General features: G+C 55.5%; 7 protein-coding genes across 12 annotated transcripts in view; 5 read left to right on the top strand and 2 right to left on the bottom strand.

Annotated features, from left to right (window-relative positions):
* Window positions 1–11,474: 11,474 nt before the first annotated feature.
* LOC311616090 (uncharacterized protein) lies at window positions 11,475–11,828 on the bottom strand (the record flags this gene model as incomplete). The annotated part of the gene is made up of 1 exon (XM_084907314.1): window positions 11,475–11,828. The coding sequence occupies one exon, from the start codon at window positions 11,826–11,828 to the stop codon at window positions 11,475–11,477; it is 354 nt and encodes a 117-aa protein (XP_084763440.1).
* Window positions 11,829–13,983: 2,155 nt separating this feature from the next.
* LOC311616094 (uncharacterized protein) lies at window positions 13,984–14,613 on the top strand (the record flags this gene model as incomplete). The annotated part of the gene is made up of 1 exon (XM_084907322.1): window positions 13,984–14,613. The coding sequence occupies one exon, from the start codon at window positions 13,984–13,986 to the stop codon at window positions 14,611–14,613; it is 630 nt and encodes a 209-aa protein (XP_084763448.1).
* Window positions 14,614–19,273: 4,660 nt separating this feature from the next.
* Window positions 19,274–19,804, top strand: LOC311616097 (uncharacterized protein; the record flags this gene model as incomplete). The annotated part of the gene is made up of 1 exon (XM_084907324.1): window positions 19,274–19,804. The coding sequence occupies one exon, from the start codon at window positions 19,274–19,276 to the stop codon at window positions 19,802–19,804; it is 531 nt and encodes a 176-aa protein (XP_084763450.1).
* A 4,675-nt stretch (window positions 19,805–24,479) lies between these two features.
* LOC311616080 (uncharacterized protein) lies at window positions 24,480–24,974 on the top strand (the record flags this gene model as incomplete). Its single annotated transcript, XM_084907296.1, has 1 exon — window positions 24,480–24,974. The coding sequence occupies one exon, from the start codon at window positions 24,480–24,482 to the stop codon at window positions 24,972–24,974; it is 495 nt and encodes a 164-aa protein (XP_084763422.1).
* Window positions 24,975–29,127: 4,153 nt separating this feature from the next.
* Window positions 29,128–29,685, bottom strand: LOC311616096 (uncharacterized protein; the record flags this gene model as incomplete). The annotated part of the gene is made up of 1 exon (XM_084907323.1): window positions 29,128–29,685. The coding sequence occupies one exon, from the start codon at window positions 29,683–29,685 to the stop codon at window positions 29,128–29,130; it is 558 nt and encodes a 185-aa protein (XP_084763449.1).
* Window positions 29,686–31,034: 1,349 nt separating this feature from the next.
* LOC311616093 (uncharacterized protein) lies at window positions 31,035–48,789 on the top strand (the record flags this gene model as incomplete). Of its 5 annotated transcripts, XM_084907318.1 has the most annotated exons (3): window positions 36,087–36,375; window positions 42,819–42,971; window positions 48,341–48,789. In XM_084907318.1, the coding sequence occupies 3 exons, from the start codon at window positions 36,087–36,089 to the stop codon at window positions 48,787–48,789; spliced, it is 891 nt and encodes a 296-aa protein (XP_084763444.1). The 5 variants fall into 5 exon arrangements, with proteins under 5 accessions (XP_084763446.1, XP_084763445.1, XP_084763443.1 ...); XM_084907320.1 differs by lacking the exons at window positions 42,819–42,971; window positions 48,341–48,789 and adding an exon at window positions 31,035–31,323 and having other exon boundaries at window positions 36,109–36,647; XM_084907319.1 differs by lacking the exons at window positions 42,819–42,971; window positions 48,341–48,789 and adding an exon at window positions 31,035–31,434 and having other exon boundaries at window positions 36,196–36,647.
* Window positions 48,790–56,567: 7,778 nt separating this feature from the next.
* DUSP8 (dual specificity phosphatase 8) overlaps window positions 56,568–61,860 on the top strand; it is a 12,870-nt gene continuing 7,577 nt past the window's right edge. Inside the window, exons 1-2 of one of the 2 annotated variants that reach the window (XM_084907292.1) lie at window positions 56,568–56,706; window positions 61,501–61,838. In XM_084907292.1, the coding sequence (XP_084763418.1) occupies window positions 61,608–61,838 (231 nt within the window). In that variant the 5' untranslated portion in view covers window positions 56,568–56,706; window positions 61,501–61,607. Of the gene's footprint in view, window positions 56,707–56,726; window positions 56,860–61,500; window positions 61,839–61,860 lie in introns of those variants that run through there. The other variant, XM_084907293.1, reaches the window with a different exon arrangement.

Below are 61,860 nucleotides of genomic sequence, written 5' to 3'. Positions count from 1 at the left end.
CGGGGAGAGGGCCGCTCAGTGTCTGACCCCCAGGGGCGCTCCGTCCTCCCTCCGGGCCCTGGGCCTGCGTGTCCTCGGGCCTCCCGGAGCAGGTGTCAGAGTGGCCTCCCTCTCAGTGCCGAGGGGGCTCCGTGTGCAGGCCCACGCGTGTGTTTCTGTGTGCCCGTGGACACGCGGCTGCTCCCTGCCTTGGGCTACTGTGGCCTGTTGAGCGCGACCCCTCAGAGCCTCTGCTCTCTGTTGTGGGGGGACAGTGGTAGGATGGGGTGCGGGGTCACATGGAGACGCAGTGTAACTCTGTGTCTTAACAGAGACCCGGAGCTGGCTGGAGCCTCCATGTCCCCACCCCCAGCCCAGCCCGTGCTCCTCGCTGTCTCCTGGAGGTGAGGACCGGGCAGGCGCCCAGCAGCCCTGTCAGACCCTTGGGTGCCTCCCTCCCCCGGGATCGGGGAGCAGAGACAAGGGGCTGGGGCGCCTGGTGTGTGGGGGGCTCCTCCACCAGCCTCCACGGCCAACATGTAACCTCACACACGTGTGAGGTCGGCTCTGTCGTGTGTGAGCCCGTGGCTGGCTGGTCTGAGATACACTCGCTTTTCAGAAGCAGCTTGTGGGTTTGAGAAGTTGGACACTTTTTTGTAAAACATCCATGGACGGAAGTGGACACGGTCCTGCCCCGGCCCCCCCACTCCCTGGGCCTCAGCATGGGCTCCAGGCCCTGAGGGCTCCTGCAAAGCCTCGGCCATGCCAGCTGGGCGGATGTGATGCGTTTCCCACGACATTCCTGCTCCTGACATGCGTGTGCTGGCTCCCAGCACTCCAGGCAGCTGTGCCTTCCATGGATCATCGGGACCTGCAGCCAATGTTGCTCCTGCAAGGCCTGCTGGGGCTTCTGTGGGTCAGCAGCAGCAGGAAGTGGTCTGTGGGCCGGGGCAGCTCGGGGGGTCCTGTGGGCGCCCAGGCCTGGGAGGGTGCCTGCTGCTCAGGGCTCCTGTCCTCCAGCCTCAGGCTTCTGGGGTACATGTGTGCTAAGAGCGAACCTCTGCTGTCTGAGCCGGTGTCGCCTGGGCCCTGTCATTGCCCTGCTGGGTGCTCTGGGCAGGGGCACCCGTGTGCTGGCCGGTGCCCCACCCTCCCGCAGGGACGAGGTTCTCTGTGTCTGACCCCGGTCCCAGGAGCCCGGCTGGGGCACAGCCTTCCCGGGGAGCAGAGCTGCCGCCCCCCATGGGCTGGAGGAGGTGGGGACTGAGTGTGTCCATTTCCCAGTGACCAGTCCTGGGCTGAGGTATAGCTTGTTACCCACCACCCCGCACAGGTGGGCACTCAGCATCTTCCACCACAAAAGTCCCTTTCCAGTCTCATCCTCTCATGCCCACAGGCCTCTGCCTGTCCCCCTGCCTGTCCCCCTGCCTGTCCCCTGCCTGTCCCCCTGCTTATCCCCCTGTCTGTCCCCTGCCTGTCCCCCTGTCTGTCCCCTGCTTGTTCCCCTGCCTGTCCCCCTGCCTGTCCCCCTGTCTGTCCCCCTGTCTGTCCCCTGCCTGTCCCCTGCCTGTCCCCCTGTCTGTCCCCTGCCTGTCCCCCTGCCTGTCCCCTGTCTGTCCTCCTGCCTGTCCCCTGTCTGTCCCCCTGTCTGTCCCCTGCCTGTCTCCATCTGTGGGACCCTGAACTCCCTCTGACCTTCTCCCTCCTCTCCTCTTCCTCCCCCTCCCTCCTCCTCCTGCCCTTTCTTCTCTATTTCTATCTTCTGTATCTGTTCCCATCTCTATCTTGTCTCCATCTGCCTGTCTCTCCCATGACATCTGCATGCAAGGCATTCTCTCCTGAAACCCACTGCCCAGACACGCCCCAGCTCCTCGCAGGCGCCTGCCTGCCAGCTCATCCCTGCATGGACTGCGTGACCTCATCTCCCCACACAGGGGTCACCGTCCCCCAGACCACCTGACAGTCCCCATCCCACCCGCAATGGTTCCTGTCTCGGCCACTCAGAACCCTGCCCTGATTGGCCCTGCTTGGGGGTCCTGGCCTTCCGTGTCCACTGCCATCCTTGGTACCGTGCCCAGGGCTTCCCACCCTGATGGCCGACCCCTCTGTCTCCCTGCCCACCGGCTGTGGCCGTAGGAGGTGGCGGTGGTCTCACACCCCCGTCCTGGCCACTGCTGTGCACAGGACAACACCGAGGGCCCTGCAGAGCTGGGGCTGGCGGCTTCCGGAGCGTCCGGAGGGTCCGGGGCCGTGGGAGACCACCCTGAGTGCATGGCTCCAGGACACCTGTCTCTGGGACAGATTTGCATGGCTCTCTCCCCCTCATAAGTCTCATTGTTCAATCAAGCTAGCCTAGGGGTCAGCAAACTGTGGCTCTGGAGCCACATGTGGCTCTTTGGCCCCTTGAGTTTTTAGCAAAGGTCAGCTTAGGAGTATCCTGATTAAGTTAATAACAATGTACCTACCTATGTAGTTTAAGTTTGAAAAATTCGGCTCTCAAAAAAAATTTCAATCGCTGTCCTGTTGATATTTGGCTCTGCTGACTAGTGAGCTTGCCGACCACTGAGCTAGGCAATTCAGTTTTATAGCTCATGGCCAGTGGATCTAACTTTTCGTTTCCTTCTGGGTGTCCTGGGAGCTGGCCCCGTGTCCCTGGTCACAGGGAAGCGGCATCTCAGTCTCCCATGGGGGTTGGGGGCACACGGGTCCCCTGAGCTCACTCCACCCGCCAGGCCCCCTCACGGACCAGCCCGGTTCGGTCCCATCAGGCTTCCCGGGTCTTTCCGTCTGCATTTCTCTCCCTGAAGCTTCTCTCTTTCCCAATCCCCTCTCTGGTTTCCCGCCTACGGTTCATTGAAGGGAAAGCTGGTCTCTCCTTCCTGACAAGTTGTGGTAAGTGATTTGCAGGCCATGCTCTGGGGGAACAATGTCTTAATCTGCTCGTCTCTGCTTCGCGGCAGGACCCTCGGGCCGGGACACTATTGCCAGGACCCAGTGAGGTGAGCAGGCAGCTCTGCCCGGCCGGGACCATGCCAGCCACTGCCCTGTGCTGGCGGGGTCGTGTCTGCAGAACCGCTGCCTCCAGAACAGAACCACCTGACGTCACCCGCTGGGCTGAGTGCAGGCGGCCCCTCATTGCTAATTACGAGAAGCAGCTGCCCTGCGGGTGGACACCTGGCCGTTCAGGCCGTTTCCATGGCGCCTATCTCGGGGCAGGCACCCTGCTGGCGGTGGCCTGTGCGGGCCAGCCCAGGTATTTGCAGCTCAGAGGAAAACAGCCCCGCCTGCATGATGGCTCTGGGGTGGAATGTTGACCTAGGAACCAGGTCAGGGTTCGATTCCTGATCAGAGCACAGGCTGGGGCTGTGGGCTTAATCCCCAATGAGGGGCATGTAGGAGGCAGCCGATCCATGATTCTCTCTCATCACTGATGTTTCTACTTCTCCCTTCCTCTCTGAAATCAATAAAAACACATTTTTAAGAAAAAGATGGAAACAAAAGACCATAGAAACACGGGCAGTGTAACTGGGAAATCGGTAGATCCAGGACACATGGAGGGCGGGCACCGCAGGCAGACCCGGGGCTGTGGCCAATCAGACCCTGAGTTCCCCCGTCCCCGGTGGGAGCGGGGCCTGCGAGGCCAGGGTGGCCTGTCGTCCCATGTGCCCAGCCTCATCGGGGCTTTCCCTGAGCACCCTGCACCCCAGGCACCCCTCTGCCTGCTGCCCACCCCTGAGCGGGGCTCTGAGGAGCGGTCCACAGCCGCACTGCCCTCCCACTGCGCCCCCCGCCCCATCCGTCCGGGCCTCTGCCCCCCGCCCGGTGACCAGCCTCTGGGGTGTCACGTCTTAGACTCTGTTCCCGTGGCCTTTGGGAAAGGCCCTTTCTATCCGCGTGACAGGGGGTTATGGATGGCTGCCGGCCTCAGGCCTTATCTCGGGGAAGCGTTAGGTCCCGGGGCTGAGGCGCCTGGGAAACTGATGAGTCATGTTCCAGCCCCAGGCAGAGTGGGTGGGTCGTCCTCCCCACTCTGACCACCTCCTCCACCCACTCTGGCCACCGGCAAGCGGGGAGAGGCCTGGGCCCAGGACCCCCAAGGAGCCCGTGGGAGCCATGTCTCCTTCCCGGGCCCAGACCTCACAGCACTGTCCCTGCCCCTCCTGGGGCAGCCGCAGCCCCTGGGCAGCTGGGACCCCGTGCCTGTTCCTTTCCACAGGGCACCCAGGGCCGCCAGCGGGACCCCCGCTCTGCGCTGGTCTCGGGGACTCTGCTCGTGCCACAAGGCGGGGGGGGGGGCACCCCGCTGCCATTTGCTCGGTTGGCCACAGGCTGGTGGCACTTAGGACACCAGAGCGTCTCCTCTCACAGGCTCAGGGATTCGGCTCTGCTGTCCACTGGGGAGTCTTCCTTCCATTGACACAGGAGAGAGGGACAGAAAGTCACACAGACACAGACACAGAGACAGAGACAGAGATGAAAGACAGGCAGAGATGGAGAGACAGATACACAGAGAGACAGACACACAGGGACAGAGACACAGGGACAGAGATAGACACAGAGAAACAGGACAGGCAGAGATAGAGACAGGGATAGGGAGAGGAATAGACACACACACAGACACACACACAGGGACAGAGATGAAGGACAGGCAGAAACACAGAGAGAGAGGGACAGACACACAGAGACAGAGACAGAAAGAGGGACAGAGACAGAGACAGAGAGAGAGAGACTGAGATAGAGACAGAAAGAGGGACAGAGACAGAGAGAGACTGAGATAGAGAGACTGAGATAGAGACAGAAAGAGGACAGAGACAAAGGGACTGAGACAGAGACAGAAAGAGGACAGAGACAGAGAGAGACTGAGATAGAGAGAGAGAGAGACTGAGATAGAGACAGAAAGAGGACAGAGACAAAGGGACTGAGACAGAGACAGAAAGAGGAAAGAGACAGAGAGAGACGGCACCCCCAGAGCAGGAGGCAGGAGGAGTCTCAGGAGGTGGCAGCTGTGAGCCGAGGACTCAGAGCACTGTGGACAGTCGGCTGACTCTAATGGGCTAAAATTCTGCTTTTGTGGCTACTTTTTTAAGAAAAACATTTTTTAATTGATTTTCAGAGAGAGAGGAAGAGAGGAAAAAACATCTGACTTGAGAGGGAGATGGCTGTGGGCTGGCTGCCTCCCACACGCCCTCTGCTGGGCGCTGACCAGAACAGGGCGACTCAGGCACTGAGCGGCCAGAGGCCTGGCTGCTTCTGAGACAAGGGAAGGAGGAAGGAGCATCACCATTCGAGTTGAGGGTGCCGCTGGGCTTTGGAGCTAAAAAGCATTTGGGGTGTCCCCGCCCCCCCGCAACAGGAGGCTGGGTTCAGTTTGCTGACAATCACAGTGCCCTCTCCTGTGAGTTTGGTCTACGCCAGGCAGCAGTCCAACGCTTAGGACAAATAGAGAGACAGACATACAGAGACAGAGACACAGGGACCCTTGAGCCCACATCCCACATCCGGGAGAAAGCGGGGGCTGTTCTATCAGAAGCTAAAACCCTGCTGTTTGGGGGCCCAGGGGAGGCCCCTTTGTTTGACTTTCTTGCGCTCAGGTCTCTCCAAGTCCCAGCAGGACTGGAGGCCTGGACTTGCTCGGTTCTCTCGTGGAATGGAGGCCCCAGGCCAGCTGTCCCCAGGCCCCAGGCCCCAGGCCCCGGCTTTGGCTGCCAGCCCCTCTGGTTGAGACAAAGGAAGCAGATGAGCAGGTGCGGGCTGTGCCCTCACCAGGGACACCTGGCCCAGAGGCTGGCACGTTGCGGTGGGGCCAGGGGGGTGCACGGCGGGGGGTCCTCGGTGGTGAGCCTGTCCAGCAAGACCCATCGAAGCCGCCGACCGCTCTGTCCCCAGCCCAGCTGGTCCCAACAGCACCCAGGGCAGCTGATGTGTGCTCAGCGGTCAAGCCCATGATGGTGGCCGCCTCCGGCAGGCAGAGCGGGCGGCCAGGACGGGAGCCACGGCTGCAGGGTGCAGGGCCGGGCGGCTGGGTGGGCAGCTTCTTCGGGGGGCTGCCGTGTCCTGCACACAAAATGGCAACAACAAACCACAGGGAGAGCCGGCACCCGTCTCCGGCTTTCAGAGGCGTCACCCTCAGAACAGCAATTCTTTGTCCCTTCGGGGAAGGCGGGCAGCCTCTCCCCATGCCACCTCGTTCCAGCGGGGACTCCCAGGCCAGGGCGAGGCCTCGGGCCCTCCCAGCCTGGCACCTGCTCGCCCTGTGGGCACTCACGGTGGTCCCTGCACTTTCCCTTCCCCTGGGATGGGCTGCATCCCGCCATCCGCTCCCATTTCTCGGGCAACACTGCCCCCTGGTGGCCAGTTCAGTCCTCTGCTGGGAAAGAACATTTCAGAAACAGGGATCTGGGCAAAGTGACTCTTTATTTTTATTTTTTTATATTTTTATATATTTTATTGATTTTTTCAGAGAGGAAGGGATGGGGATAGAGAGTTAGAAACATCGATGAGAGAGAGAAACATCGATCAGGTGCCTCCTGCACACCTCCCACTGGGGATATGCCCACAACCAAGGTACTTGCCCTTGACCGGAATCAAACCCGGGACCCTTGTCCACAGGCCAACACTCTATCCACTGAGCCACACCGGTTTCGGCCAAAGTGACTTTTTAAACCACTGAGCCAGACTCAGGAGCCTGCCTGGACTCAAGTCAAAGAGCTGAACGTTCTAGAAGCCCGGTTTACAAAGCGACGCATGTTCACCCACAGCAAAGTGCAGCCCGATGTGGGGGAGTCCGGACTCAGACTCACGGGAAGGGCCGCTCTGCATGAGTGGGGGGGTGGGAGGGTCTGTGCATCGGTGGTGACCGCACTGTCCCGCTCTCCAGGCCAGGGCTCTGCGCCCTGGGGTCCTTGAGCGCCCCTCACCCCTGCTCTGGGGACACCCATTCCGTCCCCCTGACAGCCAGCATGGGTCTCCGTCCACCCGGCCGAGGGCTCCGGCGTCACACAGCTCAGCCCCCCACCCCCACCCCCGGTCCATTAACCACAAGCGTCTCCTCCTCTTGCTGCAGCCAGGGCCTCCGGGGACACGGGGCAGGGGCACTGACTCTGGGTGGCCCAGGTTCAGCTTGGGGGGCGGGGGGACCAGGCTGTGCTGCCGCCTCAGTCTGGGGAGCCCAAACCCCAAGAGGGCTTTGCGGGTGGGGTGCCCAGAGGGGCGGCGATGGCCTGGGTGCTTTCTGAGACGGAATCTGGAAGATCTGGGGAAAGGTGGGCTCAGAACATGCTTTTATCTATTATTTCTAAAACTATTTTATTTGACTTCAGAGAGGAAGGGAGAGGGAGAGAAACACCAATGATGAGAGAGAATCACTGATTGGCTGCCTCCTGCATCCCCCTACCCAACCCCGCCCACTGGGGGATCAAGCCCACAACCTGGGCATGTGCTCTTGACCAGGAATCGAACCTGGGACCCTTGAGCCCACATCCCACGCTCTGTCCACTGAGCCAACTCGGCAGGGGCAGGACATGCTTTTAAAGCAGGGGTCCTCAAACTTTTTAAAGTGGGGGCCAGATCACGGTCCCTCAGAGAGCTGGAGGGCCGGACTATATGAACTACTAATTCCTACTGTAACACCTTGGCTGCGCTCACTGCCCAAAAAACCTGGCGGGCCGGATCAGACTCCCCTGGGGGCTGCATGTGGCCCGCGGGCCGTAGTTTGAAGACCCCTGTTTTAAAGGAGTCAGAGCATGCCGCCGCCAGGCCTTTGGGGGAGGTGGACGGCGTTTCCGGTGAGTTATACCCTCAGGAGCCTCTGGTGGGTGCTCTCGTCTTTCCGGATGTCCCCGTAGGCCTGACCGGTGTGGCTCAGTGAGCAGAAAGGAGGGCTCGGCCCCAGGCACACATCCCGCCTGGGAGATGCAGCTTCGGGCCTTTCCCACCAGGTGCTCGCAGGCAGGGGAGAGACAGGGACGAGGACCGGGAAGAGTGCGGTGAGGACCCCCAGCTCCGCTGCCCACCTCCCTCGGCACCTACAGGACAGGAAACGGGCGCGATGGGTTTGGTCACAGCAGTCACTGTGGCATCAGCCAGGCAGGACTCCACCCCTTCCTCCCTGCGTGCAGGTACCCACCTCTGCCCGGGCCTCTGGCTGCACCGGGAAACCGTGGGGGCGTTCCGGGTCTGGTCTGGCCCACAGTGAAGTGCCACACGCCGGTGACCGTGCTGGACTGGCCATGGCAGGAGCAGGCTGGTCCCTGCCAACCGGCAGCTGGGCTCCCGAGACCGGCCTGCAAGTTGCCTGATCACCATCCCCAAAGTGTCACAGCCCAACATGCCGAGGCACCAGCACCAGGGCCCTTGGGGCCACAGGCGTGTCCCCCCCCCCCCCCCCCCGGGCCTGAGCTGCTCCCAGTGACCCGCTGGGGAACCCCAGACCACCAACCAGTCAGCCAACCAGAGCCCAGCCCCCGCCTCCCCCCTGAGGGCCCTGAGCTGCTCCCAGTGACCCGCTGGCGGTTCAGTGCAGGTGGGTGCCCGGCCTCCGCACTGCTGGGCACGGTGGTGGGAGCTGGCGGAGAAGGTCAGGGGTGGCCGGGGCAGGCACAGCTGGCTGCATGCAGATGGAGTGCCACCAGGTACCGCTCACTGCCCCATAGTCATCCTCGGACACTCCCCACACGCCCACAGGCAGCTCCATCTAGCGCCCTCCCTGCCCCTGCCCCACTCATTCCAGCCCTGTCACCTACATTCCCATAACTCTGTCCTTCGCTCCCCGAGCTCCACTCAGACACACTCCAGCTTATCTGAGCCTCAGGGCCTTTGCAAGGGGTTGGCACCTGGCGCCACAAGGTGATGCTGCCCTGGCTGGTGTGGCTCAGTGGATAGAGCGTCAGCCTGCGAACTAAAGGGTCATGGGTTCAATTCCCAGTCAGGGCACATGCCCAGATTGTGGGCTTGATCCGTGCAGGAGGCAGCTGATCAATGATTCTCTCTCATCATGGATCTTTCTATTTCTCTCTCCCTCTCCCTTCCTCTCAGAAATCAATTAAAAATATATATTTGGAAAATTTTTTAAATAAAATAAGATGATGAGCCCCGACTGGCTTGGCTCAGTGGATAGAGCGTGGGCCTGCAGACTGAAGGGTTCTGGGTTCGATTCCAGTTAAGGGCATGTACCTTAGCTGCGGGCACATCCCCAGTGGGGAGTGTGCAGGAGGCAGCTGATCCATGTTTCTCTCTCATTGATGTTTCTAGCTCTCCCTCTCCCTTCCTCTCTGTAAAAAATCAATAAAATTATTTAAAATAAATAAGTTGATGACAACAACGTCCAGTTCACCTGCTTCTACAACAAATATGTCAAACTCAATGGCAAACACGGGCCAAGTAAACAGGCATGGGGCCCGCAGGCCGCGAGTTCGACATGCTGTTCTACCAGAACCGAGCTGCGTCCTTACCTTAGGGCCAATGATAGCCTCAGAGCCCAGGGAGCCAGCCCAAGGACAGGAATCTCCCTTTCCCCCGAGGAGCCGCGACGGCTGGGCCGCAGTCAGCAGCGCCCCCTGGTGGCTCTTCCGCGCGGAGCCGCGTCTCCAGCCCTGGTGCCACCTGCAGCCCAGAAGGAGGGCCGGGCAGAGTGAGGTGAGAGCCCTGCAAACATGGACTGAATGTCCACTGCGCCCTGGCCCTCCCGATGGTGCAGAATGGGGTGTGAGCAAAACGCCAGGTGTGTGCCTGCTGCTCATCCAGCCGGGCAGAGAGGAAGGGAGGAAGGGCCCTCAGGTGGATGCAGAGAGAAGCCCTGAGAAGGGGCAGGGCTGCTGGGCCCTCGGAAACCCTGGGCGTAGGTGTTTGCTTATCTAGGAGAAGGGAAAGGCAGCGTCCACGCCCACGTGCCCACACCTGTGCCGGCAGCTGGGCCGGCTTACCCGGGCACCCACTTGGGGGGGAAGCTGAAAGGGGGGGCGTTGCTCCGACCCCTGCTCTGCACTGCGTGCGAACCACAGGTGCGCTTCTTGTGAGCTCTCCTTTACCTTCTTATGACTTTCCTCACATTTATTTTTAAAACGTGTGAGCAGCCCCAGCCAGTGTGGCTCGGTGGATACATCCTCAGCCTGTGGACCAAAGGGTCTGGGGTTCAATTCTGCTCAAGGGCATGTATCTTGGCGGCAGACTCCTCCCCAGCCCAGCCTGGGACCTGGTGGGGGCTTGTGCAGGAGGAAACCAGTCGACGTGTGTCTCTCTCACATCGAGGTTTCTCTCTCTCTCCCCCCTCCCTTCCACTCTCCAAAAATCAATGGAAAAATATCCTCAGGCTAGGATTAAAAATAACAATGAAAATAAACAAATAAAAAGTGTGGGCACCAGAGAAGTCTAGTGCCTTTCGAACATCCTCCTGGAGAAGAGCTCCGGGGACCAGAGGGGCCCTAGGACTGGGGCTCCACGGGGAGAAGCATGAGCTTGGTGCACTGATGACCACGGAGGGACCCCTCCCCACTCAGCCCAGCCCTGTCCCTGGCACTCTGACCCGGGACCTGACCTCCCCATGCAGGATTCTCCCCTCTCACCGGTCCCAGGGCCGTGCATGGAGGCCTGTCCAGGAATCACCCCTCGAACGGACGCTCTTGATCGGCACTTAGCGAACATGGGGCCTTCAGTCGGCACCGTGGGAGGGACGAGCAAGCAACGAGAGGCCTTCTCCCTGTCGATGCGGCAAAGCGTTTTGATAGATTTATCTACATCACGCACGTTTGTGTTCTTTGAAAAGATATTTTTATTGATTTTATTATATATATTTTTTTATTTCAGAGAAGAAGGGAGGGGGTAAAAACATCGATGATGAGAGAGAATCATTGATCAGCTGCCTCCTGCACGCCCCCTATTGAGGATGGAGCCTACAACCTGGGCATGTGCCCTTGACGAGGAATTAAACCATGACCTCCTGGTTCATTGGTCGACGCTCAGCCCCTGAGCCCTGCCGGCGGGCAGAGATGAGAGTTTTGCAGAACAGACAGAGAGGAACCGAGCTCCACACTGTCTCTCTGGAGGACCCAGGGGGGTCTGGAGGCTCAGAGGAACCCGAGGGCACCCCGTCCTGAGCAGGCCAGCTCTGCGTCCCAGGAATGAGCGGCCTCGGGGCCTCTCTGGGCCAGAGTGCGTGTTAGGTGAGGTCGGGAGCGTGTTAGGCGAGGTTGGGAGCGTGTTAGGTGAGGTTGGGAGCATGTTAGGTGAGGTTGGGAGCGTGTTAGGGGGCTCTGGAGCATGTTGGTGAGGTCGGGAGCAGGAGGGCAGCCAGGAGAAGAGGTGGGTATGAGCCACTGGAGTCCCGTGGGGAGAAGGTGGTTCCAGGTTCTCTCTTTCCACGGATGCATTTCAGAAGCTCGGGCAGGAGACGACGACATCAGCAACTGGAGTCATGGAGGCAGGAGGTCAAGAGGCCTGGACACAGGGCTGACAGCCTGGGCCCTGCATCCACACCACCACTGAGGTGGGAGGTCAGAGCCTCAGATCTTGCACTGGCAGCAAACGGGGGCACAGCAGGGTTTGCAGCAGCTGGTCTGGCAGCAGCAGGGTTTGCAACAGCTGGACTGGCAGCAGCAGGGTTTGCAGCAGCTGGACTGGCAGCAGCAGGGTTTGCAGCAGCAGACAGGCACACAGCAGCTGGAGCCACAGCTCCCCTTGCAGCCTCCACAGCTGGAGCCACAGCCCCCCTTGCAGCCCCCACAGCTGGAGCCACAGCCCCCTTTACTGCAGCTGGAGCAGGAACAGGCTGGCACACAGCAGCACACGGGCTTACAACAGCAGACGGGCACACAGCAGCTGGAGCCACAGCCCCCGGAGCAGCCACAGCCGGTCATGGTTCTGGTGGTTGAGGGTGGAGCAGGTAGAGGAGCAGGTGGAGAGGGAGGTGGTGAGGTGTGGAGCCTCCTGGGCCGGGGGCCTTTATATACCTGCCCAGACCACCCCCACCCCCCAGTCCGGGTCCCCACATCCTGCTGTGCAGACTTCCTGGATGTGCCTGTTTGTTTGCTGGGCGTCAGGCTCTCATTGGCCCAGGCCCACATTTCCTCTGTCAGATCCCTAAACGCTGCCACTTCCCCGCACGGGACCCTGTAATTACCTGAGCACCTGCCTTCGCTGCTCCCCTCAGGTGACCTCAGAGGACAGTTCCTACAGCTGCCACTCCCTCCCAACCAAACGCCCCCTGAACTGGCTGCAGCCTCTCAAATACGATTAACAACACCGATTGCTTCCGACTCCGACACACGTGCTTGTGCAGAAGAGGAAACTGGGAAACGCAAGGACCAGGCGGCCCAGCTTTCCGTGAGGTCCAGCGGCACTCCTACTCCGTCGCCGTCTCTGTGGGGATGCCATGGGTTTCGCTGAACTTCCATCCACGTCGTTACAGAAGCAGAATGGAAACGAGGGCTGTGGCCTCACCCACCAGGGGCGTGGCTAACTGTCCCCCGACTGTCAGCACCTCAGCTGCTCCCGCTCCGCCCCGTGTCACTGTATTTTGAAATCGGTGTGAACGCACAGCGGGAAAGGGGCATTCCTTTCTTTCTTCCATTTCTTCTCAGTGAAGGTGACTTCTTTTTAAGTTACATTTTTCCGGCGGGCTCTTTCATCTTTACGGAGTTATTTTTTTTTAATATATATTTTATTAATTTTTCACAGAGAGGAAGGGAGAGGGAAAGAAGCAGAGACATCGATGAGAGAGAAACATCGACCAGCTGCCTCCTGCGCACCCCCCACTGGGGATGTACCTGCAACCAAGGTACATGCCCTTGACCAGAATAGAACCTGGGACCTTTCAGTCCGCAGGCTGATGCTCTATCCACTGAGCCATACCAATTAGGGCTTTACGGAGTTATTTATAGGTTGAGGAAATAAATCCTCAGTCTCCAAACCAGATCAGTGTTTACACAGGAGCCGAGTTTATGGTGTTTGTAAAAACCATCTTCAGTTTTCCTTAATGGCGTGTTTTTGTTTTGTGCTGCTATGGTTTCCCCGCCCGGCCAACCCCTTTCCTGGTGTGCGAACGCCTCTCTGTGGAATCAATCCTGCCTCACGAGGAGAGGTGACCCTGCTAATTCACGTGGCTGAGGAGTGAGCAGACAGAGGCTGAGAGAAAGGAAGGGAAGGGACCCAGTGCTCACTGCCACCCAGCAGGCCTCCTGTCTGCCTTCCCACCTGCGGTCCAGTGCCTGGGAGGATTCATGGGCGACACCATGTGGCCACAGGAAGAACAGCATGTGTCTGTCCCCTGTCCATGGGCTTATGGACACCAGGTAATACTTGGGACCTGCTTACACTTACACAGCACTTGCTGTTTCTCTGAGGCCCGGGTTCCCCTGGGCGTCCTGAATTCATTGTCAGCTCTGCCACCTGGGGGGTGGGCAGGTAGACAAGCCTGCAGGGCCCTGAGCAGGCCTTTGAGAGGCAGGAGCACACTGTTGCACGGGGCCCACAGCACAGTCCTGGGGTGACGCCCTGACACCCCCATCTCAGCCAGCCCTCCAATCTCAGGGAAGCCGTCCCAGGTGAGGGGCCTGCGGACCAGGAGGCAGAATCCCCAGGCAGCCCCATGAGAGGTGGTGCTGCCAGGAGCTCCCTGCAGACGACAGGGCAGAGGCCCAGGCGCCCCCAGAGCAAGAGAAGGGGCAGCAATGATGACATCACCAGGAGTGAGCAGGGCCTCTGGCTCCGGGCGACCCCGAGGCTGAGTCTGTGGCAATCTCAGTGCTGCTCCAGGACCAAGGACCCAGTGGATGTGGGCAGTGCTGACAGAGGCGACCAGGGAAGAGAGCACAGCGCCAGGTGGTTATGAGAAAACCCCGAAGGTGTCAGGAAGACAGCACAACGGGAACCAGGAAGTGACCATGTGCCCAGCATCTCACCTGCCCCCTGACCCCCGCTGTATATAAAGGCCCCCGGCCCAGGAGGCTCCACACCTCACCACCTCCCTCTCCACCTGCTCCTCTACCTGCTCCACCCTCAACCACCAGAACCATGACCGGCTGTGGCTGCTCCGGGGGCTGTGGCTCCAGCTGCTGTGTGCCCGTCTGCTGCTGTAAGCCCGTGTGCTGCTGTGTGCCAGCCTGTTCCTGCTCCAGCTGCAGTAAAGGGGGCTGTGGCTCCAGCTGTGGAGGCTGCAAGGGGGGCTGTGGCTCCAGCTGTGGGGGCTGCAAGGGAGGCTGTGGCTCCAGCTGTGGGGGCTGCAAGGGGGGCTGTGGCTCCAGCTGTGGAGGCTGCAAGGGGGGCTGTGGCTCCAGCTGCTGTGTGCCCGTCTGCTGCTGCAAACCCTGCTGCTGCCAATCCAGCTGCTGCAAACCCTGCTGCTGCCAATCCAGCTGCTGCAAACCCTGCTGTGAGCCTGTCTGCTGCTGCAAACCCTGCTGCTGCCAATCCAGCTGCTGCAAACCCTGCTGCTGCCAATCCAGCTGCTGCAAACCCTGCTGTGAGCCTGTCTGCTGCTGCAAACCCTGCTGCTGCCAATCCAGCTGCTGCAAACCCTGCTGCTGCCAATCCAGCTGCTGCAAACCCTGCTGTGAGCCTGTCTGCTGCTGCAAACCCTGCTGCTGCCAGTCCAGCTGCTGCAAACCCTGCTGTGCCCCCGTTTGCTGCCAGTGCAAGATCTGAGGCTCTGACCTCCCACCTCAGGTGACCCCTGCTAACCCAGCTTTCCCAGCTGTGACCTGTCTTTTATTGCTAACTTCAAAATCTCACTCAGGCCCACCTCCCACCCCCCCACGCCCCACCCCCTGTAGTATGAACCCTGATATGGCTGCTTGTTCCTAACTAGAAGCCACCCTAATGTCCATGTACCTGACATGTCTCCTCCTGAGTCACACTCGAGCCTGTCCCCTGGATCGCGAGCCCCGTGCGGGGATGCGGAGCCTATGCCGCTGTGGGGACCTTCCTGGGAACCCGGGGACTGAAGAGATGCCCTCGGAGCTGCTTTGCACGTCACACGCTCTGCTTGACCTTCAGTCGTTGATGCGACTCAATACAGATATCGCTGACGAGCCGAAGCCCTGCTCCTGGAACTCCCTGGGCGGCCTCCTCCCGGGCCCTGGGCGCCATTCTCTCCGACGATAATTCAGACTTCGGGGTTGGTGTTGATGGAGTCATTGGTGAGAGGTGCTGAGGCCTCGCCTCCAGGACAAGGCCGCACTCCTGGATGCCTCTCCCCCTTCTCAGGACCCCCTTATCCCCGTCCTATCAGCCATGGATCTGGTGGAGACAGACTGTCCCTGGGCCAGGCCTCTGCCATCTGCCTTCTTAGGCCAGGGAAGACCCTGGGCTTCTGCATTTGATTCAATAACATCAAAATGATTCCAGCCGGTGTGCCTCAGTGGTTAAGCATCGACCTATGAACCAGGAGGTCACAGTTTGATTTCTGGTCAGGGCATGGGCTCAATCCCCAGTGTGTGGCGAGCAGGAGGCAGCCAAACGGTGATTCTCATCATGGATGTTTCTATCTCTCTCTCCCTCTCCCTTCCTCTCTGAAATCAATAAAGATTTTTTCTAAAAAGCATCAACATGACATTGTGATGTATGTTATCTAAAGATCTGGAGAAACGACCAGCCGATGGCTGCGAGCACTCCTAACACCGAGCCTCCTTGGTGAACACCATTTCTGTATCTAATGGAAACTGGCTCTCTGGGAAGGGCTGGGAACAGGCGGGAGGAACCTGGAGCGTCCTGTTATCCGGACAGACAGGAGGACGCAGAGACCACCCATCACGGCAGTGGGACCAAGGGCCCAACTCAGAGGGCTGAGTTCTGAGAGAACTCAGTTCTCCCAATGCAAGGCTGCCCACAGCATCCGGGAAGACGGAGGGGAAGCCCTTGGCTTTGGTCTTGGCCAGAACCACCTGGCTCTGGCACCAACAGCCAAGGCACACGATGCAAACACGAGTGAGCGGGACGGGGCCACGTCGGACGACCAGGTGTCCGTCCACACAGCACAGGACGCAGCCTTGTGAACACACCAGGGGAGTCGGAGACAATGTTTGCAAAGCACATCGCCCCTGAGGAGCGAATTCCTAAAATATTAAGGCACTCACACAGCTCAACAGCAAAATAGCAGACCAATTAACTCGGTTTAAAAATGGGCAGAGGAACCTGTCTGGCTCAGTGGATGGAGCGTCCGCCTTCGGACTGAAAGGTCTCGAGTTCGATTCTGATCAAGGGCATGTACCTTGGTTTCGGGCACATCCCCAGTAGGGGGTGTGCAGGAGGCAGGTGGTCGATATTTCTCTCTCATGGATGTTTCTAGTTCTCTATCCCCCTCCCTTCCTCTCTGTAAAAAATCAATAAAATATTTTTAAATAAATAAATAAATAAAAATGGGCAGACGTCCTGAACAGACCATTTCCCAAAGATGGCGTATGAACAGCCAACTGGTCCCTGAGAAGATGCTCAGTGTCACTAATTATCGGCGAGCTGGAGAGCACGCCACAGTGAGATGCCACCTCACACCTGTCGATGGCTCTTCACACCCCACCACCTGGTGCCGGTGAGGACGTGGAGATCGGGGAGCCCTGGGCATGCTGGGGGCTGTAAATGGTGCAGCCACTTTGGAAAGCAGTATGGCGGTTCCTCAAGAAAATAAAAATAGAACTATCATCTAACCCAGCCATCTGCTTCTGGGTATAAGCCCAAAGGAAATAAAATTAATGCCCGAGAGATAACTGCACTTCAGTGTTCACTGCAGCATTATTCACAATCGTGAGATGTGGAAACAGTCTCACTGTGTGTCAACAGATAACGGTAAAGAAAATGTGGCATCTACACAATGGAATATTGGATAACCTTTAAAAGTGCCCCGTCAGTGTGGCTCAGTGGTTGAGCATTGATCTATGAACCAGGAAGTCATGGTTCAATTCCTGGCCAGGGCATATGTTTTATCATTTGTTTCTATCTCTGTCTCCCTCTCCCTTCTTCTATGAAATCAATAAAAATACATTTAAAAGTAAAATAAAAAGAAAATCCTACCATTTGCAACAGCATAGGTGGACCTGGAAGGCATGACATAAAATAAGCCACAGTAACAAAGAATAGAATGATTGTTGCCAGGGATTGCAGGGAGGGAAGGATAGGTAGAAAGTTTCCATTTCAGAACTTATTCAGAATGAAGACTAAGCTCTAGGATCTATTGTTAACTGGTGACTACAGCTAACAAGGTTGTACTGAATATGTCCATTTTGCTAAGAGAATAAATCTTGTTTCTCACAAAGAAGGGTAACTGTGTGAAGTGATAGATACATTGATCAACTTGATTGTTGTGATCATTTCTCAATGTGTATATATATCAAAACATCACACTATACAACCTAAGTAGATACAAATTTTCTTCATGAGTCATACCTTGTAAATCTGGGGGGGAAATACACAAAACGCAAACCTGAGGCTCCTGGAGGAAGCACCCCGTCAGTCAGAGCTAAACATGTGAGGCTGGCTGTCAGGAAAATGTAGAAAATGCTTTCCTGGTCAAAACCGGTTGGGCTCAGTGGATAGAGCATCGATCTGTGGACTGAAGGGTCCCAGGTTCGATTCTGGTCAAGGGCATGTACATTGGTTGCGGGCACATCTCCAGTGGGGGGTGTGCAGGAGACAACTGATCGATGTTTCTCTCTCATGAATGTTTCTAGCTCTCTATCCCTCTCTCTTCCTCTTTGTAAAAAATCAATAATATATATATATATATTTTAAAAGTGCTTTCCTGCTACAGATGCTATGAAACCTGGTCAGTGGCTCCATTGGTTGGGGCATGGTCCCCTGCACCAAAAGGTTGCCAGTTTGATCCCCAGTCGGGACACATGCGGGAGGCAACCCATCTCTCTCTCTCTCTCTCTCTCTCTCTCTCTCTCTCTCTCTCTCTCTCTCCCTCTCTCACCTCTCTCTCCCCCTTACTCTCTCTAAAATCAATGAGCATATACTCAGATGAGGATTATTTAAAATGCTATTAATTAACAATGAGGAAAATCAAATAATAGGAGAAAATTGTACATAACATGTATGTAATTTATATAATTACATTATACACACACACACACACACACACACACACACACACACACTATGCAAGGTGTCCCCTTGGGAGTTCAATCAGAACGGGAATTTGAACACTTGCTATGACCACCAGGGGGCAGCGTGGAACATGGTGGGTGACCAGCTGCAGCTGAGGGAGCAAGGGAAGGGGGAGAGATGAAGGGGGAGAGGGAAAGGCGGGGAGGTGGGGAACCTGATCAGCCCTGATCGCTAGCCAGGCCTAGGGACCCTATTCGTTCACGAATTTCGTGCACCGGTCCTCTAGCACTAGCATAATAGTATGCAATATATTATACATAATATATAATTATATAGAGAGCAAAACACTTTATGGCACAGAATTTATGAAGAACTCCAGCAAATACACAACAAAAAGACAAAAACTCAGGAAAAATGGGGTGGTGGCCACATCAGTTCACGTAGCAAATCTTGTGGGATTGTGTATTTCAAATACGTGCATGTCACTGGATGTACATTTTATCTCGGGGGTGAGGGTGGTGGGGGAGGTAAAATTTATTGTCCAGAGAATGAAAGTGCATTGAGAGATGATGGCTCCTCAGATTGTGTCTGATCCATTCAAGCTATTTTCGTGGCTTTGAAGGAAATAACTTCCAGTTCTGTCTGTGACCCGCGGGGTTTTTACACCAGCAAGTGCCCAGGAGGCAGTGTGGGCCCAGGTATGAGAGAGCGGCGTGGACCCGTTCCAGGAAGACGCTGACCAGAGGGAGGGGCGGGCAGCTAAGGCTAAGGGCTTCAAAAGGTGGTTTCACAAATTTAACAAGATGGTCTGGTAGCTTTGAGGTGGTGGAACTACAAACCATTTCATCCCATCTCACACCTGATACATTTACTCACAGAAATAATTACCAATGCATTTTCAAGTCGGGAATAAAACTCCCTTGCCAGTGACGAGGATTCAAACCAAAGAGCAAGACAGGGGAGCCCAGCACGGGGCCCAGGAGCCAAAGGAGCTCAGTCTGAATTTACAGAGGGAAGCACCACAGGCAGAGGCCACATTTAGAAAACTGCTCGTGGACCCAGGAAATGGAAACTCACAACAAACAAAACAAACACAACATGACCCCGAGGAAATGGGCCTGACACAAGGAAATAACAGTGCCCAGCATCTCACCTGACCCCTGACCCCGGGGTATATAAAGGCCCCCCACCCAGGAGGCTCCACACCTCACCACCTCCCTCTCCACCTGCTCCTCTACCTGCTCCACCCTCAACCACCAGAACCATGACCGGCTGTGGCTGCTCCGGGGGCTGTGGCTCCAGCTGTGGGGGCTGTGGCTCCAGCTGCTGTGTGCCCGTCTGCTGCTGTAAGCCCGTGTGCTGCTGTGTGCCAGCCTGTTCCTGCTCCAGCTGCAGTAAAGGGGGCTGTGGCTCCAGCTGTGGAGGCTGCAAGGGGGGCTGTGGCTCCAGCTGTGGGGGCTGCAAGGGAGGCTGTAGCTCCAGCTGTGGGGGCTGCAAGGGGGGCTGTGGCTCCAGCTGTGGAGGCTGCAAGGGGGGCTGTGGCTCCAGCTGCTGTGTGCCCGTCTGCTGCTGCAAACCCTGCTGCTGCCAGTCCAGCTGCTGCAAACCCTGCTGTGAGCCTGTCTGCTGCTGCAAACCCTGCTGTGAGCCTGTCTGCTGCTGCAAACCCTGCTGCTGTCAATCCAGCTGCTGCAAACCCTGCTGCTGCCAATCCAGCTGCTGCAAACCCTGCTGCTGCCAGTCCAGCTGCTGCAAACCCTGCTGTGCCCCCGTTTGCTGCCAGTGCAAGATCTGAGGCTCTGACCTCCCACCTCAGGTGACCCCTGCTAACCCAGCTTTCCCAGCTGTGACCTGTCTTTTATTGCTAACTTCAAAATCTCACTCAGGCCCACCTCCCACCCCCCCACGCCCCACCCCCTGTAGTATGAACCCTGATATGGCTGCTTGTTCCTAACTAGAAGCCACCCTAATGTCCATGTACCTGACATGTCTCCTCCTGAGTCACACTCGAGCCTGTCCCCTGGATCGCGAGCCCCGTGCGGGGATGCGGAGCCTATGCCGCTGTGGGGACCTTCCTGGGAACCCGGGGACTGAAGAGATGCCCTCGGAGCTGCTTTGCACGTCACACGCTCTGCTTGACCTTCAGTCGTTGATGCGACTCAATACAGATATCGCTGACGAGCCGAAGCCCTGCTCCTGGAACTCCCTGGGCGGCCTCCTCCCGGGCCCTGGGCGCCATTCTCTCCGACGATAATTCAGACTTCGGGGTTGGTGTTGATGGAGTCATTGGTGAGAGGTGCTGAGGCCTCGCCTCCAGGACAAGGCCGCACTCCTGGATGCCTCTCCCCCTTCTCAGGACCCCCTTATCCCCGTCCTATCAGCCATGGATCTGGTGGAGACAGACTGTCCCTGGGCCAGGCCTCTGCCATCTGCCTTCTTAGGCCAGGGAAGACCCTGGGCTTCTGCATTTGATTCAATAACATCAAAATGATTCCAGCCGGTGTGCCTCAGTGGTTAAGCATCGACCTATGAACCAGGAGGTCACAGTTTGATTTCTGGTCAGGGCATGGGCTCAATCCCCAGTGTGTGGCGAGCAGGAGGCAGCCAAACGGTGATTCTCATCATGGATGTTTCTATCTCTCTCTCCCTCTCCCTTCCTCTCTGAAATCAATAAAGATTTTTTCTAAAAAGCATCAACATGACATTGTGATGTATGTTATCTAAAGATCTGGAGAAACGACCAGCCGATGGCTGCGAGCACTCCTAGCACCGAGCCTCCTTGGTGAACACCATTTCTGTATCTAATGGAAACTGGCTCTCTGGGAAGGGCTGGGAACAGGCGGGAGGAACCTGGAGCGTCCTGTTATCCGGACAGACAGGAGGACGCAGAGACCACCCATCACGGCAGTGGGACCAAGGGCCCAACTCAGAGGGCTGAGTTCTGAGAGAACTCAGTTCTCCCAATGCAAGGCTGCCCACAGCATCCGGGAAGACGGAGGGGAAGCCCTTGGCTTTGGTCTTGGCCAGAACCACCTGGCTCTGGCACCAACAGCCAAGGCACACGATGCAAACACGAGTGAGCGGGACGGGGCCACGTCGGACGACCAGGTGTCCGTCCACACAGCACAGGACGCAGCCTTGTGAACACACCAGGGGAGTCGGAGACAATGTTTGCAAAGCACATCGCCCCTGAGGAGCGAATTCCTAAAATATTAAGGCACTCACACAGCTCAACAGCAAAATAGCAGACCAATTAACTCGGTTTAAAAATGGGCAGAGGAACCTGTCTGGCTCAGTGGATGGAGCGTCCGCCTTCGGACTGAAAGGTCTCGAGTTCGATTCTGATCAAGGGCATGTACCTTGGTTTCGGGCACATCCCCAGTAGGGGGTGTGCAGGAGGCAGGTGGTCGATATTTCTCTCTCATGGATGTTTCTAGTTCTCTATCCCCCTCCCTTCCTCTCTGTAAAAAATCAATAAAATATTTTTAAATAAATAAATAAATAAAAATGGGCAGACGTCCTGAACAGACCATTTCCCAAAGATGGCGTATGAACAGCCAACTGGTCCCTGAGAAGATGCTCAGTGTCACTAATTATCGGCGAGCTGGAGAGCACGCCACAGTGAGATGCCACCTCACACCTGTCGATGGCTCTTCACACCCCACCACCTGGTGCCGGTGAGGACGTGGAGATCGGGGAGCCCTGGGCATGCTGGGGGCTGTAAATGGTGCAGCCACTTTGGAAAGCAGTATGGCGGTTCCTCAAGAAAATAAAAATAGAACTATCATCTAACCCAGCCATCTGCTTCTGGGTATAAGCCCAAAGGAAATAAAATTAATGCCCGAGAGATAACTGCACTTCAGTGTTCACTGCAGCATTATTCACAATCGTGAGATGTGGAAACAGTCTCACTGTGTGTCAACAGATAACGGTAAAGAAAATGTGGCATCTACACAATGGAATATTGGATAACCTTTAAAAGTGCCCCGTCAGTGTGGCTCAGTGGTTGAGCATTGATCTATGAACCAGGAAGTCATGGTTCAATTCCTGGCCAGGGCATATGTTTTATCATTTGTTTCTATCTCTGTCTCCCTCTCCCTTCTTCTATGAAATCAATAAAAATACATTTAAAAGTAAAATAAAAAGAAAATCCTACCATTTGCAACAGCATAGGTGGACCTGGAAGGCATGACATAAAATAAGCCACAGTAACAAAGAATAGAATGATTGTTGCCAGGGATTGCAGGGAGGGAAGGATAGGTAGAAAGTTTCCATTTCAGAACTTATTCAGAATGAAGACTAAGCTCTAGGATCTATTGTTAACTGGTGACTACAGCTAACAAGGTTGTACTGAATATGTCCATTTTGCTAAGAGAATAAATCTTGTTTCTCACAAAGAAGGGTAACTGTGTGAAGTGATAGATACATTGATCAACTTGATTGTTGTGATCATTTCTCAATGTGTATATATATCAAAACATCACACTATACAACCTAAGTAGATACAAATTTTCTTCATGAGTCATACCTTGTAAATCTGGGGGGGAAATACACAAAACGCAAACCTGAGGCTCCTGGAGGAAGCACCCCGTCAGTCAGAGCTAAACATGTGAGGCTGGCTGTCAGGAAAATGTAGAAAATGCTTTCCTGGTCAAAACCGGTTGGGCTCAGTGGATAGAGCATCGATCTGTGGACTGAAGGGTCCCAGGTTCGATTCTGGTCAAGGGCATGTACATTGGTTGCGGGCACATCTCCAGTGGGGGGTGTGCAGGAGACAACTGATCGATGTTTCTCTCTCATGAATGTTTCTAGCTCTCTATCCCTCTCTCTTCCTCTTTGTAAAAAATCAATAATATATATATATATATATATATTTAAAAGTGCTTTCCTGCTACAGATGCTATGAAACCTGGTCAGTGGCTCCATTGGTTGGGGCATGGTCCCCTGCACCAAAAGGTTGCCAGTGTGATCCCCAGTCGGGACACATGCGGGAGGCAACCCATCTCTCTCTCTCTCTCTCTCTCTCTCTCTCTCTCTCTCTCTCTCTCTCTACCTCTCTCACCTCTCTCTCCCCCTTACTCTCTCTAAAATCAATGAGCATATACTCAGATGAGGATTATTTAAAATGCTATTAATTAACAATGAGGAAAATCAAATAATAGGAGAAAATTGTACATAACATGTATGTAATTTATATAATTACATTATACACACACACACACACACACACACACACACACACACACTATGCAAGGTGTCCCCTTGGGAGTTCAATCAGAACGGGAATTTGAACACTTGCTATGACCACCAGGGGGCAGCGTGGAACATGGTGGATGACCAGCTGCAGCTGAGGGAGCAAGGGAAGGGGGAGAGATGAAGGGGGAGAGGGAAAGGCGGGGAGGTGGGGAACCTGATCAGCCATGATCGCTAGCCAGGCCTAGGGACCCTATTCGTTCACGAATTTTGTGCACCGGTCCTCTAGCACTAGCATAATAGTATGCAATATATTATACATAATATATAATTATGTAGAGAGCAAAACACTTTATGGCACAGAATTTATGAAGAACTCCAGCAAATACACAACAAAAAGACAAAAACTCAGGAAAAATGGGGTGGTGGCCACATCAGTTCACGTAGCAAATCTTGTGGGATTGTGTATTTCAAATACGTGCATGTCACTGGATGTACATTTTATCTCGGGGGTGAGGGTGGTGGGGGAGGTAAAATTTATTGTCCAGAGAATGAAAGTGCATTGAGAGATGATGGCTCCTCAGATTGTGTCTGATCCATTCAAGCTATTTTCGTGGCTTTGAAGGAAATAACTTCCAGTTCTGTCTGTGACCCGCGGGGTTTTTACACCAGCAAGTGCCCAGGAGGCAGTGTGGGCCCAGGTATGAGAGAGCGGCGTGGACCCGTTCCAGGAAGACGCTGACCAGAGGGAGGGGCGGGCAGCTAAGGCCACAGAAGGCTAAGGGCTTCAAAAGGTGGTTTCACAAATTTAACAAGATGGTCTGGTAGCTTTGAGGTGGTGGAACTACAAACCATTTCATCCCATCTCACACCTGATACATTTACTCACAGAAATAACTACCAATGCATTTTCAAGTCGGGAATAAAACTCCCTTGCCAGTGACGAGGATTCAAACCAAAGAGCAAGACAGGGGAGCCCAGCACGGGGCCCAGGAGCCAAAGGAGCTCAGTCTGAATTTACAGAGGGAAGCACCACAGGCAGAGGCCACATTTAGAAAACTGCTCGTGGACCCAGGAAATGGAAACTCACAACAAACAAAACAAACACAACATGACCCGGAGGAAATGGGCCAGACACAAGGAAATAACAGTGCCCAGCATCTCACCTGACCCCTGACCCCGGGGTATATAAAGGCCCCCCACCCAGGAGGCTCCACACCTCACCACCTCCCTCTCCACCTGCTCCTCTACCTGCTCCACCCTCAACCACCAGAACCATGACCGGCTGTGGCTGCTCCGGGGGCTGTGGCTCCAGCTGCGGGGGCTGTGGCTCCAGCTGCTGTGTGCCCGTCTGCTGCTGTAAGCCCGTGTGCTGCTGTGTGCCAGCCTGTTCCTGCTCCAGCTGCAGTAAAGGGGGCTGTGGCTCCAGCTGTGGGGGCTGCAAGGGGGGCTGTGGCTCCAGCTGTGGAGGCTGCAAGGGGGGCTGTGGCTCCAGCTGCTGTGTGCCCGTCTGCTGCTGCAAACCCTGCTGCTGCCAGTCCAGCTGCTGCAAACCCTGCTGCTGCCAGTCCAGCTGCTGCAAACCCTGCTGTGAGCCTGTCTGCTGCTGCAAACCCTGCTGCTGCCAGTCCAGCTGCTGCAAACCCTGCTGTGAGCCTGTCTGCTGCTGCAAACCCTGCTGCTGCCAGTCCAGCTGCTGCAAACCCTGCTGTGAGCCTGTCTGCTGCTGCAAACCCTGCTGTGCCCCCATTTGCTGCCAGTGCAAGATCTGAGGCTCTGAACCCAGACCTTCGGTCTCAGTGTTTGGGGATCCCCTGAATCAGGTCCTCCCTGCTGCACCTCAACCTCCTCCTTCCCCTCATTCATGCTCAGCCCCCCTCTGCACTCAGCGCTCCTGGCCTTCTCTTTCCTCCTCCCTCAAGGGCAGTGAGTCCTGGTCACTGGAGGTGCCTGGAGGCAGGTTCCAGCTGACAACCGAGACTGCGCCCTGGCTGGTGTGTGGCCATTCCCTGCCCCTCCCAGCGGATGAGATGCATGGACAACCCTGCACAGCCAGGGCGTGTCTGAGTGATGGCTTAGGGCTGCTGGCACCTGGCTCCTCAGCCACCAGGGCCCTGGCCTGTCCTGGCCACGCCCTCTTTCTCCGCCCCCCACCCCACTATGAGGCTTTCCTTCCTCCTCTGCTTCCACTCTTTCTGTAAAAAATAACTGAATTTCTTTTAATAAAACTTGTGTCCCTGTAGCCAACTGTATATTTGGTGCCATTCTTTCCTGGGGGTGACGCATCACTAACCTCCTCATAGATGTGACTCAGGTCCGTCCCCTCAGCCGGGATCCATGCGGCGTGCCTGGTGCATCCCCAGGAACCAACACCGGCTTCTGTCTTCCTAGTGGCTGCCAAACCCAGCGCCCTGTCCCCTTCCTGGCGAGAGTCCTCAACCGGAGGCGTGGGCATCGGGTGCCCGGCGGGGAGGTCCCATAGGGCAGGCAGAAGGGTCCTGGGTACCACAACCCGCTGTGCACCCATGTCCACTGCCTGGGCTGTCTCCTCTCAGCAACAGCTCTGAAAAGGAATAAGGTTCTGACACCTGCTGCTCAGTCCCAGTCTGAAAGAACTGTGTCAGGTGAAGGAAGACAGTCACAGCAGACAGCGTATAACTCCATGTTTCGTTTGATAAAGTATTTTTATTTATTTCAGAGAGGAAGGAAGAGGGAGAGAGAGGTAAAAATATTCATGATGAGAGAGAGTCATGGATCGGCTGCCTCCTGCACGCCCCACACTGGGGATCGAGCCCGAAACCCAGGCCTGTGCCCTGACCAGAAATTGAACTCTGACCTCCTGGTTCAGAGGTGGATGTTCAACCACTGAGCCACACCGGCTGGCTCTTACTCCATTTTAACAAAGTGTCTAAAAGAGGTGAACAGAGCCATAGAGTAGTGAGCATTTTCTAGGGATCGGGCGGAGAGGGAGGGACGAAGCTGCCTGCTAAGTGTGCTCAGCCTCTTTGGGGTCAGAGGGGGTGATGTGCCCGGAGTCAGATGGCAGGGATGGCGGCACAGCTTGTGCAGACACTAATTGTGCGTTTACTCGTTAAAGGGCATGTTTTACGGCATATGAATTCTACCTCAATGCTAACTTCATGTCATGGGTTTGTGTTAGGATTCACCTAATATTAAGATATTTCTTGATATTAAAGAATTGTTCCTGGCCAGTGTGGCTCAGTCAGTGAACACCCATCTATGAACCAGGAGGTCACAGTTCATTTCCTGGTCAGGGCACAGGCCAGGTTGTGCAGGAGGCAGCCGATTAATGATTTTCTCTCATCTCTGATGTTCCTCTCTCTCTCTCTCTCTCTCTCTCTCTCTCTCTCTCTCTCTCTCTCTCTCCCTCGCCCTTCCTCTCCGACATCAATAAAAACGTATTTAGAAAGAGAAAGCAAACCCTTTTACACCCAGCACGTCAGGAGCTTGGAAGGGACACTCTCATCCACGCGGCAAGAAAAAAGCTGAACAAACCCCAAAGCCACAGCTTCTCTCCCATTCACCATTCACCAGACCTGAGGCCACAGAGCACAGCGCAGCCGGAAAGTGGAGGGAGGGATCTGACCACACACTGCCGAGGCTCAGCCTGCACAGGTATAGGTGTGGAAAGCCGGGGGGAGGAGGGGGGGGGGCGGGCTGGAGCACACTTTGTTAGCGTTACCTCCAGGTTCTCAGCGATCAGAGAATTCGCTGGTGCTTGTGAAATATCAGTGCATCCTCAAGGCTGCCTCAGGGAAGGGAGCTCTCAGACAAGCTGCCTGCAGGGCGGTTTCTCTGTGCCTGCTGACCCCTGAGAGGGGATGCCAGCTCCACCCATCTGGCCTTCTTGAGATGCTTCGGGACAGAGGGGCTGAGAGTCCCTTGTGAAGGTCACAGCTCCAGTCCCTTAGACGGAGACAGTGTCACAGGCCTAGAGAACACTGCCCCCCCTCACCTTCCCACCCCCGTCCTGCACAGTGCCTTCTCCCAGGCCATCCCATCCAGGTTTCAACAAAAAAATGACCAGGCTGACCACAGGCTCGAGCGGACCCTGGAGACATGGAGCAAGAACCAGAGGCAGCCCTCGCCGGTTTGGCTCAGTGGATAGAGCACTGGCCCTCGGACTGAAAGGTCTCGGGTTTAATTCCGGTGGGTTCTGGTCGGGGCCACATAGTTCGGGGCAGGCTTGGTCCCCAGTGGGAGGCAGCCATTCCATGTGTCCCTTTCACGTGGATGTTTCTCACTCTCCGCCCTCCGCTCTCTCTGAAAAGCCACAGGAAAGTGCCCTTGGGTGAGGATTAACAACAACAAAACAGAATCAGACGTGGACAGCAGGGCTGTGGGTGTGGCCATCCAGGGCTCCGGGCTCTGGCCACAGGAACAGGTGGTGGCGGAGAGGTGGATGACCTGAGGCAGAAGCTGAGAGATGCCTGAGCTCAGAAAAAGGGCCACAGCGAAGACTGCCCCCAGTAGGTTCCCAGCGACGGGACGTGCTAAGGGGAGGGATGGAGGCTGGGGCGGGGGGGGGTTGGGAGGAGGGGGAGAGGAGCTTCCACGGAAGAAAGGAGAGAACACGGGGCACATCGATCGGTACGCTGCTGGGACACTGTCATCAGAAGGAACAAACTTGGTCCCTTTTTGGTTGTTCCTCACGTGAGGATGGAAGTCAGCTAAGTGGCGGGTCATCACTTCACAGAATGTATGAGGAGAGACCTTACCCTCCCCCACCTCACCCCCAAGCTTCTATGATGCTGGATCCAATTACAACCCAATAAAACCGGGGAGGGGGGTGCCTGGACGGCGTGGCTCAGTGGTTGAGTGTTGACCTATGAACTAGGAGGTTGTGGTTTGATTCCTGGTCAGGGCACAGGCCTGGGTTTCGGGCTCGATCCCCAGTGTGGGGCGTGCAGGAGGCAGCCGATCCATGACTCTCTCTCATCATGAATATTTTTACCTCTCTCTCCCTCTTCCTTCCTCTCTGAAATAAATAAAAATACTTTATCAAACGAAACATGGAGTTATACGCTGTCTGCTGTGACTGTCTTCCTTCACCTGACACAGTTCTTTCAGACTGGGACTGAGCAGCAGGTGTCAGAACCTTATTCCTTTTCAGAGCTGTTGCTGAGAGGAGACAGCCCAGGCAGTGGACATGGGTGCACAGCGGGTTGTGGTACCCAGGACCCTTCTGCCTGCCCTATGGGACCTCCCCGCCGGGCACCCGATGCCCACGCCTCCGGTTGAGGACTCTCGCCAGGAAGGGGACAGGGCGCTGGGTTTGGCAGCCACTGGGAAGACAGAAGCCGGTGTTGGTTCCTGGGGATGCACCAGGCACGCCGCATGGATCCCGGCTGAGGGGACGGACCTGAGTCACATCTATGAGGAGGTTAGTGATGCGTCACCCTCAGGAAAGAATGGCACCAAATATACAGTTGGCTACAGGGACACAAGTTTTATTAAAAGAAATTCAGTTATTTTTTACAGAAAGAGTGGAAGCAGAGGAGGAAGGAAAGCCTCATAGTGGGGTGGGGGGCGGAGAAAGAGGGCGTGGCCAGGACAGGCCAGGGCCCTGGTGGCTGAGGAGCCAGGTGCCAGCAGCCCTAAGCCATCACTCAGACACGCCCTGGCTGTGCAGGGTTGTCCATGCATCTCATCCGCTGGGAGGGGCAGGGAATGGCCACACACCAGCCAGAGCGCAGTCTCGGTTGTCAGCTGGAACCTGCCTCCAGGCACCTCCAGTGACCAGGACTCACTGCCCTTGAGGGAGGAGGAAAGAGAAGGCCAGGAGCGCTGAGTGCAGAGGGGGGCTGAGCATGAATGAGGGGAAGGAGGAGGTTGAGGTGCAGCAGGGAGGACCTGATTCAGGGGATCCCCAAACACTGAGACCGAAGGTCTGGGTTCAGAGCCTCAGATCTTGCACTGGCAGCAAATGGGGGCACAGCAGGGTTTGCAGCAGCAGACAGGCTCACAGCAGGGTTTGCAGCAGCTGGACTGGCAGCAGCAGGGTTTGCAGCAGCAGACAGGCTCACAGCAGGGTTTGCAGCAGCTGGACTGGCAGCAGCAGGGTTTGCAGCAGCAGACAGGCTCACAGCAGGGTTTGCAGCAGCTGGACTGGCAGCAGCAGGGTTTGCAGCAGCTGGACTGGCAGCAGCAGGGTTTGCAGCAGCTAGACTGGCAGCAGCAGGGTTTGCAGCAGCAGACGGGCACACAGCAGCTGGAGCCACAGCCCCCCTTGCAGCCTCCACAGCTGGAGCCACAGCCCCCCTTGCAGCCCCCACAGCTGGAACCACAGCCTCCCTTGCAGCCTCCACAGCTGGAGCCACAGCCCCCTTTACTGCAGCTGGAGCAGGAACAGGCTGGCACACAGCAGCACACGGGCTTACAGCAGCAGACGGGCACACAGCAGCTGGAGCCACAGCCCCCGCAGCTGGAGCCACAGCCCCCGGAGCAGCCACAGCCGGTCATGGTTCTGGTGGTTGAGGGTGGAGCAGGTAAAGGAGCAGGTGGAGAGGGAGGTGGTGAGGTGTGGAGCCTCCTTGGCCGGGGGCCTTTATATACGCCAGGGGCAGGGGGCAGGGGTCAGGGGTCAGGGCAGATGCTGGGTTCTGTCACTTCCTTGTGTTTGGCCCATTTCCTCAGGTCATGCTTGTGTTTGTTGCCTTTTCTCCCTCGAGATCCCATTTCCTGTGTCCTCTGACTTTTTTTTTCAGTTTTCTAAATCTGGCCTCTTCCTCATGCAGGCTGAGCTCAGTCTTTCCTCCCTCAGGGTCCCTGGCAAGGGGGTCACCTGCTTTCTGTGCGGACACATGTGACCTGGCGTGACTACATGGCCAGGCTCCCGTACATCTGTGTGGGAACATGTGCTGTTGATGAAGGTGCAGAAGGTGAGACAGAGAGGCCGCCTGGTGACTTAGCCCCAATGTGGCCACAGGGCCCTGAGGTAGGGAGGCCGAGGGGTGGGACCACACCACGGGAAGGTGGACAGAGAGGTCGGCTTTGAACTTTAGAGCCTCGAGCCGCAACCCCCGGAGGTGAAGGGCCTGGGTGATTCCTCCCTCCCAGCTCCAGGGGCCGGCAGCCATGGGACTGCCTGTCTGTGGCCTGGTCTGGGCCAGGAAGACTTGGGGGCATGTCTGGGATCCAGATCTGGGGGGATCTGTTTCTGTTGTTTTTATCGCTGCATTTGTGGTAATTTGTCGAGTAGGGACAAGAAAATTATACAGTTTTGACACTGGGAAGTAGTGTGCTGTGATAGCAAGAACCTACAGGGTGGGAGTGGGCTGGACACCCGGTGCGGGGATGCTGAGGGGCATGACCGAGAGGCCTGAATCACCCAGTGAGTATGGTAGGAGCGCGGGCGGGAGGCTCAGCCTGCACAGGTCTAGGCATGGAAAGCTGGGGGAGGGGGGCGTGAAGGGACCCCAGGGCTGAGGGTTTGCAGCAGCAGGCTGCAGACTCCTATTGGAAACAAGAGGAAAGTTATGTTCTGGCAGAAAGGGCAGCTGAACTGTGTGTAGAATCATGAGGACAGAACCCCCACCTCAGTTTTTCAAAAAATGTAATTTTTATTGATTTCAGAGAGGAAGGAAGAGCAAGGGGGGGGGCAGGGGGGGGGAGACTCACGGGGAAAAGGACAACAAACACAAACACGACCTGAGGAAACAGTCCAGACACAAGGAAGTGGCTGTGCCCAGCATCTCACCTGCCCCCTGCCCCCGGCAGTATATAAAGGCCCCCGGCCCAGGAGGCTCCAAACCTCACCACCTCCCTCTCCACCTGCACCTCTACTTGCTCCACCCTCAACCACCAGAACCATGACCGGCTGTGGCTGCTCCGGGGGCTGTGGCTCCAGCTGTGGGGGCTGTGGCTCCAGCTGCTGTGTGCCTGTCTGCTGCTGTAAGCCCGTGTGCTGCTGTGTGCCAGCCTGTTCCTGCTCCAGCTGCAGTAAAGGGGGCTGTGGCTCCAGCTGTGGGGGCTGCAAGGGGGGCTGTGGCTCCAGCTGTGGAGGCTGCAAGGGGGGCTGTGGCTCCAGCTGTGGGGGCTGCAAGGGAGGCTGTGGCTCCAGCTGTGGGGGCTGCAAGGGGGGCTGTGGCTCCAGCTGCTGTGTGCCTGTCTGCTGCTGTAAGCCCGTGTGCTGCTGTGTGCCAGCTTGTTCCTGCTCCAGCTGCAGTAAAGGGGGTTGTGGCTCCAGCTGTGGGGGCTGCAAGGGGAGCTGTGGCTCCAGCTGCTGTGTGCCCGTCTGCTGCTGCAAACCCTGCTGCTGCCAGTCCAGTTGCTGCAAACCCTGCTGCTGCCAGTCCAGTTGCTGCAAACCCTGCTGCTGCCAGTCCAGCTGTTGCAAACCCTGCTGCTGCCAGTCCAGCTGTTGCAAACCCTGCTGTGCCCCCGTCTGCTGCCAGTGTAAGATCTGATGTATTGCACTAACTTCTTCCAACTGTTCCATCCAGTGAAGCTTCTGCTTTCCTTACCTCCCCTGCACATTCCCAGCTTCTGCCAACCCATTCCCCTTCTCACCCCTCATGAGCGGGGCAGTGTCCTCTGAGATATCCTGACTCAGAGGAAGAGCATATTCCAATGCTCACCAGCTCCTCTTAAACCAAGTGGCCAGGCCCTGGCTGAGCTTCTCAGTGGTTAGAGCATCTTCCCACAAAGCCCAGGTTGCAGGTTCAATCCCCTGTCTGGGCACAGACAAGAACCAGCCAATGGAGGCATAAATAAGTGGAACAACAAATGGATGTTTCTTTCTCTCTCTCTCTCCTCTCTCTCTCTCTCTCTCTCTCTCTCTCTCTCTCTCTCTCTCTCTCTCTCATCTCTCCTTCCTTTCTCAGAAATCAGTAAATAAAAATAAAATAAAAATAAATCAAATAGCCACCACTGTTGTTCCTGATTCTTCTAAGCACCATTATCTACCACTTGTAGGCACCAACCCTATACTAAGGAGCTTCCCGTGACTGGCAGGGACAACACCCCTGCCCCCTCACATCCCAGCCACTTCCTTCTCCCAAAAAAGTCAGTCCCTGGGGATCCTTTATCTCCAACAGTTTCCGTATTTGTCTGTTAAACTACAATGTCCTGCCCACACACCATATCTGTCACTGCAAACACTTCCATGGCAGTGTGACTCTGCACGCAGTCTGCCTCCCAGGCTCATGGGTGAGGAACCCCACTGGGCCCGGCCAGCCAGCTGGCACTCCTCCAGTGCCCCCACTGCCTCCAGCCATGCATGTCCTCCACTGATGTTGGCAAGAGAATGGTCTGAGACATGGCAAAAGAGGTAGGGAGCCCTGGGCAGTGTCTGGGGTAGGGCTTGTGTCCTTTGTCTGGTACTGTCCAGCAGTGGGCCCTTCCCTTTGGGGCAGTAGGATAGAGTGCTGGGACCAGCACCTTCCTACCCTCCTTCCTTCTCCTTTCACAGAGGCGGGAAAGCACTGCCCCGACTCCCTTGCAGCTATGGGTCCAGATGCAATCAGGCTCAGTCATTCTGCTCCCGTGACATTAGGAAAACAAAATGGGCAGAAGCACGGGGGCGTCCTGGACCTTCAAGGTGACATCAGGCACACTCCATGGTCCAGCCATGGCATCAGGCCTGCCCAGGCACAGGGTCCAGAGAGCCATCCCTGGGGGTTGGCTTCTCTGTTCTGTCAGTGACCCTGAACCCCCCATCTCCATATCAAACCCACTGTGGTGAGCACAGTGAGGTGGCAGAATAATGCTCCCCAAAACAACCTGCCTGAGCCCCACAACCTGTGACTCCTCCTGGTTACCTGGCCAAGGGAATTCAGGTGGCTGGTGGACTTAAGGCTGCTGACCAGCCTACTTAGGAGGGAGTCCTGAAACAGGGAAGAGGGAAGCAAAGGAGTCACAACCAGAAAGATGATGGAGAGTCGTCCCATGAGAAAGACATGACCTGGGGCGGCTCCGAGGTCTGAGCCCCTGACAGCTCGAGGATTAGGTTGCCTTTTAGGGGAAGTGTGGGCACATCTGGGGAGCATCTTGGTGGGGGTAGGCAGTCCAAGGTGCCAGTAAGACTCCCCAGAGGGGAAGCATGGTGGCAACAGGGGGCGAGCATCTGGGGTGCAAGGTTGTAGGACCCCAACATGCTCAGCATGGGGGAGAGAGCATGGGCCAGGCCAGAGCATCACTCCTTCTAATGAGAATTTTCAACAGCTTGAAAGCATCAAATTAGTATGTCTTTGCACAGCAAAGGAAACCATCGACAAAATGAAAAAGGACCTTACTGACTGGCTTATTGACTGGGAGAATCTAGAATACATCCGATAAGGAATTACCTTCCAAAATATATAAAGAACTCAAAGAACTCCACACCAAAAAACAAACTGTAGAGGGCCCCCTGGGAATGCACATGGATGACCTTTAATTATCACCAGCTGAACTTAAGGTGTAGGCAGAGCCACCCCCTGGGAACACGTTTCCCCAAAATGTGGGAGATGGACCTTGGTACCGATTTCTTATCTTTATCCATGTTCTTGGAATGAGGAACAAATAGGACCTTTACTTACCCAGGTCTTGATATGCTAAATCCCTGGAATGAGGGAATGAATAGAACCTGGGCGCACCCAAAACTCCTTTGATTCTAAGCTTTTCAGGGAAACCTCCCTTTATTCTTTTGGAAATAAATAAATGCAATGTGGTGTCTGTGGTGGGTGTTGACTGTCCCTCCATCAGAGTGACAGCCCCCCACCCGGGTCCCAGCATGAATCTATTTCTGTCTTGGTCTCTTTTTTTCCTTAATTTCTTAATCCCCAGCTCCTCCACTCAGGAACCTGTCGTTTTCCGCATGGGTCCAGGAAAACAGAGAAACAGCCTCCACAATAAACAAATAAACAAAAACAAGCACACACACAAAACACAATCCAATTAAAAAATGGGCAGAGTACCTGAATAGACACGTCTCTCAAGGGGACATACAGATGGCCAATTGACATCGGAAAAGATGCTAAACATCACTAGTCATCAGAGAGATGTAATTAAAGCCACAATGAGGTATCACCTCACTCCAGTCAGAATGGCTACCATCAGCAAATCCACAAACTACAGGTGTTGGCGAGGATGTGGAGAAAAGGGAACCCTACCGCACTGCTGGTGGGAATGCAGACTGGCACAGCCATTAAGGAAAACAGTATGGAGTTCCCTCAAAAAACAACAATGGCACTGCCTTGGGACCCATGAATGCATGTCCAGGGATAAATCCAAAGAACCCCAAAACATCGATTCAGAAGAACAAGTGCACCCCTCTGCTCACTGCAGCGGTATTTACAAACAGCTGAGACTTGGAAGCAGCCCAAGCGCCATCCATCCACGAGTGGATAAAATAGCTGTGGCTTATCTACACAACAGAATACGACTCAGCAACTATAAAATATGGAAATCTTACCTTGGCTACAGCATGGAGGGACCTGGAGAGCATTATGCTAAGTGAAATAAACCAGTCAGAGAAAGACAAGTGCCATATGATTTCACTTAAGTGTGGAATCTAAAGAACAAAATAAACTAACCAGCAAATTAGACTCATAGACACAGAGAACAGACTGACAGTTGTTGGGGGGGGGGGGGGGAGGTGAAGTCATTAAGCAAAAGCAAACAAACAACAGAACTCAGAGACAACAGAATGGTGACTGCCAGAGGGAAAGGGTGGTGGGAGGTGAGGAGGGTGGAGGGGATAAATGATGACAGAGGAGATTGGACTGTGGGTGTGAACACACAATATAGAGAGGCTGTATACAGAATTGTGCACTGGAAACCTGTATAATCTTATTAACCAATGTCACCCCAATAAAGTCAATCAATTTTTAAAACATGAATAAAAAATTAATAAACCAAACTCTTAAAAAAAAAAAGTGCTGCACTGTGATTAGAAAGTTAAATTAATTTTTAAAAATATATTTTATTGATTTTTTTTACAGAGAGGAAGGGAGAGGATAGAGTTAGAAATATCAATCAGCTGCCTCCTGCACACCTCCTACTGGGTATGTGCCCGCAACCAAGGTACATGCCCTTGACGGGAATCAAACCTGGGACCTTTCAGTCCGCAGGCCACTGCTCCATCCACTGAGCCAAACCAGTTTCGGCGAGAAAGTTAAATAATTTTTAAGCCCTGCCAACAAGGCTCAGTGGTCGAGCATTGACCTATGAGCCAGGAGGTCAAAATTCGATTCCCGGTTAGGGCATATGCCCGGGTGTGGGCTCCATCCCCAGTGTGGGATGTGCAGGAGGCAGCCGATCCAAGATTCTCCCTCATCATGGATGTTTTTCGCTCTCTCTCCCTCTACTTTCTTCTCTGAAATCCATAAAAGTATATATATTTTAATTAAATTAATTAAAAATAGTAAAAAAATAAAAAATAAAACCAGTATGAAAATGAATTAAAAGCTAACAGTTTCCTAAATAAACCCAAGAAATTGGAGCCTGGGCCCTGAGACTAAACGAGGCTCGTGTACCTCGTGCCCCTCCCTCCCTGCACACGTCCCGATGCTCCCGGGACTTGTCCTCAGTCTGGGCCTCCCTGTGGCAGGTCTCACACGAGGAGCAGAAAAGGCAGGTGAGCAGCTCCCGTGGGCGCTGGGAAGCATTAAGCAAGCAGGAGCTGAGTCTCTAATAGTGGAGACACACAGGGGAAGACATCAAACTAGAGACCAAAGCCTGAGCCAGCCAGAGGACAGGGACACAGTGGAAAAACCACAGCGCAGGAGTGGCACAAACAGGAACCAGGAAGTGACTGTGCCCAGCATCTCACCTGACCCCTGACCCCGGCTGTATATAAAGGCCCCCGGCCCAGGAGGCTCCACACCTCACCACCTTCCTCTCCACCTGCTCCTCTACCTGCTCCACCCTCAACCACCAGAACCATGACCGGCTGTGGCTGCTCCGGGGGCTGTGGCTCCAGCTGCGGGGGCTGTGGCTCCAGCTGCTGTGTGCCCGTCTGCTGCTGTAAGCCCGTGTGCTGCTGTGTGCCAGCCTGTTCCTGCTCCAGCTGCAGTAAAGGGGGCTGTGGCTCCAGCTGTGGGGGCTGCAAGGGGGGCTGTGGCTCCAGCTGTGGAGGCTGCAAGGGAGGCTGTGGCTCCAGCTGTGGGGGCTGCAAGGGAGGCTGTGGCTCCAGCTGTGGGGGCTGCAAGGGGGGCTGTGGCTCCAGCTGCTGTGTGCCTGTCTGCTGCTGCAAACCCTGCTGCTGCCAGTCCAGCTGCTGCAAACCCTGCTGTGAGCCTGTCTGCTGCTGCAAACCCTGCTGCTGCCAGTCCAGCTGCTGCAAACCCTGCTGTGAGCCTGTCTGCTGCTGCAAACCCTGCTGCTGCCAGTCCAGCTGCTGCAAACCCTGCTGTGAGCCTGTCTGCTGCTGCAAACCCTGCTGCTGCCAGTCCTGCTGCTGCAAACCCTGCTGTGCCCCCGTTTGCTGCCAGTGCAAGATCTGAGGCTCGGACACGCAGCCTGGTGGTTTTGGCCATGAGTGGAGACACATCCACGGTCAGGGCAGCACTCAGGTCAGGAACCTCCTCATCCTTGCTGGCCAGACTTTGCCATCTGCAGGCCCTTCAGAGGCTGAGCCCCGAGAACCAGCCCTCAGGCACTGCATGGGGCACAGAGCCTCCTGGCTCTCCCCATTCTGGCCTCTCCCTGCTCAGTCCTTGTGCCCAGGATACTCCAGGGCTGGTGCGGATCCCAGAGCCTGGGCCCTGACCCACTGAACACCACGTCCCGTCCCTGGCATCCCCCGACACCAGCTTGCCTGATTCTTGATCTAATCAATTCCTCCCTGGACACGGGGAAGCCTCTAAATGAGCAAATTCTCCTGTGACCAGCTGGTCTTTCTGAGGTTCTTTCCTCTCTGCTGTTCTCGAGGGAAACCTTCCTGCACCAGAGCCCTCTGCGTGCTGCCAGGGGTGGGGCATGCGGGGAGCAGTCACTTTTTACTTCGGTTGATGTGGCTCAGGGTTGAGCATTGACCTATGAACCAAAAGGTCATGGTTCGATTCCCAGTCAGGGCACCTGCCCAGGTTGTGGGCTCGATCCCCAGTAGGGGTGTGCAGGAGGCAGCCAATCATTCTCATCATTGATGTTTCTCTCTCTCTCTCTCTCTCTCTCTCTCTCTCTCTCTCTCTCTCTCTCTCTCCCTCTCCCTTCCTTTCTGAAATCAATAAAAATATGTGAAATAAAATAAAAGTGCTTCATTTTTTTTAAAAAAAAAAGTCTCAAAGCTACCACACCGAATGAATGCTTCACCAGGAAAGAATGCCAGCTCCCACAGTAGCTCTCTCTTCTGGGGGGTGGGGTGAGGAGAAAGCACTCTAACACACCCACACCCATGTCACTGCCAACTCAGTAAGAGGTGAAGGTGGCAGCCCTGTGCCCAGCGAAGGGTCCAGCACCAGAGGGGAGAGCAGATGTTGCCCGAGGAGAGCTATGTGTCGGTGCTGACCCTCGGGGCTGGCATAAGTTTCGCCTAGTGCAGACCCCTCCCTGCTGCCACCTGGCTGTGCAGGAGCCCTCCTCGAACAGCTGGGAAAGCAGGTGACCTAGATGTGACAAACAGCAGACATGCCGAAACCTGGGAGGAAGGCTGAGGGGAGGCCCTGTAGAAACTAGGGCTTTGAAACCACCACGAACACCAGGGAATTTGAAGGCCACACGCTCCCAGCCAAGGGCGCTCAGAAAGACCCGGGAAGACTCAGGCTTCTCCTCCATCCAGCTGGCAGCGTGCCCGGGGCAGGCAGGCAGTGAGCGTGGGCAGAGCTAAGGATCCAGGGAGGATCCCACAGAGCTGCCTGCAAACCTCGATCTGTCTTTTTGTCCTCGTTCTAAGCATTTAAGAAAAGTGTCCTCAAGCCCCTGGCTGACTACTAAGCGCCAGAAACACAGATCTGAAACCACACAGGACAAAGACTAGTCTTTCCAAAAATGGTCTAGAAACCACCGAGTGAGCAAACACCTGCCACTCACCAAGCAGAGGAGCAGCCCTGGGGCGGGAGAGGAGCGGTTGACAGTCACACATTATGATATCTAGGCGTCCAGTTTTCAGCAGCAACAGAAGTGACCCCAGAAGTGGGGCTGCTGGTTCTATGGCGGCTCCACCCTGGGTTTCCTCAGGGCTCTCTGTGCTGTCCCGGCAGTGGTTGGCCACGCTGTTCCAGTCCCACCACGGGGCTCCCGTGCGCCAGGTCCTCGCCATCCCTGTCCTGTCCTTTGGTGACGGCCACTCTCACGGCCTGAGGGATGCCTCTGTGTGGCTTTGATTTGCCTTTCCCTGATGACTAGTGACATTGAGCATCTGTCACTGATTTCTGACCACATCCCAGCTCCACCGAAAAGGGAAGAAGAGTCTTTTAAACAAATGGCACTGGATATCCCGGTGCCAAGAAATGAAGGTGAACCCGACTTCACAGCAAAACTGACTCCAAATAGAACAAAGACAGAACTTAGAGAGTTTGAGCAATGAAACTGGAAGAAAGCGTAGTGTATTCCTAAAATAAAATAATAATAATAATAATATATAAAAAATAATTTTAAAAAAAAGAAGTGTAGTGTAGGGAGCATTTGAGATCTTGCTCCCAGGCAATTGCCATCAATTTGGCTCAAATAAACTCTTGCAAAAATTCAAAACAAAAAAACACAAAATAGTGTAAATCTTCATGGCCTTGGGTTTGGCAAGGAATTCTTAGACTTGGCTCCAAAAGCACCAGCAGCAAAGGAGAAATAGACAAGTTGGACTTTGCCAAAATCAACAATGTTTGTGTGTCCTACAACACCGCTATGAGAGCGAAACGTGAGAAGACAACACGGGCGGAGGGAAAGCATGTGCACATCATGCATCTGACATGGCTGTGTGTCTGGGACATATAAGAGATGCCTGCAGCTCATAGGAAAAGAGAAATGACCCAGTTTACAAACGGGGAGAGAGTTGAATAGACATGTCTCCACAGAAGTCCCGAAATGGCTAACAAGCACAGGAAAAGGCATCCGTCACATCTGAGGAAATGCACATCGAAGCCATGAGGTGCCACGTCAGACCTCTCGGGTGGCTATTGATAATGTCCATTCCCATAAGGGGACCCACGAAACAGAGGCGGCCCCTGTGGCCCAGCCCATATCACAAACCTAAACCCCAGTCAGCCACACCAAGTCCCCCACTCAGCTTCAGCCAGTTCAGGAGCCCTAGAAACAGGACCTACTGCCTTACAAGGAAATCCCCATCTCCTGGCCATCCCCATGTTGCCTCTGCAGCTCCCTGTAATTGGGCAGGAAGAACGTGGAGATGAATGAGTAACTGCTAATGCTTACACGTTTTCTTTTGGGGATAATGCAATGTTCTATAAATAAACTGTGATGATATTTATAAATATACTGAAATCATTGAGTTATGTCATTTAAGTGTATGAGCTTTATGCTGTATAGATCATGTCGCAAGAGGTGCTTAAAAATCACATTAGCAAAGCCCTAACCAGTTTGGCTGAGTGGATAGAGTGTCGGCCTGTGGACTCAAGGGCCCCAGGTTTGATTCCAGTCAAGAGCATGTACCTTGGTTGCAGGCACATCCTCGGTAGGGATGTGCAGGAGGCAGCTGATGGATGTTTCTCTCTCATCGATGTTTCTAACTCTCTATCCCTCTCCCTTTCTTTCTGTAAAAAAATCAAATTTTTTTTAATCACATTAGCAAAGTAAATATAGACACTCAACCCATAAAAAATGGAGAACTACAAGGTGTGAGAGCACTTGAAATCAACCACGGAATTCACCATAATAAGGAAATGTTCTATGATGATTTAAATGAAAAGAAAAGGCACTTAAAATACTCAACATTCATTCACGATTTTACAAAGAAAGACCCTGCAATATGGAAGTCAGTGAACACTTGCTGAATGAGACAGCACTAAAAAACATCAAAAAACCACCAAGCACCGTTCTTAGTGGTGCAGTATTTTAATACTTGCCCCCGAGGTTGTGAACAACAAAAATGTTCAGTCTCATTGTTGCTACTTCTCATTGTCCTGAAGGAGCCAATGCAATAAAATAATTTAAAAATTAAAGTTTTGAGGATTAGAAAAGAGGTCATCACACAGGCCCACATGACATGTAGGAACTCTGAACGGCTGCAGATGCACTAGTGGATACAGTATATTGCTGGGGTGGTTCAATTATTGATAGAATGATGTCTGATAGTCAACCACTGGGTAGGCCTACTGCTGTTAACGAGTGAATCAATCATTAATAACCTCCCAGGACATAGAGCACCAGACCCCGATGGGCTCTGGTGAACCCGACCAAATGTTTAAGGAAGAAGTTCACCAGCTCTCTTCGTGCTGTTTCAGAAGGTAGAAGCCAAGGGGGCACTTCCTGACTCACCCCGTGAGGCCAGCACCACCCTGATACCAAGACCAAGCAAACACATCACAGAAAAAGAAAAGCACAGACCAGTGTCACTCATGAACAGAGATGTAAATTTTTAATAATTAAAAAAAGAGCAAAAAACATTAGTAAATCAAATCCACACAAGCATTAATAAAAGTATATGCCAGGACCAGGTGCATTTTATCCCAAATCTGCAAGGCTGGCTCAATATTCAAAATTGAACGAACGTAATTCATCACTATGACAGACCAAAATGGAAAATTTTAAGACCGTGTCAACAGACGCAGCATTTGGCAAAACTCAAACCCCTTTGTGATAGAAATGCGCAGTGAGCTAGGAGCAGAGGGGACTTGCTTGACTTGGTAGAGAGCATGGACAAAAGCCCACAGGTAATGTCACACATCGTAGGAAACAAGATTTCCTGCAAAGGTCAGGTTCAGAGCAGGGATGTCTGCTCTCACCACTCCTTCCCAACACGTGCTGGGAGGCCTTGCCAGGGCGATAAGACAAGAAAAGAAGGTGGAAGGAATACGGATTGGGGGGGAAGGAATAAACTGTCTTTGTTCTTAAATCACATGATTGTCTATATAGGAAATTCAAAACATTCTGCAAGAAAAAAATCCTAGGACTTACAAGTGATCATAGGAAGACGAAGGGATACAAGGTTTATATACAAAAGTCAATCACTTTCCTATATTCCTGCAATGCACAAATAGAATTACACATTAAAAACACAATATCATTTACACTAGCACCCCAAAAAGTGAAAGCATAGGTATACACTTAATTTAAAATGCCTGAGATCAGCTCTAGTCAGTTTGGCTCAGTGGATAGAGCATCAGCCTGTGGACCAAAGTGCCCCGGGTTCAATTCTAGTCAAGGGCACGTACCTCAGTTGCAGGCTCCTCCCTAGCCAGGGTTCTGGTCCTGGCACATGCAGGAGGCAGCCAATTAATGTGTTTCTCTCACATCAATGTTTCTCTCTGTCTTTCCCTCTCTCTTCCACTCTCTAAAAATCAATGGAAAAATTTCCTCGGATAAGGATTAATAAAAAATAAAATGTCCAAGATCAATATGAGGTAGCTACAAAACTCAGATTGAAAAAAAAAAACATAAAAGAAGAAATAAATTAATGGAAAGATAATCCATGTTCATGAATCAGAAGACACAAATTGTCGAGATATCAGTTTTTCCCAACGTGACCTATACAGTCGACGCGATCCTAGCCAGATCCCAGCAGGTTATTCTGCGGATGTTGACAAACTTTCTCTAGAATTCACACGGGGGCGAAAGATCCCGAAAAACCCACACTGTGTTGAAGGAGAACAAAGCTGGAGGACTGACACTTCCCGACCTCAAGGCTGACTATTCAGCCACAGGAATCAAAAGAGGTCGGTAATGGGCACACGCACACGGATCAATGGAGCTGAGCAGAGAGCACAGAGGCATCTCTGCACAAATATGGTCAACTGGTCCTTGACAAAGAGCAGGTGAGAGAGGGTCTGGGCTTCTCCTAGAGCCCAGCACACAGAGCAGCACACACCTTAGAATGGATGTAGCCTGTTCCTAGAGTATTCCACAAACACTAGCAATCCTGGAAGTTACTTTCCATGAATAAAGACTAAACAAAACGGGAAGAGGTTAAATTTAGAAACAAGAAAAAGAGGACCAGACACACACACACACACACACACACACACACACACTCACACTCACACAACAGGCTCTGGAGAAACGGCACAAAAAGCCAACACGATGCTGTCACCCACACGCCATGCTGGCGGCACAGAAAGCAGGTGACCCCCTGTCAGGACTCTGAGAGAAGAAGCCTGAGGTCCGTGTGGATGAGGAAGAGGCCAAATTTAGAAACCTCCGAAAACGGTTGGTGCCCGGGGACAGGACAATCAACACAAGCCACCCTGAGGCAATAGTCCTGGCACATGCCCTGACCAGGAATCCAAAACAAGGAAGTGGCCGTGCCCAGTATCTCCCCTGATCCCTGCCCCTGGCGGTATATAAAGGCCCCCGGCCCAGGAGGCTCCACACCTCACCACCTCCTGCACCATCTGCTCCTCTACCTGCTCCACCCTCATCCACCAGAACCATGACCGGCTGTGGCTGCTCTGGGGGCTGTGGCTCCAGCTGCGGGGGCTGTGGCTCCAGCTGCTGTGTGCCCGTCTGCTGCTGTAAGCCCGTGTGCTGCTGTGTGCCAGCCTGTTCCTGCTCCAGCTGCAGTAAAGGGGGCTGTGGCTCCAGCTGTGGAGGCTGCAAGGGGGGCTGTGGCTCCAGCTGTGGGGGCTGCAAGGGGGGCTGTGGCTCCAGCTGTGGGGGCTGCAAGGGGGGCTGTGGCTCCAGCTGTGGGGGCTGCAAGGGGGGCTGTGGCTCCAGCTGCTGTGTGCCCGTCTGCTGCTGTAAGCCCGTGTGCTGCTGTGTGCCAGCCTGTTCCTGCTCCAGCTGCAGTAAAGGGAGCTGTGGCTCCAGCTGTGGGGGCTGCAAGGGAGGCTGTGGCTCCAGCTGCTGTGTGCCCGTCTGCTGCTGCAAACCCTGCTGCTGCCAGTCCAGCTGCTGCAAACCCTGCTGTGAGCCTGTCTGCTGCTGCAAACCCTGCTGCTGCCAGTCCAGCTGCTGCAAACCCTGCTGTGCCCCCATTTGCTGCCAGTGCAAGATCTGAGGCTCTGAACCCAGACCTTCGGTCTCAGTGTTTGGGGATCCCCTGAATCAGGTCCTCCCTGCTGCACCTCAACCTCCTCCTTCCCCTCATTCATGCTCTGCTCCCCTCTGTGCTCAGCGCTCCCGGCCTTCTCCATCCTCCTCCCTCAAGGGCAGTCAGTCCTGGTCACTGGAGGTGCCTGGAGGCAGGTGCCAGCTGACAACTGAGACTACGCCCTGGCTGGTGCGTGGCCATTCCCTGCCTCTCCCGGTGGCTGAGATGCTTGGACAACCCTGCACAGTCAGGGCATGTCTGAGTGATGGCCGAGGGCTGCTGGCACCTGGCTCCTCAGCCACCAGGGCCCTGGCCTGTCCTGGCCACGCTCTTCTTCCCCGCCCCCCACCCCCTATGAGGCTTTCCTTCCTCCTTTGCTTCCACTCTTTCTATAAAAAATAACTGAATTTCTTTTAATAAAACTTCTGTGTTCCTGTAGCCAACTGTATACTTGGTGCCATTCTTTCCTGGGGGTGATGCATTGCTTACCTCCTAGTAGATGTGACTCAGGGTCTGTCCCCTCTGCTGGGGATCCATGCGACTTGCCTGGCACGGTTGTCAGGTTGTGGGCCTCAATAGTTGAGCATCAACCTGTGAACCAGGAGGTCAGAGTTCAATTCCTGGTCAGGGCACATGCGCAGGTTTTGGGCTTGATCCCCAGTAGGGAGTGTGGAGGAGGCAGCTGAAGGATGTTTCTCAATCATTGATGTGCCTTTCTAAATTGATTTCAGAGAGGAAGGGGGAGGGAGAGAGAGAAACATCAATGAAGAGAGAGGGCCCACACCGGCAGGGCTCTCATCATATTTTTATCTCTCTCTTCCTCTCGCTTCCTCTCTGAAATCAATAAAAACATACACATTTTAAAAACAGAACCACCAACTGGCTTCTATCTCCCCAGCAGCTGCCCAAGGTCATTGACCTTTCAGGACAAGAGTGCTCCACCAGAGCAGTGGGCTCTGGGGGACACTGCCAGGCAGACAAACTGGTCTGGGTACCCACAACCACCTGGGATTTGTGGGAGCGCCAGTCGATGAGGGACAGCTTCTCCCTCCCACCTCCCTCCTCTCAAGTTCCTCCCTCCTCCCTCCTCCCTCCTCCCAAGTCCCTCCCTCTTCCCTCCTCCCAAGTCTTGGGACAGAAAGGCTGGTCCTGGAGGGTCCCAAGGTTGAGGGATCCCGGTCCACGGAGCCTCAGTCCACCTTCCATCAAACACACACTTAGAGTTTAGATTGAAAGCAAAGGGTCGCCTCATAGAGCCCTGGACCAGTGTCTTCTGGGAAAGCAAGACCACTGTACATCTGGGGAAACTCAGGGGACTGCCGTGGGGATCCGCCCGCAGTGAGACTGTCCTGGGACCGGTCTCCTAAGCCGGGCTCTGAAACTGCACCGTTTCCAGGGAGGAGAGGCCCAGCGTTACTGAGGAGGTTCTGTAGCCAAATGGACCTTGAATAAGAGAGGAAAGTGTGCCAAAGCCAGAACCACGCTGAGCCACTCACCTGGTGAGCTCGGCTGGGAACAGGATGGAGGGACAGGTGCAAGGCTGAGGAAGAGGTTCCTGAGACAAAGGGGGAGGGGAGGATAATCTAGATACACAATGTCAGATGTTTTCAGCAACATCTAGGAGAGGGTGTAAGTTCTGCAGAGGTCCCGTCTAGCCGGCGAGCATGGTAGTATTTATCGCTGGTCTTGAAAGAAAATCTTATTTAAGATCATGGCTTTTGGGGTTCAGGAAAGTGGCATTAATGGAAGCATGAGTTTTCTGTATGAGCATGTGCACACACAGAGGCAGGCAAAGCAGCTTTTAGAACCAGAACTCCTGGCTGACTTTGATGCCAAGACCAGGCGAGCCCCAACGTATGGATTTCCATGTACCACCATCCTCAGGGCACGGCCTCTGCAGGAGAGAACTGACCTGACCTGCTGCGGACAGGGCAGCCCCAGACAGTCCCAGGGCAGTTCCAGAGAGTTTCTGGGAAAGCACTTGAAGAAGCGGGGGAAGGGGGAGGATCCAGGGAGGTAGGGTGGAGGGGCCTCCCTCAGGGTGGAGCGGGTGCCTTGGGGAAGTCCCCCCAGCAGAGTTGGCACCACTGTGAGACATGCCCTAAAACAGACCTAAATGCAGCCCACTCACCCCAATCAGCAGACCAGCCAAACTCTGAGCATGCGACTGTGTAAACGAACAGTGAGCCCTGGGCATCCAACCATGATGCAGGGGTGAGCAGGTGTCCGCCCAGTTCCTGGCACTACTGGGGGTGGGGCAGGAAAAGGCATCATTATATTTATTTTTTTAAGTTAATTATCTTTTTTTCCCCTAAATATATTTTATTGATTTTTCACAGAGAGGAAGGAAGAGGGACAGAGAGCTAGAAACATCAATGAGAGAGAAACATCTATCAGCTGCCTCCTGCACACCCCCTACCAGGGATGTGCCCACAACCAAGGTACATGCCCTTGACTGGAATCGAACCTGGGACCTTTCAGTCCACAGGCTGACGCTCTATCCACTGAGCCAAACTGGTTTCGACAAGGTGTCATTATATTTAGAGAATCTTGTCTAAGACAGGAAAAATAAACAAATAAATAAAATTTAAGTATGAAACGATAGAGTTGTCACTGAAACAGGGAATATAGTAGATAACTTATAAATCAGTCAGAGCAAAAAGATGCGTGGTTCAGTGAGTGAGCATCAACTTATGAACCAGGAGGTCACAGTTTGATTTCTAGTTGGGGGCTCCTTCCCAGTGTGGGGCCTGAAAGAGGCAACCGATCAATGATTCTCTCTCATCATTGATGTTTCTCTTTCTCTCCCTCTCTCTTCCTCTCTGAAATCAATACAAATATATATATATATATATATATATATATATATATATATATATATATTTTTAAAACCATATTGACAGCAATTGCTGGTGTGGCTCTGTTGGTTGAAGCGGCATCCATGAACCAAAAGGCTGTGGGTTCAATTTCTGGTAAGGGCATGTGCCCAGGTTTCGGGTTCAATCCCCCATTGGGTATATGAGGCAACTGGTCAATCTCTCTCTCTCTCTCTCCCTTCCTCTCTCTAAAAATCATCCTCTAGTGAGGATTTAAAATAAAAAAGACAATAGTTAGGACTGACTGGTCATGAAGATACTAGGTACCCAGACTTGGGCTACCTAACTAAACCTTGCTTTAAAATAATGGTTTGGCTCAGTGAATAGAGCATTGGCCTACAGACTGAAGGATTTCAGGTTTGATTCTGGTCAAGGGCACATGCCTGGGTTGTGAGCTTGATCCTCAGAAGGGGGCGTGCAGGAGGCAGTTGATCAATGATTCTCACTCATCATTGATGTTTCTGTCTCTCTCCTCTCTCTTCCTCTCTAAAAACAATAAAAATATAATTTAAAAAAATAAAAATAAAATAAAGTATCCTTAGCCCTAAATGCTTGAGCCAGAAAAAGAAAGATTGAAGATGAATGAGTAAAGTATTCACATTAAGAGAGTAGAAAAACAAGAACAGAGAAAAATAATAGAGTAGGAGGAAATATAAATAAACAAATTTTGAAACAAACCATAAAGGGGGGTCAATACCATTAAAAGCTGGTCTTTGAAAAGCTAAGGAAAGTGACACCATTGAGCGAAACTGATCAGAGGCCAGAAAGGGAAGGAGGAAGGAGAGGAGGAGGTACAGACGCCCCCCTCTGGCAGGAACTCAAACAAGAGCCGTGGGAAAGCATCTACCACCCACCGGAAAACCTGGATGACCCGTCATCTCGCCTGAGGAAGAAACGGGAAATTGACGAGGGACAGGTCTGCTCTCTGCGCCCCGTGAGCAAACCTCCGCCGTCCCCGTGCTCCCTGATCACGTCACAGGCAGGTTCTACCCAGGGGTCGAGGAACAAATAGCCCCTCGTTGGGCAAACGTTTCCACATGCAGGACATGCGGGCCACACCCAGCGCACAGGTGCCACAGGAGGGGGCCATTGGGAGGAGCGGAAGCCCTGCCAAAACCGTGTGCCAGCCCCTGGGATGACGCCCAGCGACAGGGGGTACTGCATGTTTACATCCATCATGAAATTCGCCATCTAACCGCAGGAGGGGCCTATCTGACCGTCTCAGCGGCTGCAGACAGGCACTCAGTGAAGGGCAGCACCCGCTGAGGACAGAGGAAAGAGTGCTGCCAAACTGGGAACAAAGGGGCCTCCCTTCATCTGACACATTTTCTACTAAATGTTCACAAAAGGCGTTTCCCCGAATGGCAACAGGTGAGAAGTGTCACCTTTAGCATCGGGAATGAGGCAAGGCTCTCACAGCACGGTAAGGCCCACAGAGAAACAGAAGCTGTAGAGATGGAAAGGGGGAATAACCAATAATTCACAAAAAAACACATGAGTGTCCACAGGAAGCCAAGGGGCAGCTACAGATGCATGATTAGAATGGAGCCCTGGCTAGTGTGGCTCAGTGGTTAAGCATCGACCTATGAACCAGGAGGTCAGTGGTTTGATTCCCAGTGGAGCACGTGCCCTGGTTTCCGGCTCCATCCCCAGTGTGGACCATGCAGGAGGCAGATCAACGATTCTCTCTCATCTTGATGTTTCTATCTCTCCTTCTCCCTTCCTCTCTGAAATAAAACTATATATATATAAAATCAAATCAGACTCCAGGCAATGGAAGTGCACTGGAACCTATGACAGGATGAGCAATTGATAGGAGGAAATGGCACATGGACCTAAAATCTAGGAAAACAAGGTAAAAGAGTTCCTAAATAAGGCACAAAAGGGAAGCAGGAAGTGACAATGTGCCCAGCATCTCACCTGACCCCTGACCCCCGCTGTATATAAAGGCCCCCACCCAGGAGGCTCCACACCTCACCACCTCCCTCTCCACCTGCTCCTCTACCTGCTCCACCCTCAACCACCAGAACCATGACCGGCTGTGGCTGCTCCGGGGGCTGTGGCTCCAGCTGTGGGGGCTGTGGCTCCAGCTGTGGAGGCTGTGGCTCCAGCTGTGGAGGCTGTGGCTCCAGCTGCTGTGTGCCTGTCTGCTCCTGTAAGCCCGTGTGCTGCTGTGTGCCAGCCTGTTGCTGCTCCAGCTGCAGTAAAGGGGGTTGTGGCTCCAGCTGTGGGGGCTGCAAGGGGGGCTGTGGCTCCAGCTGTGGGGGCTGTAAGGGGAGCTGTGGCTCCAGCTGTGGTGGTTGCAAGGGGGGCTGTGGCTCCAGCTGTGGGGGCTGCAAGGGGGGCTGTGGCTCCAGCTGCTGTGTGCCTGTCTGCTGCTGTAAGCCCGTGTGCTGCTGTGTGCCAGCCTGTTCCTGCTCCAGCTGCAGTAAAGGGGGTTGTGGCTCCAGCTGTGGGGGCTGCAAGGGAGGCTGTGGCTCCAGCTGTGGAGGCTGCAAGGGGAGCTGTGGCTCCAGCTGCTGTGTGCCCGTCTGCTGCTGCAAACCCTGCTGCTGCCAGTCCAGCTGCTGCAAACCCTGCTGCTGCCAGTCCAGCTGCTGTGCCCCCGTCTGCTGCCAGTGCAAGATCTGATTTTTGGGTTTTGCTGGGACTCTTCCTAAAGTCAATGCCATTCCGGGTCAGGAGTGATGGGTTCCAGCCTAGCTCTCACCTGCCTTTCCCCAGCATCCCCTGAAGGAGACTGTCCCTCTCCACCCCAGAGCCCTATTACCGTCCTCCTCCCTTGCCACTGGTGAGCAGACCTCTGACCTCCTGCAGGAAAGGCCACAGCATCTGCCCCCAGGAATGACTTGTAGAGCTCTGTCTCCCACCTGCAGCGAAGGCCTGTCCCCGAGCCCAGCCCACAGACACCTTCTCCCTGCGGACATCTGCTTGGGACGGCACAGGCCCCAGTTCTGCTCGAGCGATGGTCCTTGGGTGGTGTCTGTCTATCCTTTCAGAATGTGATAAAGCCCTTGCCCAGACCCCATTGCTGTGTTGGCGTGTTTATCTGTTTATACTCCTCTCTGGCAGTGGGAGGGGGGGGGGGCAGCAGGCATTGGAGTAGCACCTGTAGCCACACTCAATTCTGAGACCCCTTCCTGGGTGCCCTCTGCCAGCGCTGACCTGCCCTTCACTCCCAGACTCCCTGTGTGTGTCCTATGCCAACTGGCTGAACAGCCAGAATGCCTCCCCTCCTCCCAGCACCTCAGGGTCCGCGCTGTGAAGTGGCCAGGAAATGGTCTGCGAGCAGTAACAGCCCCGGAGACGGGACTGGTGAGGCTGGGTGAGTGGGTCTGCACACGCCCGCTGCGGGCTCAGCGGGGACAGGGGTGGCCCCATTATCTTTGCTGAAGCAGCCAGACCCAAAGGCAGCCTCCTCTGTGTGCTCTCATGTGGCTCTGGCACCATGCTGGCCCTCACTGCTGGCCCACAGAAGCCCTGGTGACGGACAGGAGTGACGCAGAGCCCTAGCTGCTGTGCTCTGTTGGCTGAGCATCGCCAGTGCACCAAAAGGTCATCAGTTCGACTCCCAGTAGGGGCATGTGCCCAGGTCGTGGGTTCGATCCCCAGTTGAATGAGTGCATTCAAGAAGCAACAAAGTGCTGAAACAGGTTTGGCTCAGTGGATAGAGTGGCATCCTGTGGACTGAAAGGCCAGGGTTCGATTCTGGTCTAGGGAATGTACCTTGGTTGTGGGTACATCCCCAGTAGGGGGTGTGCAAGAGGCAACTGATCAATGATTCTCTCTCATCAATGTTTTAAACTCTCTGTCCTTCTCTCTTTCTCTCTGTAAAAAATCAATAAAATATATTTTTTTTAAAAGAATGGGGAAAACTTAAAAAAAAAAAAGAAGAAGAAGAAGCAACTAAGTGATATTTTTCTCTCACCTCACTGTTTCTCTCTCTCCCTCTGCCTTCCTCTCTCTAAAATCAATTTAAATTTTTTTTTAAATAAACAAAGCACAGAGAATAAGTGCCACATGACCCAGACTCCGTTGTTTGTGTTGGACCACGGAAGTTTTTCAGGCCCCTCTCCCCGCCACCCTGAGCACACACATGGTGAACCAAGGAGAAAGCCCATTGCCCCTCATGGGGAAATAGAACCACTTAAACCCCAGCCTCTCAGGCACCCGAAGACCAGACTCCTCCCCTAACAGAAGCATGGTCCCCTCTCTCCACTCAGGCCACGGAGGCCAGCTTGGGGCCTTCCTGCGTGGCTAGTGAGCCTTGTCCTGCCCTCGCAGTGCCCGCATGGTGTCCTCGGCCATGATATCTCAGCCATGTGGGGCAACGGGCTGGTCCCACCCTCCCTGGACAACCACAGAGCTGGGACCTCCCCACAGCCTCCCGTGGACAACTCTGGAGCCAGAACAGGAGCCACGCAGCCTGTTCTGCACCTTCAGTCCTGACCTCTGAGACGTGACGGTCTAGTGATCTCTCCTGACAAAAACCAGGAGATCGAGTTCCCGCTTCCGAGGGACATGCTCATGGGAGGTCAGCCGTCCCACCGCAGCAGCTAGCAAAGGCCAGGCCAATGACAAAATGCACGGGTTAAAAGGCATTAGCAAACTGCATGTGGCGTGTGCTTTATCACAATGTTCAAGTGTAAGAATATGTCCTACATAACAGTAGAGAGCTGGGGAAGCATGGAGACCAGGCGGAAATGTCTGGAGAGCAAAGCCCTTCTGAGACACTATGAGTATTGTGTCTGTGCTCTCATCCTTTGGGGAGTTAGTCACGTCAGGGTGTGGGCTGACCCTCAGGCTTCACCCAGAAGGAGGGGCTCTCCTAAGAGAGAGAAACCAGCAGAGTTGGTGAGTGCCAGCACAGGGCACAGGGACACTGCCAATCTCTGGGGCCTGAGTGAGGCCACGAGGCTGACCCGATGCTGCCACAGCCACGAGACTCTCGTCAGCTTGTGGTGCTAAGCCCACAGTGTCCTTCCAGATAAAAGTCTCTGCCTCAGACACAGGCATATCTGCCCCTTAAGGCATTTTCTGAATTTTGAAGCTGCCTGAACAGAAAACAAATTCCTGGTCAAAGGCACATGCAAGGGTTGCAGGCTTGATCCCCAGTGTGGGGCATGCAGGAGGCAGCCAGTCAATTATTCTCTCTCATCATTGATGTTCCTATCTCTCTCTCTCTCCCTTCCTGTCTGGCATAAATAAAAATATATTTAAAAAATAAATGAAGGATACACTGACTGGAATTAAGAATAATTTATAGAGAATCAACAGTAGAGGATGTCCAGACTCAAATCAGGGATTTTAAATATGATGAAGTAATAAACACCTCATCAGAAGAGCAAAAAGAAAAAGTAATCCAAAAATATGAAGATAGTATAAAGAGTCTCTGGGACAACTTCAAGCGTACCAACATTCGCATCATGGGGGGTGCCAGAAGAAGAGAGAGAGCAAGATATTGAAAACCTATTTGAAGAAATAATGATGGAAAATCTCCCCTACCTGGTGAAAGAAATAGACTTACAAGTCCAGGAAGTGCAGAGAGTCCTAACAAAAGGAACCCAAAGAATCCCACACCAAGATACATCATAATTAAAATGCCAAGAGCAAAAGACAAAGAGAGAATATTAAAAGCAGCAAGAGAAAAGCAATTAGTTACCTACAAGGGAGCACCCATACAACTGTCAGCTGATTTCTTAACAGAAACTATGCATGCCAGAAGGGAGTGGCAAGAAATATTCAGTGATGAATAGCAAGAATCTACAACCAAGATTACTCTATCCAGAAAAGCTATCATTCAGAATTGAAGGTCAGATAGAGATGTTCAGACAAGAAAAAGCTAAAGGAATTCATCACCACCAAACCAGTATTACATAAAATGTTGAAGTGCATTGTAGAAGAAGAAGAAGAAGAAGAAGAAGAAGAAGAAGAAGAAAAGAAGAAATATATATCAACAATTGAATGTAAAAATAAAATAAATGAACAAGGAATCTAATGAACAAAATAAGCTGATGAATAAAATAGAACCAGAGGCATAGAAACATGGAACAGACTGACAAATCTCAGAGGGAAGGGGTGGGGGGTGGCAGAAGAGATTAACCAAAGCACTTATGTTCATATAGGCATTACCCATGAACACAGACAACAGAGTGGTGAAGGCTGGGGGCGGGGTGGGGGGAGGGAAACTAGGTGGAGAGGGGCAATGGAGGGAAAAGGGCAGACATCTGTGATAGTCTCAACAATGAAGATTTTAAAATAAATAAATAAATAAATTGAATTGAATCTTAAAAAAAGAAATTGCTGACATGGTGAGGTCTAGGGCATAGGTGTTTGTTATACTGCTCTCATTGTGCTTATTGTGAGTTTTTAAATATCATAATAAAAAAAACACAAGAAATAAAATTCCCTGTAATGTGTTACAAAGAGCACAGGAAGACGCTGCCCATTGCATTGTTCTTAGGAGCTGAAATGTGGGAACGAGCTGAGAAACTGAGAGCTGGTTGAACATCACCGCCCTCCATAGAATGCAAATCCCACAGAGATCCGTCACTGGGTGGTGGGAATCCCCAAAGTATCTCCTTGAGTGAAAAAAAGCCAGACACAAAAGCGTGCCATTCCTATGAAGAACAGGCCCCGCGCCCCGACGTGACAGGTCCGAAGGTGTGTGGACCTGACTGGAAAGGCGCAGGAAGCGCTCTGAGGGAGGGGAGTGCTCTGTGACCAGCCGGGTGCATAAGGTTGTCAGAACCAGGCATCTCCTTGTTCATCCGAGATGTGCGTTTTACCAACCAGGCTTGTTAACAAGTCAGGTAGGGGTAAATGGATACACAGCTACTACTCGTGCGCTGAGCTGCAAATTAGCAAGAAAAAAGCGAACCGCTTTTCCGTTGCAGAGAATGCTTTGAGAAAAGCCCTCCGAGGGTGTCCCTGCTGCGCCCTGGTTGCCGGCGGGCTGGCGGCAGAGGGCGCGCACGGACCGCCTGGAGCGCAGGGACCGCGGGTCCCACCTGAGGCTGCCCAACCGGCGAGCCGCGAGCCGGAGCCAAGAAATCCGGCTGGACCAGACCGGACACAGGACGCCGCCTTGCCGCCTCCCTTGCTCCGCGCGGGCCCTGCTCCACCACGGGATCCCGCACATGGTCTGCGCGCCCACCAGGCCCGCGTGGCCCCGCCCAGCTGTGGGGAACCAGGGCCCAGCAGACATTTGGGCTTGGACTTCGCCCCGCCTGGCACGGCGGCCACCGCGGGAGGCCAGGCACCGCTGGGGAGCTGTAAACCGCGAGGGGTCCCCTTTCACCAGTGGCCACCTCAGACCCGCCCAGCGCGCTCCCCAGCCCCCTGCCCCTCCACACCCGAGGCCAGAGTGATGCCCGCTGCCCTGCAGAGCTGTGCCTGGCTGGGGGCGGAGGCTCAGAGCCCACCCCATCAGGTGCCACCACTCTGATGGGAAGGGCGCAACCAAAAGCTGGGGAGGGGTGGAATCTAGCTCCCGGGCGGGGGGCGAAAGAACCCAGGGCCAGAGCTGGGGGCTTGGGAAGTCGCTGTCCTATCCACAATGGATACCTCCTACCCCGCTGCCCCCTTGTCGCCCAACGCCAGGTTTAAGGGGGAGAAATAACCATCAGGGTTATAAAATACTGATGGCCTAAATATATCCCCCTGGTCAGACACAGCTTGGGAAACTGCGCCACCCACCCACCCACACTGGCACCTTCCAGAAGGGGACAAGAGGACAGCCCCTCAGTTTACTGCCATCTGCTCAGAGCACAGCCAGAGTTCTTAGGGACCAAGGATACCCCCAGACCACATCTGGGCTTGGCAGAATAGGAGCTGCCCCCCCACCTAAGGAGCCCACTTGGACACCCCCACCTACCCCTAGCACCCTACCTCCACCTTCCTCTCACGCACTGGGCCCACCCTGGGCCTGTCAGGGGGAGAAAGCTGGTTTAGGCAACCCCCCTCCACCCCCTCCTAAGCAGTCCTTCTAGAAAGATATGGACAACCTCACTCCTGTGGGTCCAGGCCCTTAGGGGTCTGTCAGAGCTTCCATGGTCCAGCCTCCCCACTTTTCAGACATGGAGTGAGCCCAGGACAGCCAGCCCTCCCCTGCCCCCGCCCCCCCCCCCCCCCCCCCGCCGCCACACACACACACACGTAGCTGACCTGGCCGTGCATCCTTGATGGGCATCTCCCCTGCCGAGCTCACACTCCTCTGGCCAGGACCTCTCTTCTGAGCAGGGCTCTCCTTTGGGGCCCAGCCTGGCTCTAGGAAGGAGGAAGGCCCTGCGCCCAGCTTCAGCCCTAAATAGCCCCTGGTTCCCTGTGCTTCATCCTCCTGCCCCCCAAGATGTTTGTTTCTCCTGAGTGCTGGCTCTGAGTCAGGCACCACACACACACACACACAAACACACACACACGCCTGCTGTTCTTCAGTCCAGAAAGGGAGGAGGCTCCAAGCACTTATTAAACTCCTACTATGTGCTAAGCTCTGAGCAGCACAGTCTGGTGGGGGAACTGGGTATGGGACAGGGGTGGCCCCTCCTGAATCCTCGGCAGCACATACCTCCTGACCCCATTCCTGCTCAGAGCTCTGGGTCCTGATTGCCCACTTGAGGAGACGGCCGTCCTGCCTGCTTTGTTTTCCTGACCCTTCTTCCAACCAGCGATCGCTGAAAGCCATCACTCCTTCCTCCCTGGGAAGGGGCTGCGCTTCCTGGGACTCCATGGGGCTCGGACTGGAGAAGGGAACACCTGCACTGTCCACTGGGTAGCCCAGAGAAGGAAGGGCTCAGAAATGTCTGGGCCCTGGCTGGTTGGCTCACTGGGCAGAGCATCAGCCTGCGGACTGAAGAGTCTTGGGTTTGATTCCAGTCAAGGGCACTTGCCCGGGTTGGAGACTCAATCCCCAGGAGGAGGTGTGCAGGAGGCAGACAATCAATGTTGATGTTTCTATCTCTCCCTTCCTCTCTGAAATCAATAAAAATATTTTTAAAAAAGAAAGAAAGAAAGGAAGGAAGGAAGGCAGGCAGGCAGGCCTGGGCTGTCTAGCTACTCCTCCCCCAAATAATTACCTTCCAGGCTCCTAGGCTGGTCAGCTCCCGGAGTGGGGCCATTTGTGCCCTTTCTCTGAAATGAGTCCCAGCGCTGGCACAGGGCCTGGCCCGAGAAGGAACTCGGTAAATATTTGACGATCAATAGATGCGTGGCTGCCTGTCCTCTGCCTCTTTGGAGCCCTGGCCTCCTTCTGGGGGAGAGACAAGGTCCTAGGTGGGCCCTGCTGCCCCACAGGCCGCTGCAGCCTCCCATCAGGACCTGCAGGTCACCTCCTGGGTGGCCTCTGGGGACACCCACCTGCTCCGTGTGTAGCTGGCCCTGTTCCGGCCACACTCGCCGAGGTGTAATTAGCTGTGTTTCTTCCCGATCTGGACTCCAGCGTCCCCGCGGCCGGCTGGTGTGTTCCCACCAGGACCGGCTGGGGCGGACCCCATAGTCTTTATTGGAGAGGGCACCCTGTAGGGGTGAGCCTGCTTAGGGGTGGCTTTTCACTGGAAACGTCAAGGGCTAGAGGTTCTCGGTGGGGCGGGGGAGGGGGACGGCGCTGCCCTGTCCCCACCACACACACCACACACCACAGTCCAGGAGAGTGTGACCGAGGCGACCCGTCTCGCCTCCGAGCTTCCAGGCTCCTCCCAGCGGAGTGGGCACGCGCTCCCACCTCCGGGAGCCGTGGAGCAGGGTAAGCACCGATGCTGCAGGAGAGCGCGGGGCGCACTGCGGACCGGCCCCGCTAGCGGCTCCCCCGGCGGCGGCCCTAAAGAACAAAGGCTGCGGGGGGTGGGGGCCGGCCGACCGCGGGGAGAAGACCCTCGCGGGGAACCCGGTCAGCCGGACCCGCCGCGGGTCTGTGCGCCGTGAGGCTGGGGGTCCCCGGGAGAGGCAGAGCGATGGGGCTGGGAAAGATGGGGGCCCAGGCGGCCCCTTTAAGAGCCAGTGCCCGGGTGCGGGGTGAGGGCAGAGGGCGGAGGGCAGCAGCGGCGAGCCCGGCCCCCCGCCCTTCGCGGCCTCCGCCTCTCATCTGCACCCAAAGCTGGGCTCCGGCTGACGTCACCTGCCCCCTAGCCGCGCGCGCTGATTGGCTGCAGGTGACGTCAGGGCCTTTTTTCGCTCCGCATGACCTCATCCCCGCCGGCGGCCCCGCCCTCCGCCCCGGGCCTGTCACTCGCGGGCGAGCGGTGGCCAAGTGGTGGCCGTCCAGACGCCGAGCCCCAGCCGAGCCCGAGCTGAGCAGCCCCGGCCGCGCCCGCCGAGCCGCGGGTGGGATGCGCGCCGGGAGTGCGCGTGCCCGCCCGCAGAGCGCGCGCCCCGGCCCGAGCCCGCGCTCCCTGCGGCGGCCGTGGCGGCGACGGCGGCGACGGCGACGCGGCCCGCACGCTCCCCGGTCCCCTGCCCCGGCGGCGTGGGCCCCGGCCGGGCCCATGGGCGGCGCGTCTGACCCTGCGCGCTGAGCGCGACGCGACCCGGTGCGCCCGAGGCGACGTGAACGAGGTGAGCGGGCGCCCGCTGCGGGCGCCGGTTGCGGGGCGCCGGAGGGGAGGAGGTTGCCCGCACGGAGGAGCCCGGCGTTCGGCCCCGGGGCTCCACCCGGGAGCGCTGGGGGCTGCGTCCGGAGGGCTCCCGGGAGGAGGAGGCAGCCGGAAGGTGAGCGGCCCCGCTCGCAGGTTGCCAGCCCTAAACCCAGCTCGCAGGGATGCGGTGCCGGACAGAGAAGCCCTTCCCCCGCCTCTCGCAGCGCCCTGCGGCCCCGGGCCTGGCCCACGCCCTGCCACCGCTTCGCCGCCTTTCTCCCGCGATCGCTGCTTATCTTGGGGGGGAGGGTATGAATAAGGACCCGGAGGGACCATTGGGATCCAGAGGGTACCTGTCGGGACCACTGCGCAGCCTGCGACGCCGCCGCCACCCCCCCCCCCCCCACACACACACACACACTCAGCCTCTCTGGGGCACAGAATTGGAAAAGGGTGTCCCTACTGCGGGCTTGTGGGGTGCAGAGGCTGTGGCTCCCAGAGCGGAGCGCCTTTGGCTTGCAGAAGTCTCAGGGAAGGATGCATTCCGAGTGGAGGGGGGACTGCAGATCCACCTCTCCCGAGTACCCAGGCCGCCGCTGGCACCCCCACCTCCTGGTGCTCAGCTGGGCACTGCGGAATAAAGAGTCGCCAGGCTGCTGCGGAGGCAGCCCGGGTGCGGGGGGAGGGGCTGGCACTGCCAGGCTGAGTGTAGCCAGCCTCCCTCTGCCTGTCTACCCACCTGCGGGTGGTTCTTAGCAGCCTGGCCTGGAGGGGAGAGGGCATTGATGGGCCCAGCCCATAGCAGGTTATCATGTTCTGGGAGAATCTGCCTTCTGGCTGCTGCTGGGAGCAGTCAGCCTGGGCTGCAGTGATGGAGCGAGGAATGGGTGCTGGGGGAGCTGGTGGCAGGATCTGGTGCGGCATCTGCAGTGTTCCTGTTGTGCAGTGTGGGGTGCGGGGCGGGGGGGGGGGGTGCTGCGGACCAGGGGAGCAGTGTTCTCCCTGCTCTGGGCCCCAGACCTTTCCCCCAGGGCAGCCCTGGGCTGTGAGCAGCATCAGTGCCCCTCCCTGCTCCGAGGACAGATGTCCCTTGCCTTCCCTGAGATGGCTAATGAGCACCGGCCAAGGACAGGCTGCACCCTGAGGTCGCAGCCATCGTGGGGCTGGGAGAGTTGCTGGGCAGGTTCTCATCCCTGCTGCCCTCAATCTCAGGGAAGCTCCTGGCCCCCGTGGCTGCCTCCAGGAACAGTGAGCTCCGTGCACGGAGATGCAGGAAGATGCTGGAGCCACCCTGTGCTCCAGCGCCCTTCCAGCATCACTTCTCCTCAGGCGGAGACTGCCTTTGGGATCCAGAAGTTTATCATGGACAGAGGGCCTGGCAGCCATGGCTGTGGCCAGGGGAGGCTAGAGGAAATCCTGGTTATGTTTCCAAGATGTGAAGCTCAGAGGGAAAAGAGAGGAGGGGGCTGAACCCACAGTGAAGAGACGTGTGTGGTCAGACTGACTGGGCGGGGATGCAGGAGGAGGCACTGCTCTGGGACAGCTCTGCCTGGGCAGGAACGGGGAGGTGCTTTGGGTTGGTCCAGGTGGGAAACCTGGGGGGTGGTGACCAGCAGCAGCCTGGGCAGGCCTGTGTGCACTCCGGGGACAAGCCCTGCAGATCAGCGAGGCCAGAGCACGCCAGGCAGGAGCCGAGGAAGCCCGGCATTGCAGGGTCAGTCCCCACCTGCCTTTCCAAGGCCCCATATGCCAAGCCTCCCACCCCAGGCCACCCCAAGACCCCTGGGTGCCAAGAGGGCAGAGCCCCCACCCCCTAGTCCCTAGCCCCCCTGGGCTGGCCAGGGCAGTGAAGGCAGCTTGAGTCCTGTCCTAGCCACCCTGGGTGCTGAGAGGGGAGCAGGGATGTGAGCATGTGGATGAGCATAGGTGGGGGTGGCGTGAGCCAGCCTGCTGGGAGGTCTCGGTGTGCCCTTTCCACCCCTGGGTCATAGCAAGCTGGACATCTCAGGTCCCTCCACGCTGGCTTTTCCTGAGTGCCTGCCTGTCTGTGCCAGGCACCACTCTTCTGAGGAAAGCCACAGTGCCATCCTCACTGTCTTAATAGCCTAGCCACCTATGCAGGTAGTGAGCTCCCAGTCACTAGATGCCGAGCAGAAGGCACCGTGGTGAGGGTGCTGGCAGCTGGGTCTCTTGGTCATGCATGCACTCAGGGACATGTGTGTGCTCACGGAGGCCCTGGGAGCGACGGTGTCAAGTCGTGGGGCTGGCATGGGGGTTGTGTGTCCTGGGACCTAGAGCAATTGGGCATGACATGCAGAGGGTGAGGACACCTATGTCCAGTGACCACATGTGTGTGCACACACATTTGCGTGTGAGTAACTATACATGGCGGGCAGAGGTGAGGTGCATTGTGGGAAAGGGGTAAGCACAGCTCTGTGGGCGGTCAGTGTGCAAAGGGGTATGTCCCAGCAGGCATAACGGTGTACGCCCGCACAGCAGCCAGGCTGCACCCAGCCGGGACAGGGAGGGTCTCCTGCCTCAGGACTGGGAACAGCCTCTGGTGGGGAGTGGGCTGTGCCTCTCTCCCTCCACACCCAGCCTCCAGAGCAGGAGGTGGTCAGGGCTCTCCCCCTCAGTTCCCAGGAATGGGGTCTGGGCTGAGACTGGGGCAGGTCCTTGAAAGCAGAGAGGACAAAGACCCTACAATAGCTCTTTCCTCTGTACCCACCTGGCCTGCTCTAACCCCACTGGACTGCTCGAGACTGTCCTGAGCATTCCCACCCGATCCCCACTCTGTGCCCAGAGCTCAGCCCATCCACACAGCCCAAGAGGGAGAGGTAAGCCTTAGGTCCAAGGAGGCCCGTGGGTGAGTATGCGCTCCCAGGAGGCCAGCTCCGAGCAAGGGGTCTCCTGCAGAAAGGGTTCAGGCCAGACCCAACCCCCGTGCCAGCCCCCCACTTGACACCGTCGCTCCCAGGGCCTCCGTGAGCACACACATGTCCCTGAGTGCATGCATGACCAGGATACCCAGCTGCCAGCACCCTCACCGCTGTGCCTTCTGCTCAGCATCTAGTGCCCGGGAGCTCACTACCCGGCCATTCAGAGCCTGTGCAGGGTGAAGAGAGTAGGGGCCTCATGGGCCCTGGCTGGGGGTGGTCCCAGGCCTCAGGTCCTGGGCACCTGCAAGGGTGGGGAGGAGGAGCAAGTGAGGAGGGGGACCTGCCGCTCTACAGAGCCAGCCTGCTCAGTGGCTGCTGAGGCAGGAGGAGCGGTTGCCTGGCACCTCTGCTGTTGCCATGGTGACAACAGAGGTGCTAACTGACTAATGAGTCCCTCTTGGCTGCAAATAACAATACTGTAGTGGTTAATAGGGCCTCGCTGGCAGATCCTGAGGAGGCAGGGGGGGAACCAGGTAGAGCCTGGGGCCGGGCTGCCCACCCCCCTGCAGCCCCAGTGGCATCGCCCCTCCCCTCTCTGGTCTTCACCTCGCCTCACCCCCTCCCTGCCTCCCTCCAGCCTGGATTCACATCCTGCTGGTTTGAGGGGCAGTTCAAGACCCTCCACTCTCCCAGCCTCTCCTCCTCCCCGTGCTAGAGTTCAATTTAGCTCTTGGAGTTTTAGGTGGGAGGTGACTGCCCCACCCACCTGATGAGAACACGAAGGCAAGTGCCAGGTGCAGGACTCCCTGGCCCACAGTGTCCCCCCAACTGTGTCCCTCTCAGGGTCCTGGGCCTCTGAGCTGGGCTCTTGGTTCCATGTCACAGAGCCGGAGGCTCTGCAGAGCCTGCAAGAGAGAGTGTAGGAGGCCTGGTGGCTGTGGCCGGTCTCAGCCCTGAAGAGGTGCAGATTAGAACTCAGAAGCTTTCCAAACTGCTCGTGAAGGAATCAAATAGCCATCCCACCCCCCAAGCTGGGCGGGGATGTGGTGGAGGGAAGAACTGATGGAATGAGACCTTGGTTCTGTCCAGTCTCCTTGGTGTGACCTTGGGCTGGTCCCACCCCTTCCCCGAGCCTCAGTTTCCCATATTAAAGCAAAGGCAGGCCTGGCAGGTGGGGTGGGGTGGCAGAGATTGGCACTGAGCCCCAGTTCTGCCGTCTCCTTAACCTCCTCCCTCCATTCACCCTTCAGCCCGAGGGCCTTTGGGACATGCTGAGGATCCCAGATAGGGATCACCCATGATGACCTTTATCCTTGGGTTGTCCCCACCCCACCCCCAATCCTGGGATCTACCAGCCCTTAGAAGGTGCTCCCAGACCCCAGGCCCCCACTGTGTGAGAGTACCCGCTGCCACCACCCCCTTTTTGTGAGCGTGAGACACACCCTGCGGAGAAGGATGCTGGCTGCAGAAGCTGGGTGGCGAGCGCTGGGAGCTCCAGGCCTGGGGTGCAGACCTGGGCAGGCTGTGGCAGCAGAGGAGCCCCCCCCAAGCCCAGCAGCCTGCGGAGGCAGCTCTTACCCCATCCTCCACCCCTTTCTGGATTATCAGCTTATGGAGCGATTGGGTCACTGGGATCAGAGAGGAAGGGTGTGTCGCCTGGGGGGAGGGGACTCGGTGAAGATGTGGGGTCCAGAGAGGGGAGGGGAGGTAACAGAAACCCCAGGGGTGTGCCAGCCATGTAGCAGGGTCCAGCACACTGTCAGACCTAGCAGAGGGGTGCCGATCCCCCTCCCTCCCCAGAGGAAGGCTGTGGGTGCAGGCCCCGGCCTCCTGGGTGCTGGGGTCTCACACTGGCCTCTCCAAGGCTGCTGCTGACTAGCCACCTCTCCCTGCAGGTCTGGTACCATGCCCAGTCACTCCGAACCCTAGGCCACACCTGGGCCATCGGGGCAGCCCCTGCTCACTTCAGGGGACACCTCCTCCCCACTGCCCACTGCCTGCCATGGCCGGGGACCGGCTCCCCAGGAAGGTGATGGATGCCAGGAAGCTGGCCAGCCTGCTGCGGGGCGGGCCCGGCGGGCCCCTGGTCATCGACAGCCGCTCCTTCGTGGAGTACAACCGCTGGCACGTGCTCAGCTCCGTCAACATCTGCTGCTCCAAGCTGGTGAAGCGGCGGCTGCAGCAGGGCAAGGTGACCATCGCAGAGCTCATCCAGCCCGCCGTGCGCAGCCAGGTACCAGCGCGTCCGCTCCCGC

The sequence above is a fragment of the Pipistrellus hanaki genome (assembly GCF_964339955.1).
Source record: "Pipistrellus hanaki genome assembly, contig: scaffold_53, whole genome shotgun sequence".
Taxonomy (NCBI): Eukaryota; Metazoa; Chordata; class Mammalia; order Chiroptera; family Vespertilionidae; genus Pipistrellus; species Pipistrellus hanaki.
This window is presented reverse-complemented; position numbering and strand designations above follow the sequence as displayed.